General features: G+C 44.0%; 2 protein-coding genes across 3 annotated transcripts; both read left to right on the plus strand.

Annotated features, from left to right (window-relative positions):
- The first annotated feature begins 6187 nt into the window (after positions 1–6187).
- Positions 6188–6786, plus strand: rpgrip1l (RPGRIP1 like). The gene is made up of 3 exons (XM_042301179.1): positions 6188–6360; positions 6447–6728; positions 6779–6786. Exons 1-3 carry the CDS (start codon positions 6273–6275, stop codon positions 6784–6786), a joined length of 378 nt encoding a protein of 125 aa, XP_042157113.1. The 5' UTR covers positions 6188–6272.
- A 26824-nt stretch (positions 6787–33610) lies between these two features.
- rbl2 (retinoblastoma-like 2 (p130)) lies at positions 33611–59771 on the plus strand. 2 transcript variants are annotated; one of them, XM_024380024.2, is made up of 22 exons: positions 33611–34229; positions 35311–35441; positions 35883–36083; positions 36506–36570; positions 37326–37454; positions 41567–41727; positions 41891–41955; positions 42039–42192; positions 42294–42457; positions 45460–45673; positions 45932–46069; positions 50990–51154; positions 51342–51438; positions 56446–56682; positions 56895–56938; positions 57047–57148; positions 57377–57553; positions 57713–57784; positions 57986–58082; positions 58162–58439; positions 58566–58739; positions 59047–59771. In XM_024380024.2, the coding sequence occupies exons 1-22, from the start codon at positions 34092–34094 to the stop codon at positions 59212–59214; spliced, it is 3171 nt and encodes a 1056-aa protein (XP_024235792.1). In that variant the 5' UTR covers positions 33611–34091; the 3' UTR covers positions 59215–59771. The 2 variants fall into 2 exon arrangements, with proteins under 2 accessions (XP_024235792.1, XP_024235791.1); XM_024380023.2 differs by having other exon boundaries at positions 56895–57148; positions 59047–59770.
- Positions 59772–60948: the final 1177 nt, after the last annotated feature.

Consider the following 60948-nt stretch of genomic DNA (forward strand, 5'->3'; position numbering starts at 1 on the left):
AAAATGTGCCGCTACAATTATTCAGACCGGCGCTGGAATAACAACCAGGCAGCCCACCAAATGGTGCTGTCAGCCCCCGGGTTTAATTGCCTTGGCACCGGTGCCAGCTATAATCACCTGTCAATGCAAACAACGGCTGCATCTGTTTACACGTCTGTCAGAGGTGCCAGAATGCACTGGCCTTCGGGACGAGACAGCTTTCACCGAAGATCGCGACCCAGACACAAAAGGTCACGGACCCTCCTGCTTTAGAAGTCATTCACCCAGCAGGAAAAAAGGCACTCAGAAGGAAGAGGACCAGTGGTGGTGGATGAGAAATGACGCCCCTGTAAATGTTACGGTGCTCTTGAATGATGAAGTTTTCTTGGATGGAAACATAGAATTCTTGTGAACTATTACAGATGATGTGCAGTTTCTGCACAAGACGTGCCATTTAATGAATAACTTTCTACCCTGATGTGTGATGTGTGTGTGTGTGTGTGTGTGTGTGTGTGTGTGTGTGTGTGTGTGTGTGTGTGTGTGTGTGTGTGTGTGTGTGTGTGTGTATTCTGGTTGCAGAAGAACCGATATACAGTCTTAGAAAAAAAGGTGCTATCTAGAACCTGAAAGGGTTCATCGGCTGTCCCCATAGGAGAACCCTTTGAAGAACCATTTTTGGTTCCAAAAAGAACCCTTTTGGTTTCAGGTAGAACCCTTTTGGGTTCCATATAGAACCCTCTGTGGAAAAGGTTCTACATGGAACCTAAAAGGGTTCTACCTGGAACCAAAAAGGGTCTACCTGGAACAAAAAAGGGTTCTTTTTGGAACCAAAAATGGTTCTTCAAAGGGTTCTCCTATGGGGATAGCCGATGAACCCTTTCAGGTTCTAGATAGCACCTTTTTTCCTAAGACTGTATATTGGTTCTGTATATTGAATCATGTGATTCTACCTGGAACAAAAAGGGTTCTCCTATGGGGACACCCAAAAAACCCTTTCGGAACCCTTTTTTCTGAGAGTGTAGGCCCAGCCATCCCAACTGAGTATTTTGACAGCCAGACCCTATCCCCCCTTCAGCCACCAACCCTTCAGCCACCATAGGTCACCCCATCCCTATTCCCCCCAACCCCCAGGTCTGACCCCCACCACTAGGCCCAGCACCTCCACAGAAATGGCCACTGACAGGAGCAGCTGGGTCTCCCCTCGCCAGATTGATGAATTTTTCATAACGGCTTTCTTTCCCCAAGTCACCGTTCACCTTCAGCATAATTTATTACCTGCTCAGGAGCCTTGAACAGACAATATGCTTGAAGTGAACTGGAACAGTGTGGTGGATTATAACCAGTCCCTAACAACAGAGGCATGTAAATTCTTTACACTGTCATATCTACTGATACTATATATTCTAGGGCATAAACAAAAACTCATCACAAATATATATTTATCTCAACAAGACTTTACTATCAACCAAAGGCTACAGTATCATACTGTTTGCTTGTATGTTGTATCTGAATAACGGGGGCCCTTGTGGTTGTAAAATATATCATTTCCAAGTAAGGATGCATATGGTGGCAGTCTGACAACTCCACACTGACACTACATATACTTAACCTCTCTGCAGCTTTGAGCATACCGACAAGCACTCAACGCAGCACATTAACATTAGCATTGACATTGACCTTAACCTCCTCTTCCTCACCATTTAAACAGCCTGGTCAATAACCAGCAGTAATTAGTGTTCAGGGCAGACTGGGTTACATCCCAAATGGCACCCTATTACCTATAGTGCACTACTTCTTACCAGAATAGGGAATAGGGTGCAATTTTGGATTCAGGCTGGGTCTGCTGCACTGTGCTCAACTGTCTTGGGAGTGTAGTGTCAGACAATGAAGCTTCTCATTAAAGTCATTGGATATGCACACAACAGTCACTTTTTGACTTGGTTATGCAGGCAGGCCCAAGAACATGTTGCCAGTTGCCACACCATCAGGAGATGATTGTGAAAATAGATTATTAGATCGCTTTATTGTGAATCAAAAATCAACATCTTTAATATCAATATGAAACTGCTGCATTTCTACAACTATGTGACTGTATTGTTTACTGGTTAAGTCTCTTGTGGCAGCAGAGAATACTTTGACGATGTTAAAAATCAACTCTTGAAATTTCCCTGTTCCATAAACAGAACAAAAATATTAGATTAGTGACACTTTAATATATACAAGCTATTCTAAGAAACCTCTGTGGTGTCAAATCAAAGATTAATTCATGTGTGTAAACACCACATCAGACACAGCAACGGACACAGTCTGATCCAGTAATCAGTCATTAACAAGAACAGACAGTACGTGCGTCCCTATGGGCCCTGGTCAAAAGTAGGGCACTATGTAGGGAATAGGGTGCCATTTGGTATGCATACACTTTGACTCATGGACTACTTAAGCAATAGGGTCCGAGGAGGTGAGGTATATGGCCAATAACCCAGCTAAGGGGCTGATTGTAGGCACCACGCAAAGCCTTATTGGTATTATAAACTGGTTACCAACATAATTAGAACCGTAAACAAGTAATTTTGTGTCATACCTGTGGTATATTGTCTGATCCAGGACCCAAACATCCCGGTTTATAATAAGTGATAATTAACGTATTGCTAACTTAGAGGGGACATTCATCTTAAACCTAGTTGATATTCCTGGATGTCGGGCCGGACTAATCGGGCCGGGCCAATCGGGCCCTGGCTGCAGTTTTGTATTGTATTGTAACAGCTCAGTCAGCCTTGTCTATAAATCACACAAGTCCCTGTGGTGGTCCTCCCACACACACAAGCACAAACGCACACATGCACGCACTCTCACACACACACACACAAGCCATTGCCAAGCACTCCATCACTATGGCATTTATTCTGTAAAACCACCATGAAAAATGAGTATGCCAACAGACCTCTTCTGCTCTCTCACAGTGATACCCAATAGAAGAGTCCACTAATTGTTCTTTCAGTCCGGGGGGGAAGTGCTATTCATTGGTCTAAACAGCAGGGTTGGCAGAGGTGAAATCACTCCTATGAAGATGGATCTCTCTCTTTCTCTCTGAATGTGTGGCCTAGATTTGATGGAGAGAAGTCCAGTACAGTACAGTGATCTCAAGCTTCTCGTGGCCCAAGTGTATTTACTCTTAAAAGAACAATACAACCGAGTTACCATCATGGTACATACATGGCTGGCCATTTACCATTTTATCATGACAAAGACAAAGAGCTAAGGGACATCATGTAGGATACCAAACTTCCCTTTGTCACACATATACACTCAAAGGATATTTTCATTGCTAAGTCAATCACGTCATATGACAGAACACACAAAATTATACCAGAGTATTGTTTTCCCTTTACTTTCTATGTGAGTTGAGTGAGGCTACGCAATGACATTAGACAACCTGCAGATGACTGAATTACATTATCTCTAGCCCGAGAATATACTGTCAATATTCTACCCAGACATCAATAAGTTAACCTTCCTTAGTGTACAGAAGCTTCTCCGATACAGTCCACTGAAGCTATCTAAAAACGAATCACTGCAATAACACTAAAGTGCATATGTTTATGTTAATATGAAACCAATTTAAAACTAGACTGCTGTAGAAGCGGTGACCCAAAACGTACCTACAAACGTCACGCTCATAGACACCTTTGAAACATGTGTAGCAGGTGTAGCGTGGCAGAGGTGAATGAATATTCAACATTACGACCTATAATAACATAAGGCTGCCATGGCCCTGCGCTGCGCTGCATGAAAACAAACACAACAGAACAGTAACAGGACAGGACAGAAGGCTAAGCCAGAAGAAGTGTGAGTGAGGTAGTACGGCCTCACAGATAGCGGTAACCAAGTGCCACCTAGTGTCACATGGGATTTCTATGTGTCTAGGCCTAGTTCTCTTTCCTGCTGTTACTGTAGCCTAGAGTTACTTTTCCAGTTATTTCAAGAGCCATGTTGCTGTATCTAGCTCTGTCTGGTCTGCTTCCCTGACCCTGTTCCTCAAGGATCTAAATACAATAGATAGATAGGGGCGGCAGGTAGCCTAGTGGTTAGAGCGTTGGCCCAGTAACCGAAAGGTTGCTGAATGGAATCCCAGAGCTGACAAGGTAAAAATCGTTCTGCCCCTGAACAAGGCAGTTAACCCACTGTTCCCCAGTAGGACATTGTAAATAAGAATTTGATCTTAACTGACTTGCCTAGTTAAATAAAAAATAGATAGATAGATAGATAGATAGATAGATAGATAGATAGATAGATAGATAGATAGATAGATAGATAGATAGATAGATAGATAGATAGATAGATAGATAGATAGATAGATAGATAGATAGATAGATAGATAGATAGATAGATAGATAGATAGATAGATAGATAGATAGATAGATAGATAGATAGATAGATAGATAGATAGATAGATAGATAGATAGATAGATAGATAGATAGATAAAATAATAGATTGATGTGAATGTAGGACTACAGTATGGATGTGGCATGCCTATAGGGATAACATAACAATAAATGAGCTATACCCAGATAAAGTATGTAAAGTATTCACCCTTTCTTCTGACCTTGTTCACTTTTTTATTTTCACTCGTTTCGTTTCACTAACCTCTCTGGTTTCTAACCGACAACAGGATCTGACCCGCTGCCCCTAGTGACACTCATCTGAATAAATTGAATAGAACCAGAGACAGCTAGGACACATTGGGGGGGAAATCTCCCTATATTACAATGGGGGAGGGAGGGGAAAGGAGGTGCGAAAAAAGTGCCCTTTACATGCTCATCTGATCATGTGCTTGACAGTTCTGTTTTGCAGTGGAGGGGGTACGGCCTGTTGAACAAAAGGCTGAAAAGCATCATGGAACTCAACGACAGGCCAGCTCTGACAGTCAAACTAACACTGACCTGACATACAGACAGATAGGCAGACACGACTTGCCTTCGCTCCACGGCAGACCAACCGGCAAAATGAAAAAGCACCCTGACCCACTCCAACCCTCCAATAAAGGAGAGATGGGGGGGAAGAGTGGGGGGGTCAAAGGTTAGGACTTAAGGAGGCAGCCATGAGAGGAGACTGTCATGCCCCAGTGCTCTCTGCGTGGCAGGCCTGGAGAGGAGCATGCAGAGTGAACTCATTCTGTCCAGTCCGGGTCTCATCTCAGCCTTCTAAATTAGCCCCATTGCCAATTCATGAAAGGCAGAGAGCTGACAGTCTGCCTGTCAAATCCCTGGCTGTAAACCAGGGCTCTTTTTCCATCTCAGATTACAAATAGGCCTACATGCAAAGTTTGGGGATTATGTATAGAATAGGACCTGATTGGTGGCCCTGCTGCTTCCATTCACAGAGGGTGGTCAGAGGGAAAGAAATGGTCCCATTTCAGATGAAAAGAAGATACATACAAAACATGAAAAGGCATAGAAAGAATAGCATCAAACATAATAACATTCATTAACTTCATTATAAAATTCCCTAAACATTTAGGCTACAGCATTACTGATCTTGTAGGCCTACGTTAGAGACAGTATAAAAGACAGACACACAATGCATAAGAACATTAACTGAATTAATGTGCAAATAATGCCAATCAGCATTACAAAGTAGGCTACTGTACCAAATACTTTTAGATACTGACTGCACCAAAGATTTTGGAATATATTAATTTGCCTCTTCCTCTCTGACTGTAGGCTACTCGTCCACTCCTGAAACTACATATCCAATGATTCTTTTGAAACGCATGCACACATGGGAACAGGAAGAAGGTTGTTTACTAGCAACTATCGCTGAGTGAAATGTTTAGGGAATTGATAGTTAACTGTCCAAATAATTCATGTATGTTTTACACTTTGGACAGATATTTTTAAACGTAACAATAGCTAGCTTGCTTAGTCAATCTAAAACTAGCTAATTGATACTTAGCATCAGATTTGAGCTGCTTGTTTTGCTAGCTAGCTACTTTAGGTAGCCAAACCTAGCTACATAGACTGTTTATGAGCTCAGTCTTTTGACCTAGAAAGATAGAAACTGATTAAGCTAGTAGGGAAAGAATAAGATGCACACCTATTCCAGACAGTGATCTAGTAGTTGCATGGTTTTCCTCTGTCCTTCCTAGCTACAACAAGTCACATTTAGCTATTAAAGCAACCAAGTATTACAGTGGGGCAGGCTGTGCCCTTTTAGGAGGCTGTGTCTTGTTAGTTGTCTTTCATAGATGGGTTGTAACTATAATGTCTCTCAACCTTTATTTCCAGATTGAACCATGTCTTCATTTGCTGACGAGACGGCGGGCAATGTGCTCGTTAAAGACATCACCCTAAACCTTCCTCAAGTTGGAGTGGGATTACCAGGTTAGTAATGGCTTGAACTTCACCTTACTTTACTTTACCTTATGTTTGTCTCTAAACTGGCGGTAACTTCCTGGCTCTGTTTGCAGAGTCACTGATGGCCCAGAATGCCCGTGCACGGCAGGCGATCTCGCGGGTGAGCAGGGAGGAGCTGGAAGACCGGCTCCTACAGCTCCATGAGGAAAACCTGCTCCACAAACAACACACCCAGAAACAGGAAGACAAAATCAAGAGGTGGCAACTGCACCCTGCATACACACACAAACAAATACACAATAAAGGTTTCAATCCCAATGCATACCCCCTACAGTATCAAACCTTAGAGTCTGAGGATTCTTCATATGTGGATTTCTTAAATATATATATTTTTTTGGGGGGGGGGGATTTTTAACCCCTTTTCTCCCCAATTTCATGAAATACAATTGGTAGTTACAGTCCCATCAGGCCCATCACTGCAACTCCCCTATGGACTCGGGAGAGGTGAAGGTCAAGAGCCATGCATCCTCCGAAACACGACCCTGCCAAGCCGCACTGCTTCTTGACACACTGCTCGCTTAACCCAGAAGCCAGCCACCCCAATGTGTTGGAGGAAACGCATCCATCTGGCAAGCGAGGTCAGCTTGCAGGCGCCCGGCCCGTCACAAGGAGTCGCTAGAGTGAGATGGGACAAGGAAACTCTCCCTTTAATCAAGACGACGCTGAGCTAACTGTGCACCGCCTCATTGGTCTCCCGGGCACGGCTGTGACACAGCCTGGGATCGAACCCGGGTCTGTAGTGATGCTTGAAGCACTGCAATACAATGCCTTAGACAACTGCACCACTCGGGAGGCCATATGTGGATTTGTAACCCTTTCTCCTATTCCCATTATATGGATGCTCTAACTTATTTAATTTCACCTTTCACCTTTATTTAATTTCACAGGACGGCCACCAAGCTGGTGCACTTAGTGAAGGACTGTTGGTCCTTGGCGGGTGGAGGGTGGAGCAAGTATTTTCAGGCGTGGTGCATCCAGGGGGCTGGGACATGGAGCTAGAGGATATGATGGAGGAGCTGCAGGAGAAGGTGGACCACTTAGAAAATAAGTGGATGCGTCCAAAATGGTACCCTTATTATTCCCTGTAATAGTGCACTAGTTTTAACTAGAGCTCTGGTCAAAAGTAGTGCAGGGAATAGGGTGCCATTTGGGACACAGACAGTGTTTCCATGTGTTATCTTCTGGGATTTTGAAATGCGCATCTTATCGATTGTATGTTTTGTTTATTTGCAACCCCAAATAAAATTGAATTCAAGGTCCAGGAGCTGCAGATGCAGAATGAGGCCCTGAAGCAGTGTCTGCTGGCCGCCAAACAGCAGCTGCAGACGCAGAGCAAACAAACCACCCCCTACTGCTATGTCCAATTACGCGTCAACACGGGCTGCGGAGGCTGAGGGAGGACACGGTCACACCCCTCACTGCTCCCAGAGGTGAATAGAAATAGAATAGATACTTTATTTTCCATTTGGTTAGAACTGAAATGTATCTTCTGCCTTTTCCGACACCAGAGCTGAGATCCGTAACCTGTATGTACAGTTCTCATCAGCTACACTGTGAAGGATTCAGTGCCTCTGTAGTGTTTTTGCTCCATGTTAGCAACATTCCATCTGTTATAGTAATGCCTTTCTCTCTCTCTCTCTCTCTCTCTCTCTCTCCTCTCTCTCCTCTCTCTGCCTCGCCCTTTCCCTCTGTGTCTGTTAGTGAGCAGAGCTGCTGAGAGACCAGCTGAGGAGGAAAGAGAGGGGGTTTGAATAATCACTCCTCCACCTGTGAATCAGTAGACCACTGGACAGAGGTAACATATACTACTGGTAAAAAGTTTTAGTCACCTACTCATTCAAGGATTTTTCTTTATTTTTACTATTTTCACTGGCCTCTATTATCCCCCGACCTCAACAAAATTGAGATGGTTTGGGATGATTCTGACCACAGAGTGAAGGTAAAGTAGCCAACAAGTGCTCAGTACATATGGGAACTCCTTCAATACTGTTGGAAAACCCAGCCCAGTCACGGACCAGGATGTCTTGCTCCCAGGCAGACTAAATAACTTTTTTGCCCGCTTTGAGGACAATACAGTGCCACTGACATGGCCTGCAACGAAAACATGCGGTCTCTCCTTCACTGCAGCCGAAGTGAGTAAGACATTTAAACGTGTTAACCCTCGCAAGGCTGCAGGCCCAGATGGCATCCCCAGCCGCGCCCTCAGAGCATGCGCAGACCAGCTGGCCGGTGTGTTTACGGACATATTCAACCAATCCCTATACCAGTCTGCTGTTCCCACATGCTTCAAGAGGGCCACCATTGTTCCTGTTCCCAAGAAAGCTAAGGTAACTGAGCTAAACGACTACCACCCCGTAGCACTCACATCCGTCATCATGAAGTGCTTTGAGAGACTAGTCAAGGACCATATCACCTCCACCCTACCTGACACCCTTGACCCACTCCAATTTGCTTACCGCCCAAATAGGTCCACAGACGATGCAATCTCAACCACACTGCACACTGCCCTAACCCATCTGGACAAGAGGAATACCTATGTGAGAATGCTGTTCATCGACTACAGCTCGGCATTCAACACCATAGTACCCTCCAAGCTCGTCATCAAGCTCGAGACCCCTGGGTCTCGACCCCGCCCTGTGCAACTGGGTACTGGACTTCCTGACGGGCCGCCCCCAGGTGGTGAGGGTAGGCAACAACATCTCCTCCCCACTGATCCTCAACACTGGGGCCCCACAAGGGTGCGTTCTGAGCCCTCTCCTGTACTCCCTGTTCACCCACGACTGCGTGGCCACGCACGCCTCCAACTCAATCATCAAGTTTGCGGACGACACAACAGTGGTAGGCTTGATTACCAACAACGACGAGACGGCCTACAGGGAGGAGGTGAGGGCCCTCGGAGTGTGGTGTCAGGAAAATAACCTCACACTCAACGTCAACAAAACTAAGGAGATGATTGTGGACTTCAGGAAACAGCAGAGGGAACACCCCCCATCCACATCGATGGAACAGTAGTGGAGAGGGTAGCAAGTTTTAAGTTCCTCGGCATACACATCACAGACAAACTGAATTGGTCCACTCACACAGACAGCATCGTGAGGAAGGCGCAGCAGCGCCTCTTCAACCTCAGGAGGCTGAAGAAATTCGGCTTGTCACCAAAAGCACTCACAAACTTCTACAGATGCACAATCGAGAGCATCCTGGCGGGCTGTATCACCGCCTGGTATGGCAACTGCCCCGCCCTCAACCGTAAGGCTCTCCAGAGGGTAGTGAGGTCTGCACAACGCATCACCGGGGGCAAACTACCTGCCCTCCAGGACACCTACACCACCCGATGCTACAGGAAGGCCATAAAGATCATCAAGGACATCAACCACCCGAGCCACTGCCTGTTCACCCCGCTGTCATCCAGAAGGCGAGGTCAGTACAGGTGCATCAAAGCTGGGACCGAGAGACTGAAAAACAACTTCTATCTCAAGGCCATCAGACTGTTAAACAGCCACCACTAACATTGAGTGGCTACTGCCAACACACTGTCAATGACACTGACTCTACTCCAGCCACTTTAATCATGGGAATTGATGGGAAATGATGTAAATATATCACTAGCCACTTTAAACAATGCTACCTTATATAATGTTACTTACCCTACATTATTCATCTCATATGCATACGTAGATACTGTACTCTATATCATCGACTGCATCCTTATGTAATACATGTATCACTAGCCACTTTAACTATGCCATTTGGTTTACATACTCATCTCATATGTATATACTGTACTCGATATCATCTACTGTATCTTGCCTATGCTGCTCTGTACCATCACTCATTCATATATCCTTATGTACATATTCTTTATCCCCTTACACTGTGTAAGACAGTAGTTTTTTTTGGAATTGTTAGTTAGATTACTTGTTCGTTATTACTGCATTGTCGGAACTAGAAGCACAAGCATTTCGCTACACTCGCATTAACATCTGCTAACCATGTGTATGTGACAAATAAAATTTGATTTGATTTGATTTGATTTGAAAAGCATTCCAGGTGAAGCTGGTTAAGAGAAGCTGGTTGAGAGAAGAGTGTGCAAGACTGTCATCAAGGCTAAGGGTGGCTATTTGAATAATCTCAAATATAAAATATATTTTTATTTATTTAACACTTTTTTGGTTACTACATAATTCCATGTGTTATTTCATAGTTTTGATGGCTTCACTATTATTCTACAGTGTAGAGAATAGAGAAAAAGCCTTGAATGAATAGGTTTTCTAAAACTTTTGACAGGTAGTGTAGCTTCTCTGTATCCTAACAATATACTCTATTCCAACAACTCCATTGAGCACGTTATTTCAAATATTTTGGAAAAGTTGTAGAAAAAAAATATAAACTCAGCAAAAAAGAAATGTCCCTTTTTCAGGACCCTGTCTCATAAAAATCTAAATAACTTCACAGGTCTTCATTGTAAAGGGTTTAAACACTGTTTCCCATGCTTGTTCAATGAACCATAAACAATTTCTGTACATGCACCTGTGGAACAGTCGTTAAGACACGAACAGCTTACAGATGGTAGGCAATTAAGGTCACAGTTATGAAAACATAGGACACTATAAAGAGGCCTTTATACTGATTCTGAAAAACACCAAAAGAAAGATGCCCAGGGTCCCTGCTCATCTGCGTGAACGTGCCTTAGACATGCTGCAAGGAGGCATGGGGACTGCAGATGTGGCCTGGGCAATAAATTGCAATGTCTGTACTGTGAGACGCCTAAAACAGCGCTATAGGGAGACAGGACGGACAGCTGATCGTCCTCGCAGTGACAGACAATCGGTACATCCGAACATCACGCCTGCGAGACAGGTACAGGATGGCAACAACAACTGGCGAGTTACACCAGGAACGCACAATCCCTCCATCAGTGCTCAGACTGTCCGCAATAGAGAAAGAGGCAGGACTGAGGGCTTGTAGGCCTATTGTAATGCAGGTCCTCACCAGACATCACCGGAAACAACGTTGCCTATGGGCACAAACCCACCATCGCTGAACCAGAAAGGACTGGCAAAAAGTGCTCTTCACTAACAAGTTGTGTTTTGTCTCACCAGGGGTGATGGTCAGATTCGCATTTATCGTCGAAGGAATGAGCATTACACCGAGGCCTGTACTCTGGAGTGGGATCGATTTGGAGGTGGAGGGTCCGTCATGGTCTGGGCCGGTGTGTCACAGCATCATCGGACTGAGCTTGTTGTCATTGCAGGCAATCTCAACGCTGTGCGTTACAGGGAAGACATCCTCTTCCCTCATGTGGTACCCTTCCTGCAGGCTTCCTGCAGGCTCATCCTGACATGACCCTCCAGCATGACAATACTACCAGCCATACTGCTCGTTCTGTGCATGATTTCCTGCAAGACAGGAATGTCAGTGTTCTGCCATGGCCAGCGAAGAGCCCGGATCTCAATCCCATTGAGCAGGTCTGGGACCTGTTGGATCGGAGGGTCTGTGGAACTTGTTCAGTTTATGTCTCAGTCGTTATATTTTGTTATGTTCATACAAATATTTACACATGTTAAATTTGCTGAAAATAAACGCAGTTGACAGTGAGAGGACGTTTCTTTTCTTTTCAGAGTTTATATTGTGGATTGGAAATGATGCAGACAATTACATAGATGGAACTTGTTCCCCCTCTGTAATTATTTGAAATAATAAATAGCGTACAAAATGCACACATACACTATATGGGGAATAGTGAACAAAAGCATACCCCTCTATTGTGTTGTGGTGTCTCTGCAGAAACAGCTAGGTGAAAAGGGCAACGCGTTCACTGTGCTCGAGGGCAGATTTCTACAACTCCAAGAGGTGAAACACAATAGCACGTTACAGGAGACACTAGTTGATTAGCAAATGTTTTGGTCTCCCCAGCACATTGTAATCAATAGTCATCATGGAAACTTCAAACAACTTGTTCTTTCGAAAGAACACATACTATTTAAACCCAGTCACCATGGTAATGACCCCTATGTTGTGATTGCAGAGTCAGTAGACCCTGAAGGCCAGTCATGAAGCTGTGATGGCCAAGATGGACGAGCTCACGGGCCATCTGAAAGATGAGCAACTGAGGAGTCTTGGCCTGGAGAGACAACAAAAAGGCCAACTCATTCTCATAGAGGAGGTAACCTTGCAATAAATTTAGTCTGGTTTCCCAGACACCGGTTAAGCCAAGTCCTCGACTAAAAAAGCACTTTCAATGGAGATTCTCCATTGAGCATGCTTTAAAGTCCTGGACTCAGCTTAATCTGTGTCTGGGAAACAGCCCTTTGGTTTAGCCTTTTAGTAGACTCTCTTATCAAGAGCAATTTGATGAGGCTGATACAATCTCAACAACGTAGGGAAACTTTTGGCTAACCTCTTGACTAATTAACTATCCTCTTTTAAAGGAAACACAGTTGCAGGAGCGAATCCATGACCTGGAGAAGGAGAGAGAGCTGCTAAAAGAGAACTGTGATAAACTAATTAACAGGTGAGGGATTTGACTCAACGTTTGGATTTTTCTTTGCATGTTGAAATCCTACATTGAAAACTTTTTTCTGCATGACCATTTTGTGGATTACATTTGGTTTTGTGTTCCCGGTGCTTTCTATGTAATCCGAGAACAGAAATTTGGGACGTTGCTGAAACTATAGTTAGTCCAGCTAGAGGTGGCACTGAAGTCTGACCTGACAGAGTAAAACAAGATTCTGGACAAGATCAAAGTTGAAAGAGGTATCTGTCGACCAGGACCTTTGTGTCTTTAAAATTGTTTTGTGTGAATTCAGATTTACAATTTTCTTTCTTTTCTTTTCATGTATTATTAATCTGCCGCCCACTTTAACCAACATGTTTATAAATTGTACCCGCAAAACACCAGTCTCAACGTCAACAGTAAAGAGACGACTCCGGGATGCTGGCCTTCTAGGCAGAGTACCTCTGTCCAGTGACTGTGTTCTTTTGCCCATCTTAATCTTGTATTTGTATTGGCCGGTCTCAGATATGGCTTTTTCTTTTCAACTCTGCCTAGAAGGCTAGCATCCCGGAGTCGCCTCTTCACTGTTGACATTGAGACTGGTGTTTTGCAGGTACTATTTAATGAAGTTGCCAGTTGAGAACTTGTGAGGTGTCTGTTTCTCAAACACCCTAATATACTTGTCCTCTTGCTCAGTTGTGCACCGGGGCCTCCCACTCCTCTTTCTATTCTGGTTAGAGCCAGTTTGTGCTGTTCTGTGAAGGGAGTAGTACACAGCATTGTACGAGATCTTCAGTTTCTCTGCAATTTCTCGCATGGAATAGCCTTCATTTCTCAGAACAAAAATAGACTGATGAGTTTCAGAAGAAAGTTTTGTTTCTGGACATTTTGAGCCTGTAATCGAACCCACAAATGCTGATGCTCCAGATACTCAACTAGTCTAAAGAAGGCCAGTTTTGTTGCTTCTTTAATCAGAACAAGTTTTCAGTTGTGCTAGCATAATTGCAAAAGTGTTTTCTAATGATCAATTAGCCTTTTAAAAGGATAAACTTGGATTAGCTAACACAACGTGCCATTGGAACACAGGAGTGATGGTTGATGATAATGGGCCTCTGTACGCCTATGTAAATATTCCATGAAAAATCTGCCGTTTCCAGCTACAATAGTCATTTACAACATTAACTATGTCTACAATATAATGTTATTTTAAATTACAAAAAAAAGCATTTCTTTCAAAAACAAGGACATTTCTAAGTGACCCCAAACTTTTGAACAGTGTGTGTGTGTGTGTGTGTGTGTGTGTGTGTGTGTGTGTGTGTGTGTGTGTGTGTGTGTGTGTGTGTGTGTGTGTGTGTGTGTGTGTGTGTGTGTGTATGAAAAATGTCATCTCTGCCACATGTCAAATGTGTATAATTGCAGGAAATTAGCTTTAAAATATCAACATTTTGTCACTGTAGCCAACAGGAGGTTCAATCCGCAAGTGCTTAATTGGCCACGCCCATGGCCAGACCCAACCATGCCATACCACCTAAGCCCCATTTTGATCCAGAAAAAAACCCTGTAATCATTACCGATCGGGGGATCCCATTTGATTTGTAAGTCAATCTCACTCAAATATATTAAAAACTGCATACATTTATTGCCAGCCTATGGAAAAATGTGTGGAATTGCAGTAAATTTGCAATTAAGACTGCTGATTGTCCCTCCACCCATGGCAAAATTAGTAGAATTCCAGCAAATTAGTTAAACTACATTAAAATTGTCTCTCCTCCCCATGGCAAAATGTGTAGAATTGTTGGGAATTAACTTAAAAACATATTTTTTTTCTTGTCACTGTCGAGGGGGGTCGCTAAAATGTTTTGTGCTTGAAGATAGAACTTGGTTCTATTTGTGAAGCTTGACGGTCTGCAAGTCCTGCCTCTCCCATCTCATCATTGGTTTTTAGGAGCATATGCCCTTGTGGGTGATTGAAAGATGAACTGCGGTCCACACTCCAGTCCAGTTGGTGGTGGTAATGTACCTTAGAGTTGTTTGCCAACCACCATATAAAGTCCAAAGAAGAAGAAGAACCCTGAAGGAGGAGAGATTACTAGAAAGTAACTTGGTTTACCCTTTTATCTGTGGATTAATTGTCAGAGTAGAGGAGGACCTTGTGCATTTCAGGCAAAATAACAACCCAATGTTTATATCCCAGGACAAATTAGCTAGCAACTGCAAGCTAGCTAGCTAAATTGCCATAAGTGTTTGCTTTTAGACCTGTCCCCCAATTAATATAGTTGGTTCAGAGTTAGTTTTGATATTTCATGTCCTGATCGCGTCTGAGGTGGGTGGACAAATTCAAGATGCGTGCGATGCCACACGCTGATGCACGTGTCCGCGAGCGGTCTGGTCAGCATGTTATCCGCCTCCCTCTTTCCATTTCTCCCTCCCCCAAATGCAGAAGAGGCGCCAGCGGCAGAAGATGAGGATCAGACTGAATCGATCCTCTCAGACAGTGATGACTGCATTGTTCCTGGCCAGTCCTCCATGGGACAGAAGGTGGGTAAACCAGGGATACAGGATAGAACCTAGCCTGTTTACCTTGTACACTTCGATGAACCTCAGTCCGTAGAGGATAGGACTATAGTACCGTTGGATAGGAAGTACTGTATCAAGGTTATTGGGCTTGTTGTGTTTATATCAAGGCCGTTGGATCTTGAGGGTCCAGCATCACAGGAATAAAACAGCAGCATCCAGGTGAAAGCTGTACATCAGCTTTGGAAAGACAAGTTTTTTTCTCAACAAGTCTAGTTGCCTTTGTTTGTTTTTATTAGATTTGTATTGTTTATCTTGCCAACGCCATTGTTTGGACGAACCTCAAGTGCTGTAGGTATATCTGCTTCATGCTGAGGTTTGGTACTGATAGCCTTTAACCAGTTTGGCAGATGGGATTTTTTTCTTCTTATTGAAAGCACAAAACAAAACACAGGTGTTCATGAATCATTCATGGTGTGGGTTTGCACTGTAGAGATATGATGTCCTATTTAATATTAGCAGCATTATTGTTGTTGATGGATAGAAAAGCTTAGAAAGATAGCTAGAAAAATATTTCTCACTGATCATCTGGATGGGAGCAATTGTTCTGCAAGTGAGTTGCTTGTATGTCCCTTTCACATCATCTGCTTAGAATGTTATTTGACAATTTACTTTGATTATTGTAGAAGTTTATATTTCAGTGTTTTAACCTTTATTTAACTAGGCAAGTCAGTTAAAGAACAAATTCTTATTTTCAACGATGGCCTAGGAACAGTGGGTTACCTGCCTTGTTCAGGGACAGAATGACAGATTTTTACCTTGTCAGCTCGGGGATTTGATCTTGCAAGTCCACCACTCTAACCACTAGGCTACCTGCCCCTTCAAACATATTAGGAAGTATAAAAAATATTTATTTCTGTGCACTTCTTGCAACAGATTGGACAGCGAGAATGGCATTAAGCCAATCAGAGCACAGGAGAGTGGAGCCTTCAGGCAAATGGCAGGCTAGTTAGACAGACATGGTTCCAGCCGTCCATCACCTAAACACTATCTGTTTCTATCTGAGGCGGAGCTGTTGTCTGAAGAAATGGATATGAGAGAAGACTTATATTTCTTTAAGTCTTTCAATGTTTTGACTAGAGCGTGTTGTTTTCTTTTATGCATTTTATAAAATGTTCAATTACTTACTGACATGGGGCCATGACTGTGTGGAATACTTTCGTCATTACTACCCTGGCTGGTAGGTTAAGATTCTATGGTGTGTTCCTATAGACCCATCATCAGCCTACTGAATAGGGATCCACAACAGCAATAATAACCACTAGACTTTCCAAAATCCAATCCAAAATCTGAGCGTGTGCGTGTGGAGATCATGTCTCAGACACTGAGGCCTGAGTCTCGGGCGGCAGCAGACAGCAGCGTGGTCAGGCTGTTTGTAGAGTACTCCCTGTTGGACATTCCCTCTGAGGAGACCCCTCTCTCCCTGCCCAAGCCCCCACCTGGCAAGACCAGCCACTACAACTACAGCAACGGTAAGGGATAATGGATTGTTCACATACACACAGTCACTCACTCATACACTGACTCACTCACTCATACACTGTACAAAACATTAATAACACCTTCCTAATATTGACTTGCACCTCCCTCAGAACAGCCTCAATTCGTCAGGGCATGGACTACAAGGTGACTAAACCATTCCACTGGGATGCTGGCCCAATTTGACACCAATGCTTCCCAGAGTTGTGTCTAGTTGGCTGAATGTCCTTTGGGTGTTGGACCATTCTTGATACGCATGGGAACTGTTGAGTGTGAAAAACCCAGCAGCGTTGCAGTTCTTGACTCAAACCGGTGCGCCTGTGTAACGGATGTGAAACAGCTAGCTAGTTAGCGGTGGTGCGCGCTAAATAGCGGTTCAATCGGTGACGTCACTTGCTCTGCAAGGGCCGTGGCTTTTGTGGAGTGATGGGTAACGATGCTTCGAGGGTGACTGTTGACGTGTGCAGAGCGTCCCTGGTTCGCGCCCAGGTCGGGGCGAGGGGACGGACGTAAAGTCTATACTGTTACATTGATGCTGTTGACCCGGATCACTGGTTGCTGAAAAGGAGGAGGTCAAAAGGGGGGTGAGTGTAACGGATGTGAAACGGCTAGCTAGTTAGCGGTGGTGCGCGCTAAATAGTGTTTCAATCGGTGATGTCACTTGCTCTGAGACCTTGAAGTAGTGGTACCCCTTGCTCTGCAAGGCTTTTGTGGAGCGATGGGTAACAATGCTTCGTGGTTGACTGTTGTTGATGTGTGCAGATTGTCCCTGGTTTGCGCCCGGGTATGGGCGAGGGGACGATCTAAAGTTACACCTGGCACCTACTACCATACCCCGTTCAAAGGCACTATTTTGTCTTGCCCATTCACCCTCTGAATGGCACACAATTGTCTCAAGGCTTAAAAATCCTTCTTAACCTGTCTCTTCCCCTTCATCTACAGTGATTTGAAGTGGATTTAACAAGTGGCATCAATAAGGAATCATAGCTTTCACCTGAATTCACCTGGTCTGTCAGGTCATTGATAGAGCAGGTGTTCATAATGTTTTGTCCACCCAGTGTAAATACTCTGTTATTGTCCTTGATGGAACCCATGCCAGTGTAGAATTTTAGCTTCCGATTAGGTATCTAGAGAGAAACTGACAGGTTTGATGGAGCAACTCTGAAATGTTTCCTGGGTCAGGTGTGGAGTGTCAGATGTGATTCAGTAAGCCATGCCTTGTTTCTACTGACAGTGATTCATGTGGACATAAAGAATAACAAGACCAGACGGGTGATTCTGAGGGGGGTACTAGATGGACGCAACCCACAAATGGAAAGGTTAGGAAAAAATAGTGTTTTGTACATTACCTGTGCATGCATATAAAAAAATAGACAAAGCTGAGATTTCCCTGGCAAGACTGAAAGTAACATTAGACAACATTACTGCCAGGTAGAAAAAACCTAAATCAATAGACCAGATAGTGATGAGCTATGTGTTTCTCTGTGGCGTCGCTCTTTATGGAAGACTGTTGTAGACTGAATTGGTCTAGAGATGACAGACTGTAGATCTGTGAATGTACAGACCGTTGCCTGATAACTGACCTGTTGTGATTGGTCCTGTCTGACTTCTGGTGAGTGGCCTACTTTAGGATCCCTAATATCCTGGAGGTGTCCTCAGATGGGGCCACAGTGTCTCCTGACACCTCCTGTCTCAGCCTCCAGTATTTATGCTGCAGTAGTTTATGTGTCGGGGGGCTAGGGTCAGTTTGTTATATCTGGAGTACTTCTCCTGTCCTGTTCGGTGTCCTGTGTGAATTTAAGTGTGCTCTCTCTAATTCTCTCTTTCTCTCTTTCTTTCTCTCTGTCGGAGGACCTGAGCCCTTGGACCATGCCTCAGGACTACCTGACATGATGACTCCTTGCTGTCCCCAGTCCACTTGGCCGTGCTGCTGCTCCAGTTTCAACTGCCTTATTATTATTGGACCATGCTGGTCATTTATGAACATTTGAACATCTTGGCCATGTTCTGTTATAATCTCCACCCGGCACAGCCAGAAGAGGACTGGCCACCCCACATAGCCTGGTTCCTCTCTAGGTTTCTTCCTAGGTTTTGGCCTTTCTAGGGAGTTTTTCCTAGCCACCGTGCTTCTACACCTGCATTGCTTGCTGTTTGGGCTTTTAGGCTGGGTTTCTGTACAGCACTTTGAGATATCAGCTGATGTACGAAGGGCTATATAAATACATTTGATTTGATTTGATTTGATTTTGGAGCAACAGCAGGACCTGATTGAGACCAACCTGAACAGTAAGTATTGTGTGTGTGTGTGTATAGAGTGTCGCAAACTAGGTGTTTATGTCAACTTGTGCAACAGGAAGTCATCTCTCTCTTTTTCTGTGTGCGACACTCTGTCTTCCCTCCTTTTCTTTTACTTCTTCTCCCTTTCTGCTCCTTCTCCCCCTCTTTGTCTGTCTGGGTGTGTAGTTGTCGATGTGCAGGACAGCAGTGTGGTGATGGGTAGTCTGTGTGTGTCTATAGAGGGACTGTAGGCACTACTGTCTATCATGGAGGACCCAGACCATAACCACTCCTCTCTTCTCACTGGAATCAGAGGCAGGGGGTTAAATCACACCACACATTTCACTAGTGCGAAAGACTGCACATCACTGTCTCCTGCATGCCACAAGACTGTGTTGGCTCACTGAGCTAAAGACTAGGTATTAGCTAGCACAAGTCTTCTGGTCTCAGGCAAGGTTACTTATCTCATAAATGTAGTTCACCAAATCACCACTGTAACACTATAAATACATTTTACTGCTGTTTACACATGCAATCATCAATTTACTTATTTATTCTGGAAGCTACAAGAAGTGAAACTTGAAACGTAATGGCGAATATGGTCTATTAACTTATTTTTCTATGTTATGATACTGTTATATATATGTATCAAATCAGTCATTTGCCAGTTATACTGTATTTAGGTACTGCATTGTATTTATATATATATTTTTTGTAGTTGAAAGGGATTGTTTTATGAGACTTGGCGCTCAATGTCAATGGCGTAATGTATGAAATTGTGTTTGTTAAACAGTGTGTTTTATAGGGTCCCGTGACATTGGCTTTGATGTTCCCTTATTATCATTTTATAATTAGCACTTTCAAAATCCTGTTTAGGACATTTCAAATCAGGAGTAATGTATGGTTTGTGAAAATGTGTACCTCCAGAACATATTTTAGATCAAGTTTATATCTGAAATTAGGTTGTTTGGTAGAGGTATAGAATGTAAAAAAAAATGTTTTACCTGTGTCTGTATTTTAAGAGTATTAAAGAGTTTAGTTTTAGTTTTTACATTTTCTCCATATTGTATTGGTTTCTATCCATTAGTTTAGTTTTAATGATTGCCAGCACAACCTATATTTGCAAACATGATCCTTTTGGCATATGTCAAGTATTTGGCAGGATTTCATATCGCAAGGTTCACTTGCTCCGATAACATGTGCTCAATGTCCCCTACAACGTTTCCCAGGGCAATTGGGTGCCCACTCATTTGTCTTATAAAGCCCTTCGATATCAGGCTCATACTCATATTAGAAAATCCTCACATTCTGCTAATGGCCTGTGGTTGAGGGAATTTGGGTGCTTTCATAAATTACCTCAAATTCACTATGAAGTGCCAGAGTGCGCTCTGTGCGTCTAAATTCAGAGCATTTTTCTCTCAGTGTTCAGAGCGCACACCGGACGCTCTGGCTGAGGAGTAAGGTTGATCCAAAATGACAGTCAAGCACCCAAGCTAACTGTCAAAAGTTGGCTAACTTGCCAACTACTTCCAGACACTCTGAACTTTTTACTCACCCTAGTGTAATATTCATATGTTTAAACAAATGTGGAAAATGGAATCACTTTGCAAAAGTGTGCAGAGCTTACCGTGGAAAAACAGAAAACACAGTGAGTGAAGATGAAATGTCAATCAAATAGTCAAACGCTGATGAACTGTTTATTGAATCAGTGACACAGAAAAGTCAAATATCAGAGACAGAGCAAGCCTTTGCTGACATTGAGATAGGAACACAAGGCACAGAGCTAAAGTTCAAACTAGACACTGGTGCACAAGTAAACATTATTCCTCTGCATAAGTAAGCAGCTTGACATCTGAGTGCGAGCTACAGCCCACCACATGCAGACCGACTGGTTATGGTGGTGAACAGCTCCCAGTAAAAGGCACATGCACTTTCAAATGCAAATACAAGGAAAGTGACATGATGTTGGACTTTTATGTTGTTGATACTAGAGCACCTGCAGTGCTAGGTCTTAAAGCATGTTTAGACATGGACCTCATCAAGATCGTTTTTTCAGTGACAGCACCAGTAGAGACAGAAAATGTACTGGAGGAGTTTGCTGATGTTTTTACAGGAATAGGATTATTCCCAGGAGAATGTACCATTCACCTTGACCCAGACGCAACCCCTGTGGTCTACCCACCGAGAAAGATTCCCCTTGCTCTCTGTGCCCGTCTGAAGAAAGAGTTGGAGAGCATGGAGCAATCTGACATAGTCACCAAGGTTACAGAACCAACTGACTGGGTAAACACGTTAGTGGTGGTGGAGAAACCACGCACAGGCAAGTTCCGAGTATGCCTCGCCCAAGAGTCTTGAACAAGGCTTTCAAACACCCCCATTATCCTTTACCGACGCTAGATGGCATCACACACAAGTTAGCGGGAGCACACTACTTCAGTGTCATGGACGCTGGATCAGGCTACTGGGCTATCAAGCTCACAGAAGAGTCATCTAAGCTCACAACATTCAACACACCGTTTGGACGCTACAGGTTCCGTCGCCTGCCTTTTGGGATTATCTCAGCCCAAGATGAGTTTCAGCGAAAGATCAACGAAGTGTACGAAGGCCTCGACTGAGTTGTGGCAATTGTGGATGACATCCTTGTCTATGGTTGAACCAAAGAGGAGCACAACCAAAACCTAAGCGCGATGCTGAAAAGGTCCCACGAGAGAGGAGTCCGGCTCAACCCCGATAAGTTCACAGTCGGCGCTACAGAGGTCAGCTACTTCGGACATCTTCTCACAGTGACTGGAATCAAGCCAGATCCACAGAAGATCTCAGCCATAAATTAAATGGGGCCACCAAAGAACCATGCAGAGCTGGAAACAGTGCTTGGCATGGTCAACTACTTAGCCAAGTTCGCACCCAGCCTCTCCAATGCTAATGCACCTCTGCGTCAACTGCTAAAGCAGTCCAGTGAGTTTCTCTGGGACAAGCAAGACGACATTGCTTTCCAGAATGTGAAAGACTTGATCACGAGAGAACCAGAACCAATTCACACTCTCCAGGAAGTTTCTTACCTATAAGGACAGCAGCCTCAGGGAAGACATGGACATGCAAGTGCACACTGTGTACAGCAACTTACCAGTTAGTGACACAAAACTGAAGGAGATCCAAGCAGAAACAGAAAAGGACTCACAACTCGCACAGCTGGGGAAAGTCATACAGGATGGATGGCCTGAGGAGAGGAGAAATTGCCCTCAGAGATTCTCAGAATTCTGGAAACATTGTGATGAACTATCACAGATCAACTGAATAATTTTCAAAGGAGAGAAAATCCTCATTCCTACCAGTCTCAGAGAAGAGATTTTGACAAAGATCCATGCTGGACACATGGGCATTGAAAAGTGCAAACAGAGAACACGGACATTTTGTTTTGGCCTGGAATGTGCAAACAAATAGAGGACATTGTTGGTAAATATGCCATATGTCTTGAGCGACGCCCCTCAAACACCAAAGAGCCAATGTTACTTCACTGTATCCCAGACCGACCCTGGAAGGTCGTGGCAACCGATCTGTTCACCTGGAACAACGAGGACTACATCGTAACAGTGGACTACTACAGCAGATACTTCAAACTCGACAAGCTTCACAGCACCACATCTGCAGCTGTGATACACAAGCTGAAAGCAGCCTTTGCCAGGCATGGTATTGTAGAGGCTTTAATATCTGACAATGGGCCCTGTTACAGATCAAATGAGTTTGAATTCTTCACAAAAGCATGGGAGTTCACAAATGTCACCACAAGCCCACATTCCCTCAAAGTAATGGCCTTGCTGAAAAATCTGTGCAGATTGCTAAATCACTCATGGACAAAGCAAAAGCAGACAAGAGAGACCCCTACCTTAGTCTCCTTGAATACCGCAACACTCCAGTTGACAACTTCAAATCACCAGCCCAGCTGTTGATGAGCCGCAGGCTTCGCGCAATCCTTCCCAGCACCAACCAGCAGCTGCAACCTGAGGTCAGCTACAAGGAAATGCATGAAAAACATGCACAGAGACAAAAACAACAAAAGCGATACTACGACAGGTCAGCTAGACCACTGCCACCACTGATCGACGGAGAGTCAGTTAGAATCCAGCAGCATGGCCTCTGGAAGCCAGCAGTCGTCATCCAGCCAGCTGACACTGAACGTTCATATCACTTCCGCACTACAGAAGGATCAGTGTACCGCCGCAATCGTCGTCACCTACTGAACACAAAAGAACAACACACTGATGAGATGAACTGTTCCCCTGAAAGAGAACGTGATGGACTAAACACACACACACACAGCACAACATACAACATACTTACCTGCAACACCACAAGAGCTGTTGACTGACACAGAAGCATGCTCAGCATCATATCGCACAAGGTCAGGAAGAGAGGTCAAGCCCAGAGCTGTCCTAGACCTGTGAAATGTCAAAGGGTGTAGGCGGATCGCTGCCCTAAAAGAGTTCCAGACTGTAAACTTAATATAGAAAGTTCACTTGAAATGCTTTGGTATTGTATTTGTTTGAAATACTGTGAAAGCGTAGTTGCTGAGAATCCCTTGTTCGAAAAGTAACAGTATGTTGGATTATTGTTTCAGAGTCTATGTTGATTCAGTTGGTGTAGTATGCAGTATAAATGGTTACTTACCTTGAGTTCAAACTACAGAGCATGTATTCAAAAGAAACCCTGCAAACATTTTTCTTTTGTTTAAAAAGAAGGGGTTGTAATATTCACATGTGTGAACATACAGAATTACAATTGGATGCATTTTACCGCCGTATCATACTGTGCTATGATTGGTTAAGACCACCCAGATGGTTAGGTCATGGCCAGTTGATCATGGTTGGAGATACATGAACATGCAAGTTGTAGCTAGCTAATAAAGAGCTACGTTAAGAAATATCCTGTAGTACTGCATTTTATTATTTTATACAAAGCGTGCAAAACAAGACGCCTAGCAGAGCTGGTTAGGCTGTTTTCATGTTATCCAGAGTGTTGGTGACTGTAACTGTGCTACTGACAACACATTTGCCTCTAGAAATGTCCTCATTAGCTGGTAGAAATGTGTTCAACATACACAGACGTAGCTAGCAGGTTTACTAGATAGCTACAGTCAGTAATTGCCTTAGTAAACAAACATACTTGCTAGGTTAGATAACCAAACCATCAGTCCTAGCTTGCCATTATGAAAATCAACTTCAATAATGTTTTCAACAACGTTTGCTTTCAAAAGCAGCTCAAACAAAGAACATGTAAGAATGAACTGTAGCCATTGAATTCTACCGTGCAAATATTCACAGATTGCCATTGTTATGAACGTTCTCAAGACGCCCTCTATCGGAGGCGCCATAGTGGAGCCCTAAAGTCGTGATTAACACAGTAATTCTGGACAAAGGCTAACAAATTTAGTTTAAATTACACTATAGTGCCTGGAAATACGATGACATTGCTTAAGTAGTCTAGTAGTAGTCTAGTTTTTAGTAGGAAACAATTTTGCCAGCATTATTGTGACGTCAGATTTACTTAAGACATGGTAATGTTTTCATTAGCTAGCAAAGTTCGTGAAAAATAGCTAGCAATGCTAACGGTAGCGATCTAAAATTCGGTGTCCTCTTAATCTTATTTAACCTTTGTTTAACTAGGCAAGTCAGTTAAGAACAAATTCTTGTTTACAATGAGGTCCTGCCAAAAGGCAAAGGGCCTCCTTTCGAGGACGAGGGCTGGGAGTTAAAAAAAATACTAATAATATAGGACAAAACACACATTACGATTTTTTATTTATTTTATTTCACCTTTATTTATCCAGGTAGGCAGTTGAGAACAAGTTCTCATTTGCAACTGCAACCTGGCCAAGATAAAGCATAGCAATTCGACACATACAACAACACAGAGTTACACATGGAATAAACAAAACATAGTCAACAATACGGTAGAACAAAAGAAAACAAAAAGTCTATATACAGTGAGTGCAAATGAGGTAAGATAAGGGAGTTAAGGCAATAAATAGGCCATGGTGGCAAAGTAATTACAATATAGCAGTTAAACACTGGAATGGTAGATGTGCAGAAGATGAATGTCCAAGTAGATACTGGGGTGCAAAGGAGCAAGATAAATAAAGAAATGCAGTATGGGGATGAGGTAGATACGTAGATGGGCTCATTACAGATGGGCTATGTACATGTGCAGTGATCTGTGAGCTGCTCTGACAGCTGGTGATTAAAGCTAGTGAGGGAGATATGAGACTCCAGCTTCAGAGACTTTTGCAGTTCGTTCCAGTCATTGGCAGCAGAGAACTGGAAGGAAAGATGACCAAAGGAGGAATTGGCTATGGGGGTGACCAGTGAGATATACCTGCTGGAGCGCGTGCTACGAGTGGGTGCTGCTATGGTGACCAGTGAGCTGTGATAAGGCGGGGCTTTACCTAGCAGAGACTTGTAGATAAACTGTAGCCAGTTTGGCGACGAGTATGAAGCGAAGACCAACTAACGAGAGCGTACAGGACGCAATGGTGGGTAGTGTATGGGGCTTTGGTGACAAAACGGATCGCACTGTGATAGACTGCATCCAGTTTGTTGAGTAGAGTGTTGGAGGCTATTTTATAGATGACATCACCGAAGTCGAGGATCGGTAGGATGGTCAGTTTTACGAGGGTATGTTTGGCAGCATGAGTGAAGGATGCTTTGTTGCGATATAGGAAGCCAATTCTAGATTTAATTTTGGATTGGAGATGCTTAATGTGATTCTGGAAGGAGAGTTTACAGTCTAACCAGACACCTAGGTATTTGTAGTTGTCCAAGTATTCTAAGTCAGAGCCGTCCAGTGTAGTGATGCTGGACGGGCGAGCAGGTGCGGGCAGTGATCAGTTGAATAGCATGCATTTAGTTTTACTTGAGTTTAAGAGCAGTTGGAGGCCACAGAAGGAGAGTTGTATAACATTGAAGCTCGTCTGGAGGTTAGTTAATAACACAGTGTCCAAAGAAGGGCCAGAAGTATACAGAATGGTGTCGTCTGCGTAGAAGTGGATCAGAGAATCACCAGCAGCAAGAGCAACATAATTGATGTATACAGAGAAGAGAGTCGGCCCGAGGATTGAACCCTGTGGCACTCCCATAGGGACTGCCAGAGGTCTGGAAAACAGGCCCTCCGATTTGACACACTGAACTCTATCAGAGAAGTAGTTGGTGAACCAGGCGAGGCAATCATTTGAGAAACCAAGGCTGTTGAGTCTGCCAATAAGAATGTGGTGATTGACAGAGTCGAAAGCCTTGGCTAGGTTGATGAATACGGCTGCACAGTAATGTCTCTTATCGATGGCGGTTATGATGTCATTTAGGACCTTGAGCGTGGCTGAGGTGACTATATCTATTCCCCATGCTTATTTAAGATTAGGGATGACATCTATGAGGGTGCCGTGTTTACGGATTTGGATTTCTACCTGATAGGTTCATTGATAATTGGTGTGAGATTGGGGGATCAAGCTTAGATTGTAGGATGGCCGGGGTGTTAAGCATGTCCCAGTTTAGATCACCTAGTAGCATGAGCTCAGAAGATAGATGGGGGGCAATCAATTCACAAATGGTATCAAGGGCATAGCTGGGGCAGAGGGAGGTCTATAGCAAGGTCTAGAGCAACAGTGAGAGACTTGTTTCTGGAAAGGTGAATTTTTAGAACTAAAAGCTCAAATTGTTTGGGTACAGACTTGGATAGTAATACAGAACTCTGCAGGCTATCTCTGCAGTAGATGCAACACTGCCCCCTTTGGCAGTTCTAACTTGGCGGAAAATGTTATAGTTAGCGATGGAGATTTCAGGGGTTTTGGTGGTTTTCCAGAGCCAGGATTTCAGACATGGCTAAGACATCTGGGTTGGCAGAGTGTGCTAAAGCAGTGAGTAAAACAAACTTAGGGAGTAGGCTTCTAATGTTAACATGCATGAAACCAAGGCTTTTACGGTTACAGAAGTCAACAAATGAGAGCACCTGGGGAGTGGGAGTGAAGCTAGGCACTGCAGGACCTGGATTAACCTCTACATCACCAGAGGAGAAGTAGGATAAGGGCATGGCTAAATGCTATACGAACTGGCTGTCTAGCTTCTTCGGAACAGAGAGTAAAAGGAGCAGGTTTCTGGGCACGATAGCATAGATTCAAGGCATAGTGTACAGACAAAGGTAAGGTAGGATGTGAGTACATTGGAGGTAAACCTAGGCATTTAGTAATGATGAGAGAGATATAGTCTCTAGAGATGTTTAAACCAGGTGATGTCATCGCATATGTAGGAGGTGGGACAACATGGTTGGTTAAGGCATATTGAGCAGGGATAGAAGCTCTACAGTGAAATAAGACAGTAATCACTAACCAGGACAGTAATGGACGAGGCATAATGATATTAGAGAGAGGCATGCATAGCCAAGTGAACATATGGGTCCGGTGAGTGGTTGGGCTGACTGGGGACACAGCGATTCAGACAGTTAGCAGGCCAATGCTAACATGCTAACAGTTAGTAGGCCGGGGCTATACAAGCTAGCAGTTAGCAGACCGGGGCTGGCAAGCTAGCAGTTAGCAGACCGGGGCAGGCAAGCTAGCAGTTAGCAGACCGGGGCTAGCAAGTTAGCCTTTGGGGGGCGTTGCGATGGGGGTAAGTCTGTTTGTGCCTCTTCGTGCGGTGACGTCGATAGACCAGTCGTGGAATTAGTAGGTTTCCAAGTAGCTCTAGATAGCTAGCAAGCTTAGCAGGTTAGCAGAATGGGCCTACTGCTGGCGTCGCACCTGAGGGGCCTGTTGGAATCCTCGGGCAGATTATGTCGGTATTCCAGTCGTAGAGGATTGGCGGGGTTCCGTGCCCCGTACCGGCAGTAGAAGGGGTCCGGATATTGTAGCCCAGGAGTGGGCTTCGGTGGTAGCATAGGAGCCCTGGCCGGGCTAGCTTCAGGCTAATTGGTGCTTTTTCCGGGATGGAAACGCTAGCCAGGAGTGTCACCTGGGATTGCGGTTAGTTAGTTGCGAAGATCCAGATGAAAATGTTCAGAGTTTGCGGTAGGAATCCGAGGATATGGAGAGAAATAGATCCCTTATGCTCTGGTTTGAGTCACGTTGATCGAACTGGCGAGAGCTTTCCGAGCTAAAGGTTAGCTGATGACCGCTAGCAATGGTTTGCTAACTGATCGCTGGTAGGTAGTTAGCCGGCTAGCTTCAGTTGAGAGACTCCAGATCCGAAGTAAATAGAAATACTTTAGAAAAAAGCAGATCCACGCCACATTGTGTGAGGCGGGTTGCAGGAGAGTATTTAGAAGTTGAGGTTTAGGAAAATATTTTTGAAAGATATGCAAAGAAAAATATGTTAAAAGATATATACAAGGGACACGACAGGACAAAGACGTCTGACTGCTACGCCATCTTGGAAGAAAAAAGTCAAATGATGAGAGAGACACCACAAAACTATATAAAGAGAGGCCTAAGACAACAACATGTCATGTCTTGCAGCCATGCTAACAAAGCATGGTAGCAACACAACATGACAACAACATGGCAGCAGCACAAAACATGGTACAAAACGTATTGGGCACAGACAACAGCACAAAGGGCAAGAAGGTAGAGACAACAATACATCATGTGAAGCAGCCACAACTGTCAGTAAGTGTCCATGATTGAGTCTTTGAATGAAGAGATTGAGCTATAACTGTCCAGTTTGAGTGTTTTTTTGCAGCTCGTTCCAGTCGCTAGATGCAGCGAACTGAAAAGAGAAGTGACCCAGGGATGTGTGTGCTTTGGGGACCTTTAACAGAATGTGACTGGCAAATCGGGTGTTGTATGTGGAGGATGAGGGCTGCAATAGATGTCTCAGATAGGGGGGAGTGAGGCCTAAGAGGGTTTTATAAATAAGCAACAACCAGTGGGTCTTGCGACGGTATACAGAGATGACCAGTTAACAGAGGAGTATAGAGTGCAGTGATGTGTTGTTGTATAATGAGCATTGGTGGCAAAACTGACGGACGAATGGTAAAGAACATCTAGCCTCTCGAGAGCACCCTTATCTAACGATCTATAAATTACGTCTCGTAATCTATCATGGGTAGGATGGTCATCTGAATCAGGGTTAGTTTGGCAGCTGGGGTGAAAGAGGAACAATTATGATAGAGGAAACCAAGTCTAGATGTAACCATAGCCTGCAGCTTTTATATGTGCTGAGAGAAGCCCAGTATAACATCTAGCCATACTCCCAAGTACTTGTATGAGGTGACTACCTCAAGCTCTAAACCCTCAGAGGTAGTATTTATACCAGTGGGGAGAGAGGCATTCTTCTTACCAAATCACATGACCTTAGTTTTGGCGGTGTTCAGAACAAGGTTAAGGGCAGAGAAAACATGTTGGACACAAAGAAAGCTTTGTTGCAGAGCGTTTAACACAAAATCCGGGGAGGGGACTGCTGAGTATAAGACTGTATCATCTGCATATAAATGGATGAGATAGCTTCCTACTGCCTGAGCTATGTTGTTGTTGAGAAGAGCGTAGGGCCTTGGATCGAGCCTTGGGGTACACCCTTGGTGACAGGCAGTGGCTGAGACAGCAGATGTTCTGACTTTATACACTGCATTCTTTGAGAGATGTAGTTAGCAAACCAGGCTAAATACCCCTCAGAGACACCAATACTCCTTAGACGGCCCACAAGAATGGAATGGTCTACCGTATCAAAAGCTTTGGCCAAGTCAATAGCAGCACAACATTGCTTAGAATCAAGGGCAATGGTGACCTCATTGAAGATCTTTAAGGTTGCAGTGACACATCCATAACCTGAGCGGAAACCAGATTGCATACCAGAGAGAATACATCAGAAATCAGTCAGTTGATTATTGCCAAGTTTTTCCAACACTTTTGATAAACAGGGCAAAATAGAAATAGGCCTATAACAGTTGGGATCAGCTTGATCTCCCCCTCTAAATAAAGGACTGTGGCTGCCTTCCAAGCAATGGGAACCTCCCTAGAGAGGAGAGACGGGCTTGGCGATGATAGAGGCAGCAACCTTTAAGAAGAAAGGGTCTAAATCATCTGACACAGATGTTTTTTTCGGGTCAAGTTTAAGGAGCTCCTTTAGCACCTCGGACTCAGTGACCACCTGCAGGGAGAAGCTTTGTAACGGGGCAGGAGAAAAAGCGGGAGGAGCTTCGGGGCTAGTCGCATTAGAAGGGGTGGGAGATGAGGAAATGTTTGACGGGCAAGGAGGCCTGGCTGAGTCAAATAGGAATCCTGACTTAAGGAAGTGGTGATTAACAAGCTCAGCCATGTCCTTCTTGTCAGTAACAACCACATCATCAACATCAAAGGACATGGGCAGCTGTGAGGAGGAGGGTTTATTCTCCAGGTCTTTAACCATTTTCCAGAACTTCATGGGGTTAGACCCACAGAGAGAGAACTGCTCCTTAAAGTAACTAACTTTGGCCTTCCGGATAGCCTGTGTGTACTTATTTTTCATTTGCCATTCTGAGTATGCGTGTGCTGAGCCCTTCGCCAAATGGAATTCTTGAGGTGGAGTAACTTTATACTGCATCTAAAGTCAATCTGGCTGTATCAAAATGATAGCAAAAAGTAAATGTAAATAAGAAAATATACTTAAGTATCAAAAGTAAAAGTATAAATCATTTCAAATTCCTTATATTTAGCAAACCGGACAGCGCCATGTTCTTGTTTTTTTATTTACAGATAGCCAGGGGAACACTCCAACACGCAGACATAATTTACAAATGAAGCATGTGCGTTTAGTGAGTATGCTAGATCAGAGACAGTAGGGATGACCAGGGATGTTATCTTGATACGCGTGTGAATTGGATCATTTTTCTGTCCTGCTAATTAAAATTTTACTTTTGGGTGTCAGGGAATATGTGTGGAGAAAATATTATATTATTTTCTTTAGGGATGTAGTAAAGTAAAAGTTGTGAAATATATAGATAGTAAAATACAGATACAGTGGCTTGTGAAAGTATTCACCCCCTTGGCATTTTTGCTATTTTGTTGCCTTACAACCTGGAATTAAAAGGGGGTTTGTATCATTCGATTTACACAACATGCCTACCACTTTGAAGATGCAAAATATTTGTTTATTGTGAAACAAACAAGAAATAAGACAAAAAAACTCAACTTGAGCGTGCATAACTATTCACCCCCCAAAATCAATACTTTGTAGAGCCACCTTTTGCAGCAATTACAGCTGCAAGTCTCTTGGGGTATGTCTCTATAAGCTTGGCACATCTAGCCACTGGGATTTTTGCCCACTCTTCAGGGAAAAACTGCTCCAGCTTCTTCAAGTTGGATGGGTTCCACTGGTGTACAGAAATCATACCACAGATTCTCAATTGGATTGAGGTCTGGGCTTTGACTAGGCATTCCAAGACATTTAAATGTTTCCCCTTAAACCACTTTTTGCTTCTTGTTGCACTTGTTGCTCTAACAGTATGCTTAGGGTCATTGTCCTACTGGAAGGTGAACCCCTGTCCCAGTCTCAAATCTCTGGAAGACCGAAACAGGTTTCCCTCAAGAATTTCCCTGTATTTAGCACCATCCATCATTCCTTCAATTCTGACCATTTACCCAGTGCCTGCCGATGAAAAACATTCCCACAGAATGATGCTGCCACCACCATGCTTCACTGTGAGGATTGTGTTCTCGGGGTGATGAGAGGTATTGGATTTGTGCCAGACATAGCGTTTTCCTTGATGGCCAAAAAGCTCAATTTGAGTCTCATCTGACCAGAGTACCTTCTTCCATATGTTTGATACATGCGCCTTTTGGCAAACACCAAACATGTTTGCTTCTTATTTTCTTTAAGCAATGGCTTAAAGCCCAGCTCTGTGGAGTGTATGTCTTAAAGTGGTCCTATGGACAGATATTCCAATCTCCACTGTGTAACTTTGCAGCTCCTTCAGGGTTATCTTTGGTCTCCTTGTTGCCTCTGATTAATGCCCTCCTTGCCTGGTCCGTGATTTTTGTGGGCGGCCTTCTCTTGGCAGGTTTGCTGTGGTGCCATATTCTTTCCATTTTGTAATAATGGATTTAATGGGGCTCCGTGGGATGTTCAAAATTTCGGATATTTTTTTATAACCCAACCCTGATCTTTATACTTTGTCCCTGACCTGTTTATATATACTGAGATCATGTGACAGATCATGTGACACTTAGATTGCACACAGGTGGACTTTATTAATCTAATTATGTGACTTCTGAAGGTAATTGGTTGCCCCAGATCTTATTTAGGGGCTTCATAGCAAAGGGGGTGAATACATATGCACGCACCATTTTTCTGTTATTTTTGTATTATTGTTTTATTTTTTTCACTTCTCCAAATAAAATCCATTTAAATTACAGGTTGTAATGGAACAAAATAGGAAAAAACGCCAAGGGGGATGACTACTTTTGCAAGGCACTCTACCCCAAAAAACAACTTAAGTAATACACATTTTTACTTAAGTACTTTTTTATTTGCCTCCTTTTGAATGGTCTTGTATTTCCAAGCAACTGTAATGCACTTTTGATTAAATCTTCATCAGCGCTCATTGACGGTACATTGAGTAGAATGCTCAGTTGGTCATCTGTCCAAAACGAATGTTCAAAAAAACCATTGTGACGATACACGTAACCCATTAATTCTGTGCGTTATATGAAAATAATGTAAGCTCTAGAATGCCCTTCAAGCAAATCAGAAACAAGTATTCAACGATGCCATGGTATAAGCTTTGTTACACCATTTGAGAACTTTATCAAAACTCAGGGGCTCCCGAGTGGCGCAGCGGTCTAAGGCACTGCATCTCAGTGCTAGAGGCATCACTACAGACCCTGGTTTGATTCTAGGCTGTATCACAACCGGCTGTGATTAGGAGTCCCATAGAGGTGGTGCACAATTTGCCCAGTGTCATCCGGGTTAGAGTTTGGCCAGGTAGGCCGTCATTGTAAATAAGAATTTGTTCTTAATTGACTTGCCTAGTTAAATACCTTTATTTAAATACAATACAAATTAAAAATGCTTGTCCCTTCCCATGCCACTCATTGCATAGCAATCTAATCTAGTGGGACATTCCTTTGTGCTGATAAACATTGTTGTGTTTTTCAACAATGAGTTGCCTGACAAAATAAGATGCCATTTAATAAATATTGGATGCAGTGTTGATGGAACAAAAGAACCACAAAGGATGTTCACGTTTTACATTGTATAATTTCAATCTGCATATAGCCGCAAGTAGCCCAACCGTCCGCCTGATGGCACTATTACTGCAGATGACAAGCGATGTAAAACGAATAATAGCGACATCTGGCGGCCTATTGTGCTAAAATGCAAGTTGTTGTTCCATAGTTGCTACCAAGTTTCCTGCACATCACTTGAACGTTGACTGGCAGGCACGTGGGTGGTGGTTGTTACAAAGTTACACCCTATAGTGGCCAGAATGGGAAATTTGTCAAAATATCCATCTAAAAAGGAAAGTATCAAAGTTATCAGATGTATTTTAGTATGTAGTGGCTGGCATACGTTGTTGATCGTCGAATGTTGAGTATAAACACCCGAACGCATTTTTTGTGGGAGGAAACCTCCTGTACGCATGATGTTGCATTCACCAAACAACATACCATCCAAAATGTGACGTTGTACTGTACGCTAGCATTTGGCGTAGTCTTCTACGCACGATAGTAGCTTTCACTCAAATTACATTTAAATGGCTACACTGTACAGCACTGTATATCTGTGCTCAAAATGTACGAATAGTAACATTGTTTCCATGTACTTTGTAACAAACCGCGCTTGAGTCGACTCTGCTTTGCAACCTCATTGTTATTTGTACACGAATCTATTTGCCCCGACGTTTTTGACACACATTTGAAATGAACGAGGAGGAAGACTTTTTGCAGAAAATAAGGCTGGGGTTTGAAGAACTCTGTCGAGCTTTGAATATGGACGTGGAGGCGAGCAACGAAGCATGGAGGAGTTACGAAAGCATAAGAAAAAAATACACATTAGAGGTATGCCTAATTATGTCGGTTGTATTGTATATTGTACAGTATATTATAATTGTTCCTATTTTGGCAACCGGTTTAGCAGTTCACGTGTAGTCTGCCTCGCCTCTACTTTATATGACACATATGTTAAGTCGTGACATTTTCTATTTAAAGACGCAGCTTCTAATATTTTTTTGTAGATTTGCATAAATATATCATAAAACGGCATTATTGCTAATATTTGTCTATGGAAAGGGGAGGAGTTTTCCGGTGTTGGTCAGGTTTGGAGGCGGACCAATCTCAGGGTCTAGAATAGGACTAGGTTAGGACTAACACTGAGTATGATCAAACGTTTAACATAATTCAGTTTTTAGCCTATTATGTTGTTGAAATGTTCTATAATATAATGTTATAATATAGTCCGCAAACTCTAAATTCAAATGACAGTGTGTATTTTACATTGGCCTAATTAAAAAATGTCCGTAGGGATATGCAGTGGTGTGCCTATTTCAAGTTTCAACGTTTTATTGTCACATGCACAGGATACAGCAGGTGTACAGTACAGTGAAATGCTTAACTTGCGAGCTCATTCTCTGCAATGCAGAATAAAGGTAATAATATAGCTCAGAAGAAAAAAACACATGAAATACGAGATAAGAAATACATGAGGATGCAGTTATATAAAGGTCAGTGCCAGTACCATTAATATAATCTGCAGGGGTACTGGAGTGATTGAGGTAGGTATGAACATGTGAAGTGTGATAAAAGTGAGCAGTATAAATACCAATGGCAATAATGATAATCATAATCATTGAACAGGGGTAGAAAGTGGCTGGTAGCAGGATAATTACTAATGGTAATCACCACAGCAGCGAATGGTAATAGTAGTCACTATGTGTATATATATTTGTGTACATCTTAATGGTTTATTTTGGTTGCATATGGTAATATGAAGAAAATAAGAAACCCCTTGAGGGGAGAATTTCCAACATGACAACTCTAGTCCCTGGCCCCATCAGCTCTGACTTACTATTGAGAGAGAACCCTGTGACAGAACAATCATTGAACCTCTCTAACTCTCTCGTTCACGCATACACACACACAGGGCAGTGACCTACACTGGCTGGCCTGTGCCATTTATGTGGCCTGTAGAACACCAGTACCAACAGTGGATAAGGGTACTGCAGAAGGAAACTACGTCTCCCTGACCCGAATACTCCGCTGTTCAGAACAAAGGTACGTACGCCCATGCACTTATCTAAATGGTCTGGTTTGCCAAATTCAGATTAAGCGAAATCCTCAACAAAACAGTGTGTTTAATGGAGATTACACACAGAACGTGCCTCTTAATCCAGGACTAATCTTATTCTGTGTCCAGGAAACTGTCCCTAAAGGTATCCCACATCATACAGTACACAATTTACTGTAGGACCCAAATCCTCATCCAAATTCACCATTGACTTTCATACATGTCTATATGGTATCTTGGCCAGATCTTAGATTCTTGTTCCAGCCTGGTTCTTTGTGTAATAAATTATGTATTAATGTTTAAAAATGCTGAACAAATGACCACACATCAACTAATCATATCTATTTGTTGTAATATATAATTTAAAGAACAGTAAAATACAGTACTAATGGAATTACCCAAACAGTTGCCCTGTTCTCTGATTCCAGCCTCATTGAGTTCTTCAACAAGATAAAGAAATGGCAGGATATGGCCAGTCTTCCTCAGGACTTCCGCCACAGCACGGAGAAGCTGGAGAGAAATTTCACAGTTTCCGCCGTCATCTTCAAGAAATACGTCCCCATCTTCAAAGCCATCTTTAAGGCGCCCTCGGATGAACCGCCCAGAGTCCACAGGAGCCGCAAACAGAGGTGAGTCAGTTGTTGATACTGTAGATAGATATGAACTTCTGATGCTTTACTATTTTATACTGTAGTTTGGCCACTCTTGAAAAAGCCAAGGGGTTTCTTTCCTGGTGCCAGCCTGATCACGCAATATCTCTGATCAATGCGGTCAGTCTGCTTGACCAGGCTTAAGCATTCTGATTAAACTTATGTATGGATTTATTCTGATTTAATTTATGAATGGGCTTATTCAGATTAAATTTATGTATGGACTTATTCTGATTAAACTTATAAATGGATTTATTCTGATTAAACTTATGTATGGATTTATTCTGATTAAACTTATGTATGGACTTATTCTGATTAAATTTATGTATGGACTTATTCTGATTAAACTTATGTATGGACTTATTCTGATTAAACTTATGTATGGACTTATTCTGATTTAGATGCCATCCCTGCACCGTTGCTGAAGTCTTCAACTTCTGCTGGATTCTGTTTGTCCACGCCAAAGGTGAGTACGTCTGTTTTGTTCATTGTAAAATACAGGAAAAGAGGGGAGGACAGAGGGAAAGGGCTAGGGCTCAGTGGGGTACTTTGAAGGAGAAAAGGCTAGTTTGATTGTATTTGAAGTGTTCGCTGCTTGGTTACAGTCAAAGTATAAGTCAGTGACAAGGGCTAGGTACTCTACACTGGGCATGCCAAGGCCTGCACTGATGTCTTAACATCAGCAGGAGACCAGGTGCAAAGGCAAATACTGTAGATGTGTCCTTTTTATATCTCTTTAATCATTAATAATAACACACAAACACACAGTCAGATCCTTCAGGGTGTATCCATTATCTTGGCAACATATTGCATTGGGGCAGGTCAGGACTTGCCTGTGTCACAGCCTGGATTTAGCACTGCCAGCAGGCACATGTGTTTATAATAGTTGGCAATACGACAGAGCAGCCTATTTAGCTTGGAAGCCAGTGATTGCTACATTCAGATAGATACATTTGCGGTGACATTTTGGTACGCTAATTGCAGTGAGCAAAATCAATGTTTAAGGCTACCAGCACTACTCTGCAGTCAATACAAGACCTCAATCCTTCAGATTAATTCTATTCAACAAGCTTTATTGGAATGACCAGATCATTGAGGGGGATTCCATTGTCCGTTGTGTCAAAGCGTATTTTGGTCTTTAGAAAAGCACAATAAAATCCTATGTATGATTATGTCTCCTACATTTCTCTGACTTGTCGCTTCTCTCTCTCCCTCTGCCAGGAAACTTCCCTATGATCAGTGATGACCTAGTGAATTCGTACCATCTCCTTCTGTGTGCTCTGGACCTGATCTTCTCCAACGCCCTGCTCTGTAATGCCAGGAAGGAGCTGCTCAACCCCAACTTCAAAGGTGCACTCCCAGCCCACGCCTATATCCCCTCCATAGGTCTACATCCCCTCCGTAGGCCTATATCCCCTCCGTCGGCCTGTATCCCCTCCGTAGGCCTAAATGCCCTTCGTAGGTCCGCATCCCCCTCATAGGCCTGCATCCCATCCGTAGGCCTGCATCCCCTCCGTAGGCCTATATCCCCTCCATAGGCTTACATCCCCTCCGATGGCCTGTATCCCCTCCGTCGGCCTGTATCCCCTCCGTAGGCCTACATCCCCTTCGTAGGTCCGCATCCCCCTCATAGGACTGCATCCCATCCGTAGGCCTATATCCCCTTCGTAGGCCTACATCCCCTCCGTAGGCCTATATCCCCTCCGTCGGCCTGTATCCCCTCCGTAGGCCTAAATGCCCTTCGTAGGTCCGCATCCCCCTCATAGGCCTGCATCCCATCCGTAGGCCTGCATCCCCTCCGTAGGCCTATATCCCCTCCATAGGCTTACATCCCCTCCGATGGCCTGTATCCCCTCCGTCGGCCTGTATCCCCTCCGTAGGCCTACATCCCCTTCGTAGGTCCGCATCCCCCTCATAGGACTGCATCCCCTCCCTAGGCCTAAATCCCCTTCGTAGGCCTATATCCCCTTCGTTGGCCTATATCCCCTTCATAGGCCTATATCCCCTTCGTTGGCCTATATCCCCTTCATAGGCCTATATCCCTTCCGTGGGCCTATATCCCCTTCATAGGCCTATATCCCCTTCGTTGGCCTATATCCCCTTCATAGGCCTATATCCCCTTTGTTGGCCTATATCCCCTTCATAGGCCTATATCCCTTCCGTGGGCCTATATCCCCTTCATAGGCCTATATCCCCTTTGTTGGCCTATATCCCCTTCATAGGCCTATATCCCAACAATGCAGAGAGAATGTTTTTTGAAACAGTAGAAAAAAATAGAGGAATAAAAAATAGAAAATACACAAGGAATAAATACACATTGAGTAAGAACTTCGCTATTTACACGGGGTACCAGTACCGAGGCAATGTGCAGGGGTACAAGGTAATTGAGGTAGATATGTACATACAGTGCATTCAGAAAGTATTCAGACCTCTTTACGTTTTCCACATTTTGTTACGTTGCAGCCTTATTGTAACATTTTATGAAATTGTTCCCCCCATAATAACAAAGTAAAAACAGGTTTTTGGAAATGTTGGAAAATGTATGAAAAATTAAAACGGAAATATGACATTTACATAAGTATTTGGGGAGTTTCTCCCATTCTTTGGAGATTCTCTCAAGCTCTGTCAGGTTGGATGGGGAGCGTCGCTGCACAGCTATTTTCAGGTCTCTCCAAAGATATTTGATCGGGTTCAAGTCCGGGTTCTGGCCGCGCCACTCAAGGACATTCAGAGACTTGTCCCGAAGCCACTCCTGCGTTGTCTTGGCTGTGTGCTTAGGGTCGTTGTCCTGTTGGAAGGTGAACCTTCGCCATAGTCTGAGGTACTGAGCGCTCTGGAGCAGGTTTTAATCAAGGATCTCTCTTTACTTTGCTTCATTTATCTTTCCCTTGATCCTGACTAGTCTCCCAGTTCCTGCCACGGGAAAACATTCCCACAGCATGATGCTGCCACCACCATGCTTCACCATAGGGTTGGTGCCAGGTTTCCTCCAGACGTGACACTTGGCATTCAGGCCAAAGAGTTCAGTCTTGGTTTCATCAGACCAGGGAATATTGTTTCTCATGGCCTGATAGTCTTTAGGTGCCTTTAGGCTAACTCCAAGTGGACTGTCCTGTGTATTTTACTGAGGAGTGGCTTCCATCTGGCTACTCTGGCTCTCTGCAGCACTCCTCCTGATTGGAGGAGTGCTGCAGAGATGGTTGTCATTTTGGAAGGTTCTCCCATCTCCACAGAGGAACTCAGGAGCTCTGTCAGATTAACCGTTGGGTTCTTGGTCACCTCCCTGAACAAGGCCCATCTCCCCCGATTGCTCAGTTTGGCCGGGCTCCTTGGTGGTTCCAAACTTCTTCCATCTAAGAATGATGGAAGCCACTGTGTTCTTGGGGACCTTCAATGCTGCAGACATTTTTTGGTGGACTTCCCCAGATCTGTGCCTCGACACAATCCTGTTACGGAGCTCTACGGACAATTCCTTCGACCTTATGGCTTGGTTTTTGCTCTGACATGCACTGTCAACTGTGGGACCTTATATAGACAAGTGTGTGCCTTTGCAAATCATGCCCAATCAATTGAATTTACCACAGGTGGACTTCAATCAAGTTGTAGAAACATCTCAAGGATGAGCAATGGAAACAGGATGCACCTGAGCTCAATTTCGAGTCTCATAGCAAAGGGTCTGAATACTTATGTAAATAAGTTATTTCAGAGTTTAGTTTTAATGCATTTGCTAAAATTTCTAAAAACCTGTTTTCAATTTGTCATTATGGGTTATTGTGTGTAGATTGATGAGGATTTATTTGTATTATTTTTCATCTTTTGAATAAGGCTGTAACGTAACAAAATGTGGGAAAAGGGAAGGGGTCTGAATGCTTTCCAAATGCACTGAAGGTAGGGATAAAAGTGACTAGGCAACGGGATAGATAATAAACAGGAAATGCAGCATATGTGATGAGTCAAATTTTTGTGAAAAACAGGATCAATGCAGATACTCCATGTAGCTATTGGTTAACTATTTAACTAACTATTTAGCAGTCTTATAGCTTGGGGTATAAGCTGTTCAGGGTCCTATTGGTTTTAGACTTGGTGCGTCCGTACTGCTTGCCATGCAGTAGCAGAGAGAACAGTCTATGACTTGGGTGGCTGGAGTCTTTGACAATTTTTAGGGCCTTCCTCTGACACGCCTGGTGTAGAGGTCCTGGGTGGCAGGGATCTTGGCCCCAGTGATGAACTGGGCCGTACACACTAGAGGTCGACCGACTATGATTTTTCAACGCCGATACCGATTATTGGAGGACCAAAAAAGTCAATACTGATTAATAGGATGATTTATATATATATATATATATATATATATATATATATATATATATATATATATATATATATATATATATTTGTAATAATGACAATTACAACAATACTGAATGAACACTTTTATTTCTCTCTAAACCATTTGTATTTCATATACCTTTGACTATTGGATGTTCTTATAGGCACTATACTATTGCCGGCCTAATCTCGGGAGTTGATAGGCTTGAAGTCATAAACAGCGCTGTGCTTCAAGCATTGCGAAGAGCTGTTGGCAAACACAGGAAAGTGCTGTTTGAATGAATGCTTACGAGCCTGCTGCTGCCTTCCACCGCTCAGTCAGACTGCTCTATCAAATCATAGACTTAATTATAATATAATAACACACAGAAATACGAGCCTTAGATCATTAATATGGTAAAATCCGGAAACTATCATTTAGAAAACAAAACGTTTATTCTTTCAGTGAAATACGGAACCGTTCTGTATTTTATCGAATGTGTGGCATCCATAAGTCTAAATATTGCTGTTACATTGCACAACCTTAAATGTTATGTCATAATTATGTAAAATTCTGGCAAATTAATTATGGTCTTTGTTAGTAAGAAATGGTCTTCACACAGTTTGCAACGAGCCAGGTAGCCCAAACTGCTGCATAAACCCTGACGCGAATGCGCTTTTGTTAAATCATCAACCGCTTGGCGAAGTAGGTTGTGATTCTATGATAAATTAACAGGCACCGCATTGATTATATGCAACGCAGGACAAGCTAGATAAACTAGTAATATCATCAACCATGTGTAGTTAACTAGTGATTATGTTAAGATTGATTGTTTTTTATAAGATAAGTTTAATTCTAGCCAGCAACTTACCTTGGCTCCATGCTGCACTCGTGTAACAGGTGGTCAGCCTGCCAAGCAGTCTCCTCATGGATTGCAATGTAATCGGCGTCCAAAAATGCAGATTACCGATTGTTATAAAAACTTGAAATCGGCCCTAATTAATCGGCCATGCCGACCTCTAGTATACACTACCCTGCGTACGTAGAGTATGTTAAATCTATGGTACGTTTGTGTATACAAATCTGCATAGTTACTGAAATACCTTATCACGCATCTAATGCAGGAAGTTATTATGTCTCCTCTGATACACAGGCCTTCCTGAGGACTTCAGCAGTAAGGACTACAAGCCCACTGCAGGGCCTTACTGCTTCATAGAGCAGCTGTGTGAACTGCATGATGGCCTGGTGCTGGAGGCCAAAGGGGTGAAGGAACACTTCTGGAAACCCTTCATCAGGAGGCTCTTCCATAAGAAGGTTAGGCAAACACACACACACACACATGGGCCACACAGACACACATACAGATGCACTCAAACACACGCACAGGCACGTAACACACACACACATATACACACACACACGCCTCAGTCCTACTTGTATGCTCTGTCTCATCTTGGATATTCTGTGTCCTCAACAGATTCTCAAAGGGAAAGAAGAGAGCTTGACTGGCTTCTTAGATCCTATGAATTTTGGAGACAGTTCGTATGTGTCAATCCTATAAGACTATATTGATAGTCTTTTGAGTGACATTACTCATATATTTGTGTATACATTTGTTTGTGTAGTGTGTCCATAGGCCGTGTGTATGAGGAGCATGTTCTGGCCACTGGAGGTCTGGATGATAGGATCTTTTTGGGAGAGGGCACCCCAGGCCCCTGTCTCTGTGAGGGAGCGGAGAACCAGGACGCCTCAGCATACAGACTCTACAACAGTCAGACTGTAAGACAGACACACACACATCCATTACTTGTGTCTTTGAGTCTGAATTCAATCATATGTACAGTAATCCCTGTGTTATGTCTCCTGTGTGTGCACTGTAGGCCTCAGTCCTGAAGGTGTCCACTTCCTTTACGGGTCGTAATTATGTCCAGGACAACAGTCTGTGTATGCCGGTCTCTACTGCCATGCAGAGTGTTGGTCGACTACACAGCCTGCTCACTGGACTGAAGCGCGGCCCCAGCCGGAGACTCACAGACTTACTGAGGTATTGCACACCAGACAAATAACACATTTACAGAGTGGCTACGGATACGGAGTTTCTCTATCACAATTTGCCCAGGCAAAAATGACTGATATTTCTGCGCATGAGCAGGATTGTTTTTTATTTAGCTGAGTGCCCACTCCGCTGCCAATGTAGCTGCTGTGCTGAGTGCCCACTCCGCTGCCAATGTAGCTGCTGTGCTGAGTGCCCACTCCGCTGCCAATGTAGCTGCTGTGCTGAGTGCTGCACTGCCTCTCCCCCTTCCTTCATTGCCTTTGTCTGGTCGCTGGTGTAGCCTACAAACGTCATGTTGTACCCAAAACTGTTCTCACTATTGCGTTCCCTGTCTCAGTAAGCAAAAGCGCCATTTCATGTTCCTTTTTCAGGATGGGGTAGGCTACATGCAGCTATTTACATGTTTTACACAAAATACATTATCGACATGTTCGTATAAACTTTGTTGTCAGTATTGCAAACATAAGCACGACACAAACAGGCAGTCTGGCGATTTCATGATCTTCTTAGCTGCTGAGTTACATGCAGCCACAGTTGAAGTCAGAAGTTTAGATACACTTAGGTTGGAGACATAAAAACTTGTATTTCAACCACTCCACCAATTTCTTGTTAAAAAACTATAGTTTTGGCAAGTAGGTTTGGACATCTACTTTGTGCATGACACAAGTAATTTTTCCAACAATTGTTTACAGACAGATTATTTCACTTGTAATTCACTGTATCACAATTCTAGTGGGTCAGAGGTTTACATACACTATGTTGACTGTGCCTTTAAACAGCTTGGAAAATTCCAGAAAATGATGTCATGACTTTAGAAGCTTCTGATAGGCTAATTGACATCATTTGAGTCAATTGGAGGTGTACCTGTGGATGTATTTCAAGGCCTACCTTCAAACTCAGTGCCTCTTTGCTTGACATCATGGAGAAATCAAAATAAATCAGCAATGACCTCAGAAATTTTTTTTTGTAGACCTCCACAAGTCTGGTTCATCCTTGGGAGCAATTTTCAAACGCCTGAAGGTACCACGTTCATCTGTACAAACAATAGTACGCAAGCATAAACACCATGGGACCACGCAGCCGTCATACCGCTCAGGAAGGAGACGCGTTCTGTCTCCTAGAGTTGAACGTACTTTGGTGCGAAAAGTGCAAATCAATCCCAGAAAGATCGTACTTTTTGGAGAAATGTCCTCTGGTCTGATGAAACAAAAATAGAACTGTTTGGCCATATTGACCATCATTGTGTTTGGAGGAAAAAGGGGGAGGCTTGCAAGCTGAAGATCACCATCCCAACCGTGAAGCACGGGGGTGGCAGCATCATATTGTGGGGGTGCTTTGCTGCAGGAGGGTTTGGTGCACTTCACAAAATAGATGGCATCATGAAGATGGAAAATGATGTGGATATATTGAAGCAATATCTCAGTCTGGAAGTTAATGCTTGGTCGCAAATGGGTCTTCCAAATGGACAATGACCCCAAGCATACTTCCAAAGTTGTGGCAAAATGGCTTAAGGACAACAAAGTCAAGGTATTGGAGTGGCCATCACAAAGCCCTGACCTCAATCCCATAGAAAATTTGTGGGCAGAACTGAAAAAGTGTGTGGGAGCAAGGAGGCTTACAAACCTGACTCAGTTATACCACTCTGTCAGGAGGAATGGGCCAAAATTCACCCAACTTATTGTGGGAAGCTTGTGGAAGGCTACCCAAAACATTTGACCCAAATTAAAGAATTTAAAGGCAATGCTACCAAATACTAATTGAGTGCATGTAAACTTCTGACCCACTGGGAATGTGATGAAAGAAATAAAAGCTGAAATAAATAATTCTCTCTGTTATTATTCTGACATTTCACATTCTTAAAATAAAGTGGCGATCCTAACTGACCTAAAACAGGGAATTTTTACTAGGATTAAATGTCATGAATTGTGAATAACTGAGTTTAAATGTATTTGGCAAAGGTGTATGTAAACTTCCGACTTCAACTGTATTTCTGCATATATGGCCTGTGGCATAGCTATGGCACAGGGCGATACAAAACGAACTCGCCCATGTTAACGAGTCCGGATACATGCTCGGCTGCTTAGAATGTTCGGCTGCCCAGAGGTGGAACGCAGCAAGACACAGACATGCAGTCTAAACAGCGATTGAATGTTCTCTTTTCTTCATCATTGCAAACACTGGCTTAGCTGTGCAGGAGGCAGACAGGCAGTCAAGTAGTGTTGTTTTTTCAGGAACTACGATATAACAGCTTGGGTGTTGTAAAAGCAGTGGTGTAATAACAGCACTGGTGTTGTAACAGCACTGGTGTTGTAACAGCATTGGTGTAGTAACAGCATTGGTGTAGTAACAGCATTGGTGTAGTAACAGCAGTGGTGTAGTAACAGCAGTGGTGTAGTAACAGCAGTGGTGTAGTAACAGCAGTGGTGTAGTAACAGCATTGGTGTAGTAACAGCAGTGGTGTAGTAACAGCAGTGGTGTAGTAACAGCATTGGTGTAGTAACAGCAGTGGTGTAGTAACAGCAGTGGTGTAGTAACAGCAGTGGTGTAGTAACAGCAGTGGTGTAGTAACAGCAGTGGTGTTGTAACAGCAGTGGTGTAGTAACAGCAGTGGTGTAGTAACAGCATTGGTGTAGTAACAGCAGTGGTGTAGTAACAGCAGTGGTGTAGTAACAGCAGTGGTGTTGTAACAGCAGTGGTGTAGTAACAGCAGTGGTGTAGTAACAGCAGTGGTGTTGTAACAGCAGTGGTGTAGTAACAGCAGTGGTGTTGTAACAGCAGTGGTGTAGTAACAGCAGTGGTGTAGTAACAGCAGTGGTGTAGTAACAGCAGTGGTGTAGTAACAGCAGTGGTGTTGTAACAGCAGTGGTGTAGTAACAGCAGTGGTGTTGTAACAGCAGTGGTGTAGTAACAGCACTGGTGTTGTAACAGCAGTGGTGTTGTAACAGCAGTGGTGTAGTAAGAGTACATTCATCTGTGTTGTCTTGTGTCAGGTCGTGTGCCAGAGACCCCAGTGAGGTCATCTCCACTAGGCTGAAGGACATGTGTCAGCTCTTCTGCCAGCACTATGAGGGCAACTGGGAAGAGAACGCAGGACTGGGGAAAGACATCGCAGTGTACTTCTGCATGGCAGAGGCGCTCTACTATAAAACCCTGGAGGCCGTCATTGACCAGGAGAAGAAGAGACTGGGCAACTTGGATCTCTCTGTGAGTCTCACCTGCCCCGCTAGCTTAGCTCAGTTTGCTGTAACTAACTAGAAATTTCACAGAGGTTTCCCATTGACGTCAAAGCATGATTTATGGAAAGGTCCAAGTTACGCTCTTGTGTTTTTGGTTCACATATGTGTTTAAATTGATCCATATGTTGAGATATTGCATCTTATGACACCTTTGACAACGTTGTCCCTGCCAGTCTTGCTTGTAAAATATGAACAATCAACCCTGTGTTCTGGTGTCTGTCCTTAGGGTATTCTGGAACAGGATGTGTTCCAGCGCTCTCTGCTGGCCTGCTGTCTGGAGATTGTCATCTTCTCCTACCGACCCCCAGGGGACTTCCCACGAATCATACACATTTTCCAGCTCCCTGCATACCATTTTTATAAGGTACATACTTGTACTTATATCTGTATTTGTACTTTATATTTTTATTTTATTTCACCTTTATTTAACCAGGTAGGCTAGTTGAGAACAAGTTCTCATTTGCAACTGTGACCTAGCCAAGATAAAGCATAGCAATTCGACACATACAACAACACAGAGTTACACATGGAATAAACAAAACATACAGTCAATAATACAATAGAAAAAATAAAACAAAAAGTCTATATACAGTGAGTGCAAATGAGGTAAGATAAGGGAGTTAAGGCAATAAATAGGCCATGGTGGTGATGTAATTACAATACAGCAACTAAACACTGGAATGGTAGATGTGCAAAAGATGAATGTGCAAGTAGAGATACTGGGGTGTGAAGGAGCAAGATAAATAAATAAATACAGTATGGGGATGAGGTAGATAGATGGGCTGTTTACAGGTGGGCTATGTAAAGGTGCAGTGATCTGTGAGCTGCTCTGACAGCTTGTGCTTAAAGCTAGTGAGGGAGATATGAGTCTCCAGCTTCAGTGATTTTTGCAGTTTGTTCCAGTCATTGGCAAAAGAGAACTGGAAGGAAAGGCGACCAAAGGAGGAATTGGCTTTGGGGGTGACCAGTGAGATATACCTGCTGGAGCGTGTGATACGAGTGGGTGCTGCTATGGTGACCAGTGAGCTGAGATAAGGCGGGGCTTTACCTAGCAGAGACTTGTAGATAACCTGTAGCCAGTGGGTTTGGCGATGAGTATGAAAGCCAACCAACGAGAGCGTACAGGTCGCAGTGGTGGGTAGTGTATGGGGCTTTGGTGACAAAACGGATCGCACTGTGATAGACTGCATCCAATTTGTTGAGTAGAGTGTTGGAGGCTATTTTATAGATGACATCGCCAAAGTCGAGGATCGGTAGGATGGTCAGTTTTACGAGGGTATGTTTGGCAGCATGTGTGAAGGATGCTTTGTTGCGATATAGGAAGCCGATTCTAGATTTACTTTTGGATTGGAGATGCTTAATGTGAGTCTGGAAGGAGAGTTTGCAGTCTAACCAGACACCTAGGTATTTGTAGTTGTCCACGTATTCTAAGTCAGAACCGTCCAGTGTAGAGGTCGACCGATTAATCGGAATGGCCGATTAATTAGGGCCGATTTCAAGTTTTCATAACAATCGGAAATCGTTTTTTTTGGCCGCCGATTTGCTGATTTTTTTATTTTATTTTTTATATCTTTATTTAACTAGGCAAGTCAGTTTAAGTCATTCTTATTTTCAATGACGGCCTAGGAACGGTGGGTTAATTGCCTCGTTCAGGGGCAGAACGACAGATTTTCACCTTGTCAGCTCGGAGGATCCAATCTTGCAACCTTACAGTTAACTAGTCCAACGCAATAACGACCTGCCTCTCTCTCGTTGCACTCCACAAGGAGACTGACTGCTTGTTACGCGAATGCAGTAAGCCAAGGTAAGTTGCCTGCTAGCATTAAACTTATCTTATAAAAACCAATCAATCATAATCACTAGTTAACTACACATGGTTGATGATATTACTAGATATTATGTAGCGTGTCCTGCATTGTATATAATCTGACTGAGCATACAAGCATACAAGTATCTAAGTATCTGACTGAGCGGTAGTAGACAGAAGCAGGCGCGTAAACATTCATTCAAACAGCACTTTCGTGCTTTTTGCCAGCAGCTCTTCGTTGTGCGTCAAGCATTGCGCTGTTTATGACTTCAAGCCTATCAACTCCCGAGATGAGGCTGCTGTAACCGAAGTGAAATGGCTAGCTAGTTAGCGCGCGCTAATAGCGTTTCAAACTTCACTCGCTCTGAGCCTTGGGGTGGTTGGTTCCCTTGCTCTGCATGGGTAACGTTGCTTCGATGGTGGCTGTTGTCATTGTGTTGCTGGTTCGAGCCCAGGGAGTAGCGAGGAGAGGGACGGAAGCTATACTGTTACACTGGCAATACTCAAGTGCCTATAAGAACATCCAATAGTCAAAGGTTAATGAAATACAAATGGTATAGAGGGAAATAGTCCTATAATTCCTATAATAACTACAACCTAAAACTTCTTACCTGGGAATATTGAAGACTTGTGTTAAAAGGAACCACCAGCTTTCATATGTTCTCTAGTTCTGGGCAAGGAACTTAAACATTAGCTTTTTACATGGCACATATTGCACTTTTACTTTCTTCTCCAACACTTTGTTTTTGCATTATTTAAACCAAATTGAACATGTTTCATTATTTACTTGAGGCTACATTGATTTTATTGATGTATTATATTAAGTTAAAATAAGTGTTCATTCAGTATTGTTGTAATTGTCATTATTACAAATACAAATGTTTTTAAAAATCGGCGGATTAATCGGTATCGACTTTAATTGGTCCTCCAATAATCGGTATAGGTATCGGTGTTGAAAAATCATAATCAGTCGACCTCTAGTCCAGTGTAGTGATGCTGGACAGGTGGGCGGGTTTGGGCAGTGATCGATTGAACAGTATGCATTTCGTTTTACTTGCATTTAAGAGCAGTTGGGGGTCACAGAAGGAGAATTGTATGGCATTGAAGCTCGTCTGGAGGTTAGTTAACACAGTGTCCTAGGCCGTCATTGAAAATAAGAATTTGTTCTTAACTGACTTGCCTGGTTAAATAAAGGTAAAAAATTAAACTAGTGAGGAAGGCACTTTAAAAGAATAACCAGGCATCCTCTACTGACGGGATGAGGTCAATGTCATTCCAGGATACCCCGGCCAGGTCGATTAGAAAGGCTTGCTCGCAGAAGTGTTTTAGGGAGCGTTTGACAGTGATGAGGGGTGGTCGTTTGGTCGTAGACACATTACGGATGCAGGCAATGAGGCAATGAGGCAGTGATCGCTGAGATCTTGATTGAAAACAGCAGAGGTGTATTTGGAGGGCGAGTTAGTTAGGATGATATCTATGAGGGTGCCCGTGTTTATGGATTTTGGGTTGTACCTGGTAGGTTCATTGATAATTGGTGTGAGATTGAGGGCATCAAGCTTAGATTGTAGGATGGCCGGGGTGGTCTATAGCAAGCAGCAACGGTGAGAGACTTGTATCTGGAAAGGTGAATTTTTAGAAGTAGAAGCTTGAATTGTTTGGGTACAGACCTGGACAGTAAGACCAAACTCTGCAGGCTATCTTTGCAGTAGATTGCCACACCGCCCCCTTTGGCAGTTCTATCTTGGCGGAAAATATTATAGTTAGGGATGGAGATTTCAGGGTTTTTGGTGGTTTTCCAGAGTCAGGAAAGTAAAAGTAAAGTAAAGTAAAACAAACTTAGGGAGTAGGCGTCTAATGTTAACATGCATGAAACCAAGGCTTTTACGGTTATAGAAGTCAACAAATGAGAGCACCTGAGGAGTGGGAGTGGAGCTAGGCACTGCAGGACCTGGATTAACCTCTACATCACCAGAGGAACAGAGGAGAAGTAGGATAAGGATACGGCTAAAGACTATACGAAATGTCCGTCTAGCACGTTCAGAACAGAGAGTAAAGGGAGCAGGTTTCTGGGCACGAAAGCATAGATTCAAGGCATAGTGTACAGACAAAGGTAAGGTAGGATGTGAGTACATTGGAGTTAACTTAGGCATTGAGTAATGATGAGAGAGATATAGTCTCTAGAGACGTTTAAACCAGGTGATGTCATCGCATATATAGGAGGTGGAACAACATGGTTGGTTAAGGCATATTGAGCAGGGCTAGAGGCTCTACAGTGAAATAAGACAGTAATCACTAACCAGGACAGTAAAGGACGAGGCATATTGATATTATAGAGAGGCATGCATAGCCAAGTGATCATATGGGTCCAGTGAGTGGTTGGGCTGGCTGGGGACACAGCGTTTCAGACAGTTAGCAGGCCGGGGCTAACAAGCTAGCATTTAGTAGGCCGGGCCTAACAAGCTAGCAGTTAGCAGACCGGGGCTAGCAAGCTAGCAGTTAGTAGACCATGGCTAGTAAGTTAGCAGTTAGTAGACCATGGCTAGTAAGTTAGTAGAAGGTCCTTTGGGGGACGTCACGATGGAGGTAAGTCTATTTTTGCCTCCTTGTGCGGTGACGTCGATAGACCTGTCGTAGATTAGTAGGGTTCCAAGTAGCTCTAGATAGCTAGCAGGCCACGGTTAGCAGAATGGGCCTTCAGCGGACGTCGCGCCTAAGGGGCCTGTTGGAATCCTCTAGCAGATTATGTCGGTATTCCAGTCGTAGAGGATCGGCGGGGTTCCGTGCCCCGTACCGGCAGTAGAAGGGGTCTGGATATTGTAGCCCAGGAGTGGGCTCCGGGAGTAGCCCAGGAGCCCTAGCCGGGCTAGCTTCAGGCTAATTGGTGCTTGCTCCGGGATGGAAACGCTAGCCAGGAGTAGTCACCCGGGATTGAGGTTAGCTCGTTGCGAAGATCCAGGTGAAAAGGTTCAGAGTTTGCGGTAGGAATCCGGGGATATGGAGAGAAAAATAGATCCGTTATGCTGTTTTTTGAGTCACGTTGTACGAACTGGCTAGAGCTTTCCGAGCTAAAGGTTAGCTGATGACCGCTAGCAGTGGTTTGCTGACTGATAGCTGGTAGGTAGTTAGCTGGCTAGATTCAGTTGAGGGATTCCAGATCCAAAGTAAATAGAAATACTTTTGAAAAAAACAGATCCACGTCACATTGGGTGAGGCGGGTTGCAGGAGAGTATTTAGAAGTTGAGGTTTAGGAAAATATTTTTTAAAGATATGCAAAGAAAATATGTGAAAAGATATACAAGGGACACGACAGGACAAAGACGTCTGCTACGCCATCTTGGAATCATCACACATACTGTATGTGTTGACTGTTCTAGTCACGAGTAATTGATTAGACTGTATGTAACCCCTGTCTGAGTGCTTCCATGTGTTTATGGATATATGTGTGCATGCATATCATATCTGTGTAATGTATCTCAGGTGATCGAGGTGCTGGTGCGGGTGGAGCAGGGTCTGTTCAGGAAGGTGGTGAAGCATCTGAACCAGGTGGAGGAGCAGGTTCTGGAGAGCCTGGCCTGGAGGGGGGGATCCCCGCTGTGGGACAGCGTCAGGGGGGCCAAGAACCAACCACCCTCCTGCCAGGAGGTAAGACATCCACAGTATCCTTCCCAATCCCTCATCACTTTAACAGACAGGAAAATGATGCCAATTCTCACTTCTCACCCACATGCTGAATCATGTGAACCCAAAGGAATACTGAATTCAATGTCTTGAAAAAGATGGACTGGACTGAAATTAGTACTTAATAATAATTTTTCTCATTGATGTTCAGGTGATGCCACCACAGCATCTGGAGGATGGGGACGGAGCCGCCCCTCTCACCCCCAGCAACCGTGGCACTGACCTGGGCGCCAACCGTGGTGGGAAAGGTTAGTCAGTTCGCTTTCTATTCAGAAAGTCAGTTTGTCATTTAGCTCAAAATCAAATTTTATTGGTCACATACACATGGTTAGCAAATGTTAATGCGAGTGCAGCAAAATGCTTGTGCTTCTAGTTCCGACAATGCAGTAAACTGCAAAAAAAGCAACGTCCTCTCACTGTCAACTGCATTTATTTTCAGCAAAATTTAACATGTGTAAGTATTTGTATGAACATAACAAGATTCAACAACTGAGACGTAAACTGAACAAGTTCCACAGACATGTGACTAACAGAAATGGAATAATGTGTCCCTGAACAAAGAGGGGTCCAAATCAAAAGTAACAGTTAGTATCTGGTGTGGCCACCACCATTAAGTACTGCAGTGCATCTTCTACTCATGGACTGCACCAGATTTGCCAGTTCTTTCTGTGAGATGTTACCCCATTCTTCCACCAAGGAACCTGCAAGTTCCCAGACATTTCTGGGGGGAAAGGCCCTAGCTCTCACCCTCCGATCCAACAGGTCCCAGACGTGCTCAATGGGATTGAGATCCGGGCTCTTCGCTGGCCATGGCAGAACACTGACATTCCTATCTTGCAGGAAATCACGCACAAAACGAGCAGTATGGCTGGTGGTATTGTCATGCTGGAGGGTCATGTCAGGATGAGCCTGCAGGAAGGGTACCAGATGAGGGAGGAGGATGTCTCCCCTGTAACGCACAGCTTTGAGATTGCCTGCAATGACAACAAGCTCAGTCCGATGATGCTGTGACACACCACCCCAGACCATGACGAACCCTCTAGCTCCAAATCGATCCCACTCCAGAGTACAGGCCTCTGTGTAATGCTCATTCCTTTGACGATAAAAGCAAATCCGACCATCATCCCTGGTGAGACAAAACCGCAACTTGTTAGTGAAGAGCACTTTTTGTCAGTCCTTTCTGGTCCAGCGACGGTGGGTTTGTGCCCATAGCCGACGTTGTTTCCGCTGATGTCTGGTGCGGACCTGCCTACAAGCCCTCAGTCCAGCCTCTCTCAGCCTATTGCGGACAGTCTGAGCACTGATGGAGGGATTGTGCGTTCCTGGTGTAACTCTGGCAGTTGTTGTTGCCATCCTATACCTGTTCTGCAGGTGTGATGTTCAGATGCACCGATCCGGTGCAGGTGTTGTTACCCGTTGTCTGCCACTGCGAGGACGATCAGCTGTCCGTCCTGTCTCCCTATAGCTCTGTTTTAGGCGTGTCACAGTACAGACATTGCAATTTATTGCCCAGGCCACATTTGCAGTCCTCATGCCTCCTTGCAGCATGCCTAAGGCACGTTCATGCAGATGAGCAGGGACCCTGGGCATCTTTCTTTTGGTGTTTTTCAGAGTCAGTAGAAAGGCCTCTTTAGTGTCCTATGTTTTCATAACTGTGACCGTAATTGCCTACCTTCTGTAAGATGTTAGTGTCTTAACAACCGTTCCACAGGTGCGTGTTCATTCATTGTTTATGGTTCATTGAACAAGCATGGGAAACAGGGTTTAACCTCGCCAACTGCCAGTGAAAGTGCAGGGGGCCAAATTCAAAAAGGCTTTTCGGCGAAAGCAGAACATATCATTATGTTTGGTCAGCAACTAGTCACAGAAAGCCTTCAGCCATTTTCCAACCAAAGAGAGGTGTCACAAAAAGCAGAAATATAGATAGAACAACTGATTGGCCTCAGCCTAGTCCACTTGTTGAAACAGCTCTTATTCGACACCCTTCCAAAATAGAAGCCTCAAACAACTTTCTAAAGACTGTTGACATCTGCTGTAAGCCTTGGGAAGTGCAATCTGGCCCCATAGACACAGCACATTGGATAGGCAATCACTTCAATGAAACCACAAACCTCAGATTTCACACTTCCTTGTTGGATTTGTCTCAGGTTTTTGCCTGCCAGAGTTCTGTTGTACTCACAGACATCATTTAAACAGTTTTAGAAACTTCAGTGTGTTTTCTATCCAATACTACTAATAATATGCATATATTAGCATCTGGGACAGAGTAGCAGGCAGTTTACTCTGGGCACCTTATTCATCCAAGCTACTCAATACTGCCCCCCTGTTACCAAGAAGTTAAACCCTTTACAATGAAGATCTGTGAAGTTATTTTGATTCTTACGAATTATCTTTGAAAGACAGGGTCCTGACAAAGGGACGTTTCTTTTTTTGCTGAATTTATAAATATATGGTTGAGCCATGGCCAAGTAGCAAAGGCAAGGTGCAATAGATGGTATAAAATACAGTATATTCATGTGATTTGAGTAATGTAAGATATGTAAACATTATTAAAGTGGCATTATTTAAGTGGAATTGTTTAAAGTGACTAGTGATGCATTTATTAGTGGCCAGTGATTGGGTCTCAATGTAGGCAGCAGCCTCTCTGAGTTAGTGATTGCTGTTTAGCAGTCTGATGGCCTTGAATTTTTCAGTCTCTCGGTCCCAGATTTGACGCACCTATACTGACATTGCCTTCTGGATGGAAGCGGGGTGAACAGGCAGTGGCTAGGGTGGTTGATGTCCTTGATTATCTTTTTGGCCTTCCTGTGACATCGGGTGCTGTAGGTGTCATGGAGGGCAGGGAGTTTGCCTCCGGTGATGTGTTGTGCAGACCGCACCACCCTCTGGAGAGCTTTGCGGTTGAAGGCAGTGCGGTTGCCGTACCAGGCTGTGATACAGCCCGACAGGATGCTCTCAATTGGGTGACAAGCCAAATTTCTTCAGCCTCCTGATGTTGAAGAGGCGCTGTTGCATCTTCTCCACCATGCTGTCTGTATGGGTGGACCATTTCAGTTTGTTTGTGATGTGTACACCGAGGAACTTAAAACTTTACACCTTCTCCACTGCTGTCCCTTCGATATGAGTAGGGGGTGCTCCCTCTGCTGTATCCTGAAGTCCACGTTCATCTTCTTTGTTTTGTTGACGTTGAGTGAGAGGTTGTTTTCCTGACACCACACTCCGGGGGCCCTCACCTCCTCCCTGTAGGCTGTCTCATCATTGTTGGTAATCAAGCCCACTACTGTTGTGTCGTCTGCAAACATGATGATTGAGTTGGAGGTGTGCATGGCCACGCAGTCATGGGTGAACAGGGAGTACAGGAGGGGGCTGAGCACGCACCCTTGTGGGGCCCCAGTGTTGAGGGTCAGCGAAGTGGAGATGTTGTTCCCTACCTTCACCACCTGGGGCGGCCCGTCAGAAAGTCCAGGACCCAATTGCATAGGGTAGGGTTGAGTCCCAGGGCCACCAGCTTGATGATGAGCTTGGAGGGTACTGAGCTCTAGTCAATGAACATCATTCTTACAAAGGTATTCCTCTTGTCTTGTCCAGATGGGATAGGGCAGTGTGCATTGTAATGGCGATTGCATTGTCTCTGGACCTGTTGGGGAGTAATGCAAACTGAAGTGGGTTTAGGGTGGCCGGTAAGGTGGAGGTGAGATGATCCTTGACTAGTCTCTCAAAGCACTTCATGATGACAGAAGTGAGTGCTAGTCATTTAGTTCAGTTATCTTGGCCTTCTTGGGTACAGGAACAATGGTGGCCATCTTGAAGCATGTGGGGACAGCAGCCTGGGATAGGGAGCTTTTGAATATGTCTGTAAACACACTAGCCAGCTGGTCTGCGTGTGCTCTGAGGACGCGGCTAGGGATGCCGTCTGGGCCGGCAGCCTTGCGAGGGTTAACACATTTAAATATTTTACTCACGTCGGCCACAGAGAAAGAGAGGGGGGGGCGCAGTCCTTGTTAGTGGGCCGCGATGATGGCACTGTATTATCCTCAAAGCGGGCAAAGAAAGTGTTTAGTTTGTCTGGAAGCGTGGCTGGTTTTCTTCTTGTAGTCTGTGATTTCCTGTAGCCCTGCCACATATGTCTCGTGTCTGAGCCGTTGAATTGCGACTTCACTTTGTCTCTATACCGACATTTTGCCTGTTTGTATGCATGATCGAGTGTATTACACCCACACGTAGTGCAATCAATATGCTGATAGAATTTAGGTAGCCTTGTTCTCAAACTTGCTTTGTTCAAATCCCCAGCTACAATAAATGCAGCTTCGGGATATATGGTTACCAGTTTACATAGAGTCCAGTGACGTTCCTTGAGGGCTGTCGTGGTGTCTGCTTGAGGGGGAATGTACACAGCTGTGACGATAATTTACAATAATTCCCTTGGGAGAAAAATGGCTGGCATTTGAAGGAATTCTAGGTCTAGGAATTCTAGGTCTGGTGAGCAGAAGGACTTGAGTTCATGTATGTTGTTATGATTACACCATGAGTCGTTAATCATGAAGCATACACCCCCGCCCTTCCTCTTCCCAGAGAGGAGTTTATTTCTGTCTGCGTGATGCATGGAGAAGCCCGGTGGCTGAACCGATTCCGACAACATATGCAGAGAGAGCTATGTTTCCGTGAAACAGAGAATGTTACAATCTCTGATGTCTCTCAGGAAGGTAACCTTTGCTCGAATTTCATCTACCTTGTTGTCAAGAGACTGGACATTAGCGAGTAGTATACTCGGGAGCGGTGGGCGATGTGCACGTCCACGGTGCCAGACCAGGAGGCCACTCCGTCTGCCCCTTCTGCAGTGCCTTTGTTTTGGGTCGGCTTCTGGGATTAGGTCCATTGGCCTGGGTGGTGGTCCAATCAGAGGATCCGCTTTGGGAAAGTCATATTCCTGGTCATAATGTTGGTCAGTTGACGTCGCTCTTATATTGAATAGTTCTTCCCGGCTGTATGTAATTAGACTTCCTGAGATAACAATGTAAGAAGTAATACATTAAAAAAACTAAATACTGCATAGTTTCCTAAGGACTCGAAGCGAGGCAACCATCTCTGTTGGCGCCATCTTGCTGCTATTCCCAGCCATCAGTCATCCAGTCAGGCAGTCAATTTATCAGTCTGTTGTGTAATAAATTAAAATAGTCAGTCAGTCAATGGGTTACAGTCAGTTGGTTACTCAGTCAAGTTAACCATGTCACCCCTCCCTTTCCTCTCCCCCCCAGGTGTGTCCACCTCCACCACCACCATGTTGGACCGCTACAGCTGCCCCACCACGGGCTCGGCCAGGAGACGGCTGTTTGTGGATGTGTCCTGCGACGCCCCCTCGGACCCCTCCACCACCAACCTCACTACCAACCTCAGGACCTCCCAGGCCATCCCTGCTGGACAGACTGTGGTCACCATGGCAACGGCCACAGTTACCACTAACAACGGACAGACGGTCACCATACCTGTGCAAGGTGACATTTGCAGAATAATTACTAGACAGTATGTCATTATGTTTTCTTGTACACCTTATGCCCCTTCAGCCAAATTACTGTGTGACTCCTATATGCATTATATAGGGAGATTTCTGACTCCAATGCAGCATGCAGGTAGCTACACTATGATGAATCCTATACAATTATTACATATTATAAATTAGCATTATCATGCCCTCTGACCTTTTTAGGAATAGCCAATGAGAACGGAGGCATCACCTTCATCCCTGTCAAGGTAAGTGTGACGGGACAAGGTACGCTCCAGCCCCTGTCTGCCCAGTCCCTGACTGGCACTTTGACCAGCCAACCACAGACCACCACCCTGAAAAGTCCCACTCTCCAGGGCAGCCACGCCGCCGGCAAGCCAATCGAGAAGCCGGCAGCCCAGGGCCCGTCCAATAACGGGCCTCAGAAAAAGAGTTCCCTCTCGCTGTTCTTCCGCAAGGTAAGGGAACACAGACACCATCTTCATCTGGCACGGAATGTAAAGGGATACTTCAGGCATGTTACAAATCTAACTCATATTTTGGATATGGAGAAAGTCGTTTGGATCTGTCCTAGTAGTCTGTTTCTGCCCTAGCTTTAAGAACCATACAACTATAGCGCTTCATACCATAAATTATAGATTTTTGCTTGAGTTTAAAGACTTAAAGCCACTGTGCTGTGCCAACAGGTGTACCACCTGGCCAGTGTGCGTCTCAGAGACATGTGTGCCAAGCTGGACATCTCTAGTGAGCTACGGAGGAAGATCTGGACATGTTTCGAGTACTCTCTGGTGCACTACACAGAGCTCATGATGGACCGACACCTAGACCAGCTCCTCATGTGTGCTGTGTACGTCATGACCAAGGTAGGTTAGAGTGTGTGTGTTGGATGTTTGTATGGCTTGGGGGTTATGGGGGTGTGCGTGTGCATAAGGTACTGTACCATGCAGTTTATGTGTAGCATGCAGATTGTTTGTGTGTCCTCTTCCTAAAGACTTGTATTTGTGTTTCCTTCCGTTGTTAAGGTGACCAAAGAGGACAAGTCCTTCCAGAACATCATGAAGTGTTACCGCTCTCAGCCCCAGGCTAGCAGCAGCGTGAGTAATGTAGTAGGGCCTTATGACTAGGGTCAGGAGATTTTCCTGACCTGACCAGTAATAACTCCAGGCCCTAGTTTGATCCTATTGTACTGTGGCAGCGTCATTGTTTTTCCCTTATAGACACTGAAGTATTGTCAGTTGGAAGGAATAGTGGCAAAGCTATCATTGGACCACCAGCTGTCTGATTTTGTTTACCAGGTCTACAGGAGTGTGTTGATCTCTGGGAGGAAGAGACGTCACTCAGGAAGCAGTGAGAGAAATGGACAGAGCTCTCCTACAGAGACCAGCCATGAGGGTAGGAACACAAACACACCCACACCCACACACACACACAAACGCTATTTTCCATCTCCCTTTCTCTTTACGCCCCTTAGGAAGTGGAGACAGCAGCCCCGTACCCATGCGTTCCACCAGCACCCTACCCACCCCTCAGCCTGGCAGCACCCCATCCACCCCCACCCTGGCCCCCTCCACCTTCCTCTCTACATCCTCATCCCTCCCTCCCTCCCAGCAGCAGGATGATGAAGGGGGAGTGGTGGTGGGGGGGAGGGTGGAGGAGCGAGGAGACCTCATCCACTTCTACAACCGGGTCTACATCAAACAGATGCGCCACTTTGCCCTGCGCTACTCGCCCAGCTCATCCTCTGCAGGGGTGAGCGAGAGAGAGAAAAGAAGGAAGTTATGTTTACAAACTAGCCTCTATTCTGCAAACCTTTCACTTTTTGCATTGTCTTTTGTTTTGAAAACTAACTCTGCTGCGTGTGTTTATCCTTGACAGCTAGAGTCTCCTCCCCTGTGCCTGTACCCCTCCCTGAGGACCAGCTCCCCTCGCAGGGTCCTCCTGTCCCACAACCACTCCATCTATATCTCCCCCCATAAGGCTAGTGACAGCCCCCCCACCGCTACCGCACAGGACAAGATATTCTACTACATCTGCAGCGGCCCAGCCAACGTGAGTCACAAGTACACACACATACATTACTCATGCACACAATGTACACTGGTTCAGCACAGTATTTTTCAAAGCCTTACAGTGGCTAATTGATTAGTTGAATCAGGTGTGTTAATGCTGGGGTAGAACAAAAGCCTACACACCCTATAGTGGAGCTTCAGGACCAGGTTTTGATAGCGTCTCGTACTAGTGTCCTTAATCTAAAAACCCTAACTGTTTCTGGAACCTTACCTGACCTGTGATGATGATGATGATGATGATGAACCTCCCTAACCTGTGTCTCTGACCTCTATCTCTTAATGTGCAGCGCCTGGCGGAGATCAACAGTATGATCCGCACCGGGGAGACGCCCACCAAGAAGCGCAGTATGCAGCTGGAGGAGGAGCCATCTCCCAAGAGGTTGTGTCCGGACAACCAGACAGCCCTCTTCCGCAGGCTACAAGACGTGGCCAACGATCGTAGCTCCTCCCACTAAGGTTGAACACACCCCCTTCAGAACACACCACTGGCTGAAGTCGGGAGTCACTATACTAGACTGCCATGTTAGAAACAAATAAACTGGCAACATCATCAATATCAAAATTGATGAGGATACATTTGTTTTTCATAAAGGATAAGATCTTCTAGTCTAAGGTTAGGATGATGGTTTAATTTCAGAGTTAGCCTAGTGGTTGGTAGTTAAACATCAGATTTTAGGTTACTTCCATCTATTCTAGCATGGCCAGATTGTGTCCCTTAACACCATATTTTTCTATATACACCGAGTGCACAAAATATTAGGAACACCTCCTAATGTTGAGTTGCACCCCCCATTTTGCCCTCAAAACAGTCTCAATTCATTGGGGCATGGACTACAAGGTGTCGAAAGCATTCCAAAGGGATGCTGGCTGATGTTGCCTCCAATGCTCCCCACAGTTGTATCAAGTTTGCTGGATGTCCTTTGGATGGTGGACCATTCTTGATACACACAGGAAACTTGAGAGTGAAAATCCCGGCGGCGTTGCAGTTCTTGACACACTCAGTGGTGCGCCTGGCATCTACTACCATAACCCGCTCAAAGGCACTTAAATCCACAATCCACGTCTCAATTGTCTCAATGCTTAAAAATCCTTATTTAAACCTGTCTCCTCCTCTTCATCAACATTGATTGAAGTGGATTTAACATCAATAAGGGATCATCATTTTCACCTGGATTCACCTGGTCAGTCTATGTCATGGAAAGAGCAGGTGTTCTTAATGTTTTGTACACTGTGTATGTCCAGAGTCAAATGAATGTATTTTGTCTAGAATACACAGCAATTACAGAATGGACTGCCATTGGTGTGGAGCTTTGCAGGTTTGTGTATATGGTGGAGAATAATTCAAAATCACATGCATTTTGAAGTGTATTCTATCAGTGTTACTAACTTGCTCATGCCCACAATTTATCTGTTCAATATACTATGAATGAATTCCTTTCAGTGTTTTCATATTCTTCTTGAGACAAAATCCATCATTACACTCATATTCAGTATGTATTTAGGATTTCATATCTCAGAAGTTTATAAGATTAGTTTTTTTATTGAGTTGCGTCAGAATAGAAGAAAGCACTTAACAATGACCATGTTCTTAAAATATTTTGTACATTGTTTGGCCTTGAGTACATGCAAGCATTTCAAATACGTATTTTTAAAGCTTTTGTAACACCAGAGAAGATGACATGGTGTTGTTAACTCTCCGGGTTTCTTTTCCAAAGTCTTTTGAGCTTAGTTTTATTTTGTTATTTTGTGTATAATTGTTTAGCTAGGCAGGTCAGTTAAGGACAAATTCTTATTTTCAATGACAGCCTAGGAACAGTGGGTTAACTGCCTTGTTTAGGGGCAAAAGGACAAATCTTTACTTTGTCAGCTCGGGGATTCAATCTTGCAACCTTTTGATTACTAGTCCAACACTCTAACCACTAGGCTACCTGCCGCCGTAACATATTCATGCTATTTTTCTAACTTTAGATATGTTAGCAAAAAACAGTAACTTTCCATTTTACCAATGACAATACTTAGTAGTAGAATCACTGACAACAATATTTGTTTTCTGTCTCATGTAGCTTCCATTAATTATAAGGTAATACTTTTAGTATCCAATACATTTTATAATTGTGTTGTTAGTCACAATGGCATGTTATCGTTTTGTTGATCAGCAACTTAAAAGTCATAGCAAATGTCTTTGTCTG

Source organism: Oncorhynchus tshawytscha, linkage group LG19 (assembly GCF_018296145.1).
Source record: "Oncorhynchus tshawytscha isolate Ot180627B linkage group LG19, Otsh_v2.0, whole genome shotgun sequence".
Lineage (NCBI taxonomy): Eukaryota > Metazoa > Chordata > Actinopteri > Salmoniformes > Salmonidae > Oncorhynchus > Oncorhynchus tshawytscha.

Excerpts from the sequence above, each read along its gene's own strand:
- rpgrip1l (XM_042301179.1), top strand. The coding sequence starts at position 6,273 with ATGTCTTCATTTGCTGACGAGACGGCGGGCAATGTGCTCGTTAAAGAC. Across the intron at positions 6,361-6,446 it reads AGTTGGAGTGGGATTACCAG|AGTCACTGATGGCCCAGAAT; the intron begins GTTAGTAATGGC and ends CTCTGTTTGCAG.
- rbl2 (XM_024380023.2), top strand. The coding sequence starts at position 34,092 with ATGAACGAGGAGGAAGACTTTTTGCAGAAAATAAGGCTGGGGTTTGAA. Across the intron at positions 35,442-35,882 it reads CTCCGCTGTTCAGAACAAAG|CCTCATTGAGTTCTTCAACA; the intron begins GTACGTACGCCC and ends CTCTGATTCCAG. Across the intron at positions 57,149-57,376 it reads TCTCGCTGTTCTTCCGCAAG|GTGTACCACCTGGCCAGTGT; the intron begins GTAAGGGAACAC and ends CTGTGCCAACAG.